This window comes from Bidens hawaiensis, unplaced genomic scaffold (genome assembly GCF_021521415.1).
Source record: "Bidens hawaiensis isolate Kalapana, Puna unplaced genomic scaffold, B.hawaiensis_p1.1 tig00050436_1, whole genome shotgun sequence".
Classification (NCBI taxonomy): domain Eukaryota; kingdom Viridiplantae; phylum Streptophyta; class Magnoliopsida; order Asterales; family Asteraceae; genus Bidens; species Bidens hawaiensis.
In genome coordinates, this window is record NW_027506149.1 from 14,309 (window position 1) to 86,397 (window position 72,089).

General features: G+C 36.6%; 1 protein-coding gene across 1 annotated transcript; it reads left to right on the forward strand.

Annotated features, from left to right (window-relative positions):
- Positions 1-26,035: 26,035 nt before the first annotated feature.
- Positions 26,036-32,269, forward strand: LOC143616885 (uncharacterized). The gene is made up of 6 exons (XM_077089586.1): positions 26,036-26,177; positions 26,279-26,779; positions 26,896-27,070; positions 27,156-27,175; positions 30,603-31,201; positions 31,532-32,269. Exons 1-6 carry the CDS (start codon positions 26,036-26,038, stop codon positions 32,147-32,149), a joined length of 2,055 nt encoding a protein of 684 aa, XP_076945701.1. The 3' UTR covers positions 32,150-32,269.
- Positions 32,270-72,089: the final 39,820 nt, after the last annotated feature.

The window sequence follows — 72,089 nt, forward strand, 5'->3', positions numbered from 1 at the left end:
GCCACCACCACTGCTACTACCACCATCGCCACCATCGCAACACCTACCGCTACCACTACCACTACCGCTGCTACTCCTCCTACTGCTGTTGCCGCCGTAGTTGTTGCCACCACCACAACCACTACCATTACCACTACCACTATATAAAACAACTATTTCTTTTTATTTTTTAACAAGCCTAAATAAGAAGGAAAAAAACCAAAAAATTAAAACCACAAAAGTATGCACCCAGGGCTCGAATCCGGGTCCATGGGCGTTCCACAGACTTAACACAACACACACCAGCCAACTAGGCTGTGTTAACTTGTAAATGGACTGAAACAAAAATGATTTAAACATAACATGCAACTAACCCCCAATTCCAATAGCAACCCTAAGCCGACGAAATCCCAAATTGAAGCATGATTGCCCACTGTCAATCGAAATTGATAGAGGGATTTTGTTAAGCAACTAAAACCGATCCTGAAACACCCAAAAATACCTGAAAAGAAGTTTGATTGAATGAAATTAAGAGCTTAGGGCTAGCTGCTTGAACACGATTGAGTTGGGGAGTTTGAGTCGAGATGTTGTGAGGAGTCACGCAATTGTTAATTGATTTTTCATAGAGCATTTATACCGTTTCTTGGCCCGATCCGCCCACGTTAGAGTCGAAGCAAATTAAACGAATTCATTAAGGTTTGGTTTTCAATTAACCAAGCTTACCATGTAGATAATTAGCTTGTTGATTAAGAATCAATCAATTGCTGATTTTACGGGTCAAGTCAAAGCAAAAAAGGAGGGTGTGTCGGCATCGATGAGGAGGAGGAGGGAAAGAAAACAAAATTTTGTAATATTTGCAATCAAGTCCATAGGGTTTAGTTATTGGTCAAAATATGAAAGAACTAAAGTGTTGAGAGGTTAAATGAAAAAAACATTAACTGATCGGTTTGTTAGTTTGGATACTCAATTTAAAAATATGAAAGAAGAACATCACTACTCTAATACTAAAGAAAATAGTTACTCGGTAAAAATAAAAGCTAGTGAAAAGGATATCAGAATTCTTAAAGCCAGTCTAGCTGAAAAAATACAAGTAATTGATCTTAGTTATGAAGTGTTAGAAGAAAAAACCAAACTAATTGCTGAAAAAGATAAACAGATAGCTGATTACCAGGTAAAAGCGGTGGAACTAAACAGAAAAATTGAACAATTTAGAAATTCTTCAGCAATGCTAGATCACATCATAAGTGTTCAACGTTCCCCGGTTAACAAAGGGGGAATTGGATTTTCTGAAGTTCCACCACCGTATAACAATAACTATACTTATGATCCTAGTGATCAGCAATCTGCGAATGTTGAGATTAGTCAGACAGTTCCAATCAAAGTTTCTACTAAAGAAACTGAAGTTAATAAGAGCGAAACGAGTAAGTCAAGTTCTAATGTTGCGATTTCTGTCCCTAGCTCTGTCTCATCAAATTCGGACAAGTCATCCGAATTGGGTGAGATAAAAGAAGAGGTTGTGTTACTAAAATGTGGGGAGGAATATAAGCCTGATGAAAAGAAATCTCCCCTAAATCCGTTCGTCCCACCATATGTTAGACAAACGGGTAGTAACGCAACCTCGACATCTGCAACAACTGTTGAGACGAAAGTTCAAAACAGAAGTTGTTTCAGATGCAATAAAGTAGGACACCTTATTGCTGATTGTCCTCTAAAACAGAGAAAATTTAGAGGTATGAGGCCTCCAAAAACTGAGAATAAAATGAATACTAATTATGATGCTGGTAAGAATGTGAACACACCGACTTTCAGTCATTGGACTAATACAAGATTTCAAAGAAATCAGTCTCGTTTTTTCCCAGTAAACTACCAAACCAACAATTATAATTCAGTTAATTCACGAAGAGTTGGATGGCCTCATAGCCAGTCCTCTAGAAGGTTTCTGTTTAGAACTTACAGAAACTATCCTCAAACTGACTTTGGGCAATCAAGGTACTGGATACATGATAACAGGTTTACTAAACCCAAGACCAGAAGGTCTTGGGTCCCCAGATTTTAATCTATTTCTTTAATTGTGCAGGAACAGTCAAACAGGGCTGTAAACAATATGTGGGTTGTTGACAGTGGCTGTTGCCGGCACATGACTGGTAACAAGAAATTGTTACGTGACTGGAAATCTGTTCAAGGGGGAAGGGTTAGTTTCGCTGGAGAGAGTGGAGGAAGAATCAGTGGTATTGGAACTGTGACGAATGGAAGAATAAAGTTAGAGAATGTGAATTTTGTGGAAGAGTTGAAGCATAACTTGTTGAGTGTATCTCAGATTTGTGACAAAGAATACACGGTGCATTTTACTAAAAATGAGGCACTCGTGCTTTATCCTGGCTTCAAGATACCAGAGACATGGGTTGTAATGAGAGCTCCAAGGGAGAGAAACACGTATGTGATGGATATGATATCAACCGAGATGACAGCTGAAGAATCATGCCTTCTGTCAAAAGCTACTGAATCTGAGTCAGAACTGTGGCACCAAAAAATGGGTCATATGAATCTTCGTAAGATGAACTACATAGTCAAGAATGGGTTGGTGATAGGTGTTCTTTTGAAGAACTTCAATTTTGAAGACCAATGTGTATCGTGCAAGAAAGGAAAACAACACAAGAAGCCTCATCATTCCAAGAAAGTTAACTCAACTGTCAGCACCTTGGACCTACTTCACATGGATCTCTTTGGTCCTGTGAATGTAAAGAGTCTAGGAGGAACTTCATATTGTCTGATGGTAACCGATGATTACTCTCGATACTCTTGGGTCTATTTTCTGAAGGCAAAAGATGAGACAGTTCAGTTGTTAATTAACTTAATTACCAAGGTTGAGAATATTGTTGGAAGAAAGGTTAAGTACATCTGGAGTGATAATGGTACAGAGTTCAAGAACTATCAGATGGAGATGTTCTGTTTACAGAAAGGGATAGAGCATCAGTACAGCGCTCCATATACTCCGCAACAAAATGGAGTAGCTGAGAGGAAGAATAGAACACTAATCAAAGGCGCCAGGACCATGCTGGCAGATGCTAAACTTCCTGTGGTATTCTGGGCTGAGGCTATTGCTACAGCCTGTTATATCCTTAATCGTGTTTTAACTGTTAAAAGCTTAAATAAAACTTGTTATGAACTCATGCATGGTAGAAAGCCAAACTTGAAGGGTCTCGAACTTTTCGGGTCCCCATGTTCGATATTAAAGACTAACTCTAAATTTGGTGAGAAAGCCAACGAAGGTATCTTAGTCGGCTATGTTGTTGGGACACCTAACAGAAGAGTCTTTAATTTATCGAACAGCAAGGTTGAGGTGGTCTGTAATACTGACATTACTAGTTACAAATCACCAAAGCCTAGCATGGGACCAGCAGAGGCTTTCGACTATGATAAGCTTTTCAAATCTTTTAATGTGCCCTACTTGGATTTTGCAGACATTGATGAGAAAATTGCCTCGCAGATACTGTTTGACGACGAGGAGACCATTGTGCAACGTCCACAATATGAAGAAAACCAACCAACCTCATCCAATGCGGTTGAATCTCCTGCTGTCTCGAATGATGATGAGTTCTATAATCCATTTCACACTCAACCTCAGACCCACAGTGATGAACTTTCTTCAAATCTTGAGAATGATATGGAGGTTGGTCCGATTCAGACTACTAGAGTCCACAAGAATCATCCTTTGGAGAATGTGATCGGTAATCCTTCTGACAGTGTTCGTACAAGAAGAAGTTTGGATGAACACACATGCGTTTACGCAAGCATTAAAGATACGGGTATTATAAATGAATGCTTGTACACCTGCTTCATCAGCCAGATTGAACCAAAGAATTATCAAATGGCACTGAAGGATAGCTCGTGGGTTGAAGCCATGCAGGAAGAACTGACACAGTTTGAGAAGATGGAAGTATGGCAGTTAGTTAAAAAACTGCAAGAAGTGAACGCTATCGGTACAAAATGGGTATTTAAATGTAAGAGAGATGAGAAGGGGATAATCATACGGAACAAGGCAAGATTGGTAGTAAAAGGGTTTAATCAGCAAGAAGGAATCGATTACAACGAAGTGTTTGCTCCTGTGGCAAGATTGGAGGCAATTCGATTATTTCTGGCATTTGCTGCACACAAAGAGATGAAAGTGTTTCAGTTAGATGTGAAAAGTGTCTTTTTTAATGGTAAAGTCGATGAGGTGGTGTATGTTGAACAACCTCCGGGTTTCCCTGACCCAAATTTTCCTGATCATGTGTACAAACTGAGTAAAGCTTTATATGGGTTACATCAAGCTCCTCGTGCCTGGTACGCAACATTGTCAGACTACTTGCTAGAAAATGGGTTTGAAAGAGGAAAGATTGATAGTACGCAGTTTGTCAGGAGAAAAGGGGGAGAGTTTCTTCTCGTTCAGGTTTATGTGGACGATATCATTTTTGCTGCATCAAAAGTCACTATGTGTCAGGAATTTGAAGCGGTCATGAAGAAGAGGTTTGAGATGAGCGCCACGGGCGAATTAACTTTCTTTTTGGGATTGCAGGTAGATCAGAAGAAAGTTGGCATGTTTATTCATCAAACGAAATATGTCCATGATGTGCTTAAACGCTTCAAGATGGATGATAGTACCCCATTAGACACTCCAATCTGCGTCAACCACAAACTGGGTGCTGATTCCGACAATGATGAAGATGTGGATCCCACTCAATATCGAGCAATCATAGGTTCCTTAATGTATCTAACCGCATCTAGACCTGACATTATGTTTGCAATTTGTCTTTGTGATCGTTTTCAGGCAAGCCTGAAGGAATCTCACATGAAGGGAGTGAAGAGAATATTGCGGTATCTCAAAGGCAAGCCTAAGTTGGGATTGTTGTACACGAAAGGGGGGAGAACTGGATTTGGTAGCTTTCACAGATTCTGACTATGGAGGTTGCAATCAGAACAGGAAGTCAACAACCGGTGGATTCAGTTTCTCGGAGGAAGATTGGTTTCGTGGCAGTGCAAGAAGCAGACCTCAGTAGCCATTTCCACCTGTGAAGCAGAGTACATGGCAGCATCAAACTGCTGCTCCTAGGTTTTATGGATACAACAGCAATTGCGCAATTATGGTCTGAATTTCACTCAAACTCCTATTTGCATTGATAACACTGCTGCAATCTCAGTAACTAACAATCCCGTTAAACACAGCAAAACTAAACATATTGACATTCGTCATATTTTATACGGGATTGTGCTGAGAAGAAATTAATTGTGCTTGAAAAGGTTGATTCTTTGGATAATTTTGCCGATCTTTTTACTAAAGCGTTTGACCGATCCCGTTTTCAAAATCTTGTTGAGCTTAATGGGATGATCAATCCCAAGTAACCTTGTTTTCTATAAAAAAAAACCATCACTATCGCTTAAAATTATGTCGGTTGCTTAAGTTTGAAGGACATATCTTCGGATATGTTTGGTCCTTACTTCTACTTGTAGATTATGAGGATAGCCATTAACCAGATGACTGAAAGTGACGGGGGCGGTTTATGATGGGTTTTTATTCTTTCGCTGAAAAATAGTCGTTCATACTTAGTTAGACGGACACATACTCGTATGTGGTCGGTCCAGCTGATCCATTGGATCTTCAGGATAGCCGTTTACCTGAAGACTTTGACTTGATCGGGGCGATAGGATTTAAAATTTTTTTTGGGAGATGATATAATTTTTCAAGTCTATAACTTCATAAAAAGTTTCAATACGGTGTTAAAATGAAAATTGATCCAACCTTGGGAAGTGATAGAACAACTGATTTTGTGTGCTCAACTGGTGAAGTTATTAGGCCTAAAAGATTCTAGAACAGTCATTGAATGTTATGTTAACTTTCTATGGTGCGTAAAAGTAGAAGTGATACAAACTAAATGTCCTCGATTTAATGTGGAAAACCATTTTGAATTGTGCATGTCTCCATATACATCTTTCCGAATGATAGGCAGAAAAGTGATTACCTAGTCATACACGAGCCTGTGAGTGTTCTGATTCCCGCGAAGATAGTGTTAAGTACCTGCAGTGATCCAGATTCGGGACTTGCAGTTGTCTACAATTTGGAGTTGTATTAATGTTCTTATTTGTATAAAAAAAATGTATATTAGTAAGCCTTCTAAAGCTTAAGTTTTTTCTAATATCTAAAAAGAGGCAAGAAAGAATATTTCAAGCATAAGAAAAAACGGGAAGAAGACTCTAAAGATACATGTGTGCTCATTGTTTAATCAGACACTACGGGTCGAAGTCAACTCGGGGTGACTTGGGGAAAGCCAAATATGCTTTGAGAATAGATAGGAGGCATCACAATCTCTCATGTGATGTCCATCTAAATTTTGAGCTTAATTGAACCTAATCCGTATCACAGAAGCGATGAAAACCATACTAAGTTTTATACCTGCTTACAACCTGTTTCTTTATGTCATAATACCGCTGAACATGGATCTATGTGACAGCCACTTAATTAGTATGATTCCGGTTCAGATCTTTTCTAAAACATGCAGGTTCTCGTCAAGACTGAAATTTGATCCCGTTTATTTTATTACTCAAATTTTCGTTGCCTATTTTGTTTTATGGTTTAAAACTTGGTTACTTGGTTCTTTGATCGTCAAGTTTAAATCTTTAACGGAGAATTTTAAAAGCGTGTTGCATTTTGATCAACTTTATAAGGTTCTGTTTGTAAGTTAATATAGGCGAAGTTAATTGGCGAGCTAATAGGCGAAGTTGACTAATTGGTTGAAAAAGGCGAAGTTAATTTTGGGCGAAGTTAACACAACTTCGCCTATGGGGTTTCTTCTAACTATAAGAGGGGATTCGGTGGTCAAACTTGTCAAACTATTTTCAACCCATAACCCTCGACGAACTAATACAGTCGACATAAACTCTAATCAACCCTCATTCAAATCTGTTTCTTGTCTGTGATTAAGGTTCGCAGGATCCAAGAGACCCGTAATTCGTTCTATATGGTGATAATCGGTGTCACGATGATTCGTTTTGTGGTCTCGCTTGCTACAACCCTCTAAACCCTCGTTTAACAATTTGTTTTTACAGTGCTTAGTTACAAATGTGGTCCTCTGGATATCAATCGAATAACCTCTTTCATGTTTTCATCCTCTAATCGGCAAAACTAAACCACAAATGGGTCATCGTGATACGCCGATTACGAGGCAAAGTTAGGGTTTAGGCGAAGTTGTACTCAACTTCGCCATATGACTAACTTCGCCTGTAGATGAAAATATTACCTAAGTGTTCTGGTCTGTTCCTCAGGCGAAGTTGGAATTTTTAAAATTTTCTCATAAGGTTATATCATAACTTCGCTCTTGGTAATGGCGAAGTTATGACCTGTTTAATCAAAAACCTAACTTAGCCTGTTTGTTGTGCAGATATGGCTTCTGTGGCAGGTGCTGGTGGTGCTGGTGGTGATGAAGGTGGTAATAATAACCGACAGTTCTTTCCGGGTCACAACATGTATATCACCTTGGATCTAGATGCTCGAGGAAGTGACGATTACCGTGAGATCATTTCGTTCCTCTTACGCTCACGCATCTTTCATGCAATCACTACTACTCTTCCGATATCACTACCGAACGTTGAAGATTTTTGGAACACAGTTGAGTATGATTGTCGTGTCAACCCGCCAGTGATGCGAGCTACGGTTAATGAACAGGAGGTACAGTTCTCGGCAGATCAAATAAGGGTAGCCTTACAGTTTGGGAATGAGACGACTGAGGATCCCACAGACTTTCCGGCTAGTTTCAGAAATGGTGTGTTTCTGCGTATGGGGTATTCTGGTCCCTTGAGAGACTCTCAGATGCAAAAAGGATTTTTGTTAGATCAGTGGAGGTTTCTTATGCACGTGATGATAGTATGCATGTCCGGTCGCAAAGCTGGTACAGATGGTATGGGTGCAACAATGCAATCAGCTATGACCGCGTTGACTTATAACAAGCATTATAGCTTTAGTCAGATGATTTTTTATGAGATTGATCGTCAGAGACGCGCGGTTGCTAGGGAAAGATTTTTGATGTATCCGAGATTCCTACAGATGATTCTGAATCACGTAGCTCCTACTCTGCCTCAACGACGTCCTATCCGTTATGTTGAAAGTGTGAGTAAGAGGATTTTTGCGCAATGCAGGTTATCGAGTGCTCGTAGCAAACCAGAACTTCGTCCAAGGCACACTGCCTTGTTTGGTTACTTGGTGAGTCCTGCATATGTTGCTCCTCCTGGTGATGAATGTCTTGATCCGGCACCGCAACAAGCCGATGTTCCTCAACCACCTCCTGTGGTTCAAGAACCACCTATGGTACAGCAAGCATCGACTGCTGATCCGGTTGCAGCTCCGGAAGAACAGGTTGACCTTGAAGTTGCCTTTGGAGGGCAAGGGTTCTTTGACATAGAACGAATCGATCCAGCTGCTGATGTTCAAGCCTCAGTAGCTGAGGCGTCTGCTGTGAATGTGTCCATGGTCGCTACATCTGTGGCGGACTCTGAGTGAACTGACTCTGATACATCCACTGATGATGTCATTGAAGAACAACAAATCCTTGCCAGACAAGAAAGGATTCATGGAAAGAGAAAGAAAGACTCAGATGACAGTGAATCAGATTTTGAGGAGGATTTGTATCATTTGGTACGAAGATCAAAGAAGGCACGGGTTGGTGAAAGTTCAAGAGTTGGTGAGAGTTCGAGGGTTGTTCATTTTTCTCCACCCTCGTTATCAGGTATGACTATGGTTCCTGCTTCTTCAACTGTCACAGCGCCGATAACCTCAAGTGTTCCCTTGGTGACCATGTCGTCATCTTTTGGTACTCCTCCAACCACGTTTCAGTTTACCACTCCAGAGATTGTCTCTTTACCACCTCCGTCTCTTACTCCATCGGAGGTTGTTGCACGGTTTGTTGAGTCAATGGTAGTTGCTACTGCGGGATTGTCTGTTTCGATACCACCCACGGTCACTATTCAGTCTACATCGGATATACCAGCTAGTTTGGGAATTCCTCCACCGTATGCACAGGATATTTCTCACATGCGTTTTGATTTTGATGCTACTTTGTCTGATTCTGAGAGGATAGCGGCTCTTGAACGGGTGGTTGCTGAACAGTCAAGAATCAATCTCATCCAAACTCAAGCTATCCAGAGACTTGTGGCAGAGAATCAGTTACAATCGTCTCTCCTTGTTGAACACGGTAAACTATTTGATGCTCTAAAACAGTTCTTAGCATCTCAGGGGGAGACGAGCTGCAAGGGTGATGAGTTGAGAACCAAAAAGAGGCAAGACAGAGATGATGATCCCAATGCATCGGAAGGTGCAGGTGGTGAGTTGCCAAGAACTGAACAAACTCTTGGGACTTCCACATCTCAAGGGGAGTCTGCTGGTCAGTCAGGCGGCACGGGTGGTGAGAATGTGGTAGTTGTAGATGATGAGGAAGTTTTAGGAAATGATGATGATGAGTCAGCTGATGATGGGTTAACGGCTAATGAGATTGGAAAGATTGGGGAACAGATAGAGATTGATTGTGATTTAGAAGAAGGGGAGATCGTTGATGATGGTGTAGAACATGATATTCCAAATGTTGACAAGGTGAACGTGAGCCAAGATGCAAATGTGTCAGATGAGTCCGAGTGGGAAGAACAGCCGAGATGGAAAGAAGGCTGTGCTCAGTGGTTCTTCAAGAAAAAGAAGCCTGCAATTCCAACAATGTTTAAGAAGAGTTACAACATCAAGGGGTACGCTGAATCCAAGAAAGGTATCATCTGCTGGTTGTATGACGAACAATTGAAGTTGTTTGCGATTAAGCGTTATGATGGAATTCAGTATTTTAAGAAGGCTTTGAGATCGCTCAACACCTTACCTGAGTGAGAGGTGAAAGATTTGGCTCGTTTGAGATTGATCAATAGGAGTGATGATGATATTGCAAGAATAATTGGAAAGATAGTATGGAAGGAAGCTGTTAAAGAGAAAAAGTTTGAACTTCTAAAGCCTCAGAAGGGAAGGTTAGTTGAAGATAAGGATAGGGGAATGCGGGCTGATGGCAAGCCCTGGATGGTAATGAAGTACAAGCCGATTCGGTGTTTAAAAGAGGTGCCGATGAAGATGATGCCCAAGGATGTGTTAAAAGATCTCAAGTGGTGGTACGTTGATTGTCAGACAGCTGAAGCCGTTATGGAAGATGAGGACGAACAGGAGATTCTCAGAGTGTATGATCCCATGCACTTGGTGAATTTGTCTCAAGCTGATTTGCATGTACTAAACGATAAGAAGATATTCTACATTCCTGCGTGGAAGGATGAAGCCAAGAAGTACCAGAGGGTGGTTTCTGTCTGTGTAAGGCAGGGCGTTCATGCTTGAAGACGAGTGGTATGAAAGTTTTGGGATTACAAGACACGAGAATGAAGATAGAGATATGAAGCTACTGCCAAGGGGGAGTCTGTTGGTGCATAATGTCAGTAGTTCAGTATCTTGTGTTTTGTCTGTGTCTGTAATTGTTTAATTTGTTTGTTACGTGTCGAATACTGTTGATTATGTAAGTTCGCTGGTATGTATAAGCAAACTTGGGGACCAAGAGAAGTTATGACAACTTCGCCTAGCATGTTAGGCGAAGTTGTCGAGGTATATATAAACCTCAACTTCGGGTTTTACATAGTGAGTTTTTTTGGCAGAACGTGTTTTTGGTGATCTTGTGCATCACGTGTTGGCAATAGAAATACATCAAGTTCTCAAGTATTATCTCGTGTGTTTACATACTCATTTAACGTATTGCTTATCTTACACTCGTATCGTATTACGTGGGGATTCCGCACCCTCGTGTTACGAGATACTCCTGTGTAGATCCGGATGGGAACGTACAATGTATCAGTTAACCTTTCAAGTATTCAACTACCCTAGGAAACTCTTCAGGATTTTCATTTATGTTCAATATATTCAATAATCGTAACGTATTCAAATATAACTTATACACAACAACAATTGTGTTCTCGAGAACTTACTTTACATGATTTGATAATTCAAATCCTTCAGAGACTTTTTTGTAAACTTTCAATATCAACTTGTAAGGCCTCGGACCCGGTGCCCTACTTTGGTGTTGGATTTACTCATAAACACAATTCTAAATATAAGAGTTAATTAAACTTTTCACGGAATATAAAAATTCAACCATATATTACATAATCACTCAAAAATTTTCAAAACAACCAAAATCATGTCCTAAACATAATATAAAAAGTCATATTTAAACATCATAACATTCTTCTAAAGATGCCAACCTTTTCAGTCCAATGTCATGTGTCTTCATTCAAGCGAGCCGCCTTAGCCAATTCACCTGCATGCATACTAAAAGTCAGCTATGCTGAGTGAGTTCTAGTTAATCAGGCAACATACAATACGATCACATACTTACATATATACATATATGAAGATACAAATTACGTACTTAACTTGTTACCTTTCTTTCATACTTGCATACATACATACTTTCATTCTTTCTTTCATACTTTCATTCTTACATAATTATTTATATGTTTTAAAGAGCATTTCTCCCTACAACCTTCGCAGATATTATTAGGGTCTGTTCCCTATGTTCGCAAAGATTATTAGGGTATGTTCCCTTCTTACTCGTACAACCATACATTCATACAATTATATAATTTCATCCTTACACTTGTCCTTTCACATACATATAACATTCATAAGACATACACTTACTACTTAAGGTAAGTGTATTAACTATCACATAGAGTATCCACGCAGCCCCGGAAACATAACAAGGAAACGGGACTAGAAACTCACTTGAGCTCGGTTCCTTTCAGAGTTAATGGTAACTCCTTTCCTTAACTGGGGGTGGCTAACTGTATAACAATTACACGTATCAATTAACTATCCCTACCTATATCATATTTATAGTTTAATATAACCCTCAACGAATGGGGGTCTGGGGCAGCGCCCTTGGTGGCGGGGTCTAGGGGCAACAACCCCTAGAAGGGTCCAAGGGGAAGAGCCCCTGGCTGGGGTCGAGCTGCCAGGTGAGCTTGGAAAAAAAATATTTCCATTAAAGGTCCTATACTAAAGTTTCATCAAAAACCAATTCTCATTTAATAATTTAGTATTATTTATTCTAAACAAGTACCGTTCGCTATCTCATTCGTTATTACGAATGATTCCATTCGTTATAATGAATGGCTTGATCTGAGATGAATGAGTGCATAACGAATGACTAAGGCCATTCGTGCTTTCTATGAGACGAATGGGTGGTTCATTCATTACAAAGAACACACGAGTGTGCCTTATAACGAATGGCTTGATTCACTGTCTCAACGTGACGAATGAATAAGGTCATTCGTGACTTCTTTAGGATGAATGGGTGGCTCATTCGTTACAAGAGCATACGAATATGGCTCATTCATTATGGCAGTTCAACGAATGAACCGCGATTCGCTCAACATACCAAATGAACAACAATAACTATCCCATCTTTGACCCAAAATGTCAAGGTCAAAATCGTCAAGAACACCAAACAGTCAACAGATACCGGATTTGCAATTAGCCTTCAAATCATGATGAAACAACACAAGTTTGGTATTATTGAACTCGTATACCTAGCGCCTACAAACCCTAATAATCCGAACATCCAAACATCGTGTTTAAATGGTGCATTTGATCTATATATACATATGGCTTAGCATGTGACTAATTAACCCACCAGATGTTAATGAATTTCAACGAGAATCGTTTCGTTTGATTCGTTTTTACCATTTATATATAGCTCTAGGTATACTAAACGAACCAGATGAATTTCGTTATAGACCGTACCTTAAACGAATCGGTTTCACGAACACGATCTAAGCTTGGTGTATGTCTTGCTCGTCACGACGCTCTAACGCCCACAAACTCGGGTCTTTTCCTCCGGATCTTAGTCCGAGATAAAGGAAAGTGTTTGTATGTGTTTTTGAGAGTGTATGGAGGCTTAGAGATAAGAATGAGGGTTTTAGGGTTTAAGGATGGTTTAAAGAGTTTATATACCCTTAAGCCCATGGACCTAAGACCCATCACCATCCCTTAATCCATCTTTTAATGTCCAGGCACACACTCAGATATTTCATTTATCCAAACCGATAACGACACGTTTATTAAATAAATGAAATTTCTTTTATTTATTTTCATCGAAAGTAGGATGTTACAAAACGGTTCATTATTCGTTTAATTAACCTATCAAATGTTAATGAATTTCAACGAGAATCATTGCTTCGATTCGTCTTTATCATTTATGTAGATCTAGGAATATTAAACTAGCCGAGCTTAAAGAACAAGTTTTTTATTATAAAACGTATCTTAGACGAATCGGTTTTACGAAAACGATCTAGTCTTGGTGTATGTCTTGCTTGTCAAGATGCTCTAACACTCACGAGCTCGGGTCTTTTCCTTCAGATCTTGGTCCGAGATAAAGTAGGGTGTTTGTGTGTGTTTTTGAGAGTGTATGAAGGCTAGAAGATAAGAATGAGGGTTTTAGGGTTTTAGGGAGGTTTAAGGGATTTATATACCCTTAAGCCATGGAACTAAGGCTAATCACCATCTCTTATTTCATCTTTTAAATGTCCAAGCCCACACTCTAATAGTTTATTTGTCTAAATAATAACACATTATTAAATAAGCGAAATTTCTTTTATTATTATCAAAAGTAGGGTGTTACACAACTAAATCACAATATTTTTATTAAACGCATATAAATTCTCTCTTTGTATTACCAGACTATTTATGTATCAGAAAGTCATTTATTCCACCATTTGAGAATGCGTCTCCTTATAACTAATCATGGGTCTTTGCAAAATCCTTGTGCCACCATATTTGCCTTATATCACTTATTTAAATTTTCATAACTTATATAAAAGACCCATTTGAATCTAAGATATTTTACAACTTCAGTTGTATGGACTGGTGGTCCTAAAAACTTTTTGTTATTTTGAGAGTTTTGCTCTGCCATACTTGCGTCTTTCAATTTTGGCCATTCATTCACATGTTTTCATTCGTAGGCAGATTTTAAATCTTGATCCTCATCATCCTTTCAAACACTAATTATATATATAATAGTATCACTATGATGTGCTGAAAACAGTAATTAAATATTAACTAAATTAAACAAGTAATAAAAACTAGACCTAAGACTCAACTACACAAAACACCAGCAAGTGAACCGATCAATTTTATTAAAGCTAAGTAAGTCCGAAATATCGAACCCATAGGACTCTATAAATTACATAAATTAACTAATTAGACTCGACTTATGACACGACTATTTATTATTAATGTTTTAAGGGGGGTTTTTAAACTAATATTAAACTAAGAAGTAAATAAACAAGTAAACGAGAAACAAGAAACCAAACACAAGATCGAAACCAATAAGAGAAGGAATCTACCTAGGTAAGAATCTCATGTATCAACAATCATCAAGCAATGGACAAATAACATGATATGGAAACTTATTTCAAGACATATTCATCTAACAAACCCTAAGGACCCTTGACCGAATCAAACGAAATCCCAAAGAATAATTATTAGATTATTAAGCAATCAGTTATATTGATTTCCTCACAGTTATCAAATATGGTTAATTAATAGTATCTTAGGAAAGCAATCTTACGAAACACTAAACCCTAGATAACTTGATAAATTTATCATGACATCATGAACAAGGATCAACACAATAAGCAAGAATATTGTCACTAATTTATCCTAGCATGCAATTGACCAAGACACATGAAAAACTCCTCACCTTACAGCTATTGGAATTTAGCAAAACATTCAAAATCCTAATCAACGATAAACAAAACTTCTATGATCTAATAGGCCTATTCAACCATAATAATCAAAACACCAAGTAATGATTAAATATGAACCCTAATATCTAAAGAACACAATCAATAGAAAGCAAGATCCATGTGAAGCAATAGCTAATAATCAACCAAGATAATAAACACTCATATGCATCATGAAAGCAAAAATCAAGTCTTTACTATTAATAAAACGAAACCATAATCAAAACATTAATCCAAAGCAAGAATCAAGTTAAAAACATGTTCATCAAACCTAGGTAGACATGAAGTCTAGCCTAGCATAGTCATAATTAAAGACAAATACCTAGAACAAAGAACAACGAGAAACATTATGAAAGATAATGAACAAGGATAGTGAAAAAGAACGAAAGAACCCTTCTTAATCGACCCTTGAACACTTGTAAAAAAGCTCTATGATCCTCCTTGATTCCTAGCCTCAAAAACACCTTGAAAACCTTGGTTATCCTTCTCAAAATCGGTCTCCCACTTGTTCGTTCGTTTAGGTTTGCATCCACACACACACACACATATATATATATATAACGAGTTGGGCCTTAAAAATGCAAAATAATGCTAAACAGAACCCCTAGACACCGCGCGACGGGCCTTGGCCTCTCCGGTCGCGCGGCGCGGCTTGCCTTGGAGGAGGATTTCGAATTTTCTTTTTATTTTATTAAATCTTGCAAAATCTTGATAACTCTTTTTCCTTGAACTCCAAGTAACGCTTAGAACCTTCTAGGCCTTCTTTTCCTTGACCACCAAGCCACCATCTATATGAAAACGTAACAAGACATTAGTGATCTAAACCATATAATCATTGAAGAGCAAAACAAACATATACTTCGCATGAAATGATAGAAAGAATTAAGTTTAACATGCAAGACACCAAAAGATTTAAAACATGATAAATATCAAATACTTGACTCAAAACCTTAAATACATAAAAGATTAACAAAACACGAACTAAACCGAACCCAAAACACTAAATATACACAACTTTACAAGGGATTCGAGATGTAAATAGATGTATATCACACTACGTTAGCTTTATTTCGATCCCATAATTTCTAGACATGCTATAATATAGCAAGAGCTCTTTATTTTCAGGATATATGAGGTTAATTGAGAACCATCATGTCTAATGTATTTCAAAAGACCTTTTTATTGTACCTCGACTTGACCATCTTCAATATTTGCTCGAATTTTTTAGGAAATTGTACTTTTGGAGTCAATTGATCAATCACTCTCTAGGTGTGCGTCACCATTATGTGATTGTCTATCCTGGACACTAATATTAATTGGAAAATTAGCAGTTGGTATATGTAACTTAGTTAGTCACTCTATTTAGGTTATTGAATATGTATGGTAAGTGATTCAATAAATTTTGTAAATTGATTTATCTTTTAAAAGTTTTCACATGTTTAACTGTGAGGATCAATGATAATTGTACTCATTTTCTTTTCCAGCTGCTTTTCGTCTCCCCCATAAAGTTAGGAATTTTAGGACACGTAAAGTGAAAACAATGAGCCGTAAACATCTCTCACATAAATGGATGTAGTATTTACTCATGCATACATACTGAATATATATTCCCAAACTCCTTTGAGGTCTCATATTTGTGCTTTATGGTGGATTAATTACAATATATTGCACAATTTAAAAGCATTTGATGAGAAATAGTTGGTTTCTGACCAAAAACCAATTGTGATGGGGGAGGAAATGTTATAACTTGTTGGCTGGATGTGAATTGGTCTTTTAAGACATGTAAAATCATATGTACTCAAACAAACATGAACCTTTTCTCTGGTGATCATTGCCTTTGCAACCAATTTAGACGTTGAATGGTCGTATTCAACAAAAACAATTCGTGTAAGAATATTATCTTTATGAACTTCAGCACTTTTTCCAATGATCATTATGTTTATCCTTATTACCAAATATCATAATCTTTTATAATATGTCTGCTATCTCATTAGCTAAGTCAAATTTTTCACAAAATTCAAGTTGTGAAGTTTATAACCATTTAGACGATGCATCGATTTTAAAACACTAAATGGTATAATGTTAGGATATGTGTATCATTTTCCAATTCCATAACATTTAGGGATTCACACCTTCTTTCAATTGGTAAATATATAATTCAACTTGAGAGCAATATTACATGCATAAATATTAGAAAGAATCTTTTGGTTCTTCAATAACTTTCACATCATTGACTCGGTGTGGTTTAACCGGTCATTTCATTAGATTTATGATCGTATGTATTATGCTTATTTAATGCATATATTTAAATAAGAGAGAACATTATATTATCGTTTCAAGCGTTCATGTGATTTCACTTTTGTATATCCACATTTTGTTCTCATATATGATCAATCTATTTGCCACTTGTAGTGGTTGATCTCACTAGACCATCATTACAATTTCGATGGTCGATCTCATAATTATAATCATCATTTCATATTATTTCGATAATATTGATATATTTGGAACATAAATGAGGCGTGACAAATAAAAGTTGTGTTATCCAGTTTTTCCTCATAAATAATCTTCTCTTCATATAATAAGTATTGAGAAGTAATTACATGAATGAGTCATGTATGATTTATCACGCTAATATTTTATAGCCTTCAATAATGAGATTTAAGTAGAATGACGCTTCAGGTGTCATATTATTGTAAATAAGTAAGTAAATCTTTTACTATAATCCAAATATGATTATAATATTTCTTGATAGTGGTAAATAAAGTGAGACTTTAGATTTTTGTTGTTTGTTTAATAAACTATAATATCTTAAAAAGAACGTATATCAAAAACACAAATTATGTGATACAAGAAATTATAATCATAGTATGCATTATAGTTTTTATCAAATATAACAAACGATAAATAAAGTTTTATGCTATACTGATAGGAATCATGATCTAGTTCTTGTCTAAATATCATTTTTCTATTTTGAGAAGGGTTAAAGTGCAACTTATATTTCTATAAATAGGTATTGATAGCTAATAAGGAGATGATAGTATGTTTATGTTGAATATGGCATTGCCAGGGCTCCTGCTTATGCAGTGAGATAGGGCTAGGCCCGGAACTTGTAATCTTTACGTTTTCGTTAATACAATCGTTCTTCCATCTTATCCCTATTATCCGATCTTCACTCTATCAATCACATATATCAAACCCTATCATTGGTCCGACCTGCCTTAGACCTGCTGTTTGTTAATCACCATGGAAACTCGTTCTATTGCTTGTATGGATGCACATGAGCTTCAGATCAAACAATTACAGACTGATGTCACCGAAATCAAATCTACCTTGAAGTTACTAGAAGAGGAACATGCTGAATCAGTGGAGTTTCGAAAGGTGTTTCTCAACTGGATGAAGCAACAAGATACGAGACTCGATGATGGTTCGTCTCCATCACTTCTTCCATATCCGTCTTCAAATCCGAAACTTGACCTAGCGGTGGATTGTTGTCTGGTTTTTTTTCCTAATTCGACATCTCTGTTGGCTCAATTGGAGGCATTAACCTATCGTTCTGAAGCAAATTCTTTTGGCGTTGGTGATAATTTGTCCATATCTGACAAAAAATCAATTGACCAGGCCAAGTTAGGGTTGATAGGTAATAGTTGGGCCACATTGGATGATCTTCAATGGGCTTTGGGCCCCAGTTAGGAGCAGGACATTATTGTGGGCCAGGACTCTCCAGATTTAGGCCCGTTAGCCAGATTGGGCTTCAATATGGCTGGAAAATCACTACCTGAGGGAGAGACCGGATCTAGGGATGCCGCTCAGATCCCAATTACTTCAATTGTATTTCCCTCTATTGATTCCGGGTTGCAAATGAATTCAATTGCACTTGAGGGAGTGACCATCCAATCTGTTGGTCGACTCTGTGGTTCCAAAGATTTCTTAATCCCTATCTTTCTATTTCAACAACCTCCACCGCTGGAAACACAACTTTCAATGATCACGGTGGTGTCTACGTTCAAAATTGGCGATAGACGCCTTAGTTAGAAAGGAGGTACAACACCTTTGCTCTTTTGTCTGAATGTCACTCTTCACAATCCATTTACATTCATATATGTTGGTTTCTTTCCTTCGCTTCAACAAGGAGATTTCAATAGGTATTTTGTCGGGCTCTTCATCAAGGAAAATTCTCAGCTTTGGGTCACTCATGTTGAACAACATCTGTCTTTTGGCACGCTTACCTATGTTGGAACTTTCTTTACTACAGAACCATTGTGTATTCATTGGTTATACAAGACTTCAAATCTTGTTATTGTGTTAATTGTTCGATCCTATCATTTGTGGATGGTGCATGGGCAGGGTCGACCACCTAAAAACGCTCTCGGGGAAGCCTCCGCTTGGTTATCAAGTCAGTTGTTCGTTCCTAGTCTTGAGGACAAAACTGTTTTGAAGGGGGGAGTAATGATAGGAATCATGATCTAGTTTTAGTCTAAATATCATTTGTCTATTTTGGGAGGGGTTAGTGCAACTTATAATTCTATAAATAGGTATTAATAGCTAATAGGGAGAGGAGAATATGTTTATGTTGAATATGGCATTTCTAGGGCTCCTTCTTACGCAGTGAGATAGGGCTAGGCCCGGAACTTGTAACTTTTACGTTTTCGTTAATACAATCGTTCTTCCATCTTATCCCTATTATCCGATCTTCACTCTATCTATCACAATCATCACATATATAAAACCCTATCATATAGCATGTACGATTCATCAATTACACAATCAAAGGTATATATATACCTTTTGTATTTGTAGTAAAAAGGTTCGATCACTTTGATTACCATATAACTTCTATAAAAATAGTTGAAGCATATTAACAAGCTCATCTAATTTGCAATTTTTGACTTATATCATTAAAAACATAACAATTCATGATAAATGAAATTCGAAAAACACTCGTTTCATAAACCCAAAATAGTATTTGTAGATAGACAAACACCAACAGGAAAGAATAAAATTGGTTTTATATTTCAAGGAAGTTGAGGTACGCTTATTTATTTAATCTACATATTCTAATAAAGTGAAAGAACTGTGGACAAGTGTTGATTTGTGGTTAATCCTTACAAATTTTTCCCTCCAAAACTAATATGTAATAAATCAATAATTATTTACTTTCCTTATACACTAAGATGAATAAATTATTTACTTTTCTTTAAACTCTATTTATATTATATCTATTCATTTTTATAAAAATAAATATTAACATATTATATTTCACAACATACTTTGTGAAATCTAAGAATAAACTACAAAACGTGTTTGTTAAAGATTGAAAAAAATATAATTTCTAATGTTATCATTAAAATATTATACTATGTATATTGTTAAAGATTGTAAAAAAATAGAATATGCTTTCATTTTCCAAAGCAAATTTTTAACCATTACATTATAAATATTCGCTTACAAGTTGATCCATTTTTTTAAAATCAAACCATTTATCTATTGATTATTTTTTTATATTGTCATATAAATTATAAATATATTATTTAAAATTTATTCATTTACTTTTCCGGTTAATTATGTGTGTGTGTTATAAATCGTAAAGATAATTTATACCAATCACTTAAAATTTACCATATATTGTTTCTTGATTTTTTTTATCAATGATTGTTTCGGGATTATTGTAGAACTTAAATTTGTTTGTTACGGGTCAAAAGTTAGTAAATATGTTGTTTGGTACAAATTAACTACATTTTGCTAGAAAGTTGTTACGGTTAAAAAAGGGTAAACTGAATATTTTAAAAAAAATTGAGAATGCAAATAGATTTATCGTCAAACTTTTTACGTGTTTAAAGTTTTGACTTGAATATGTAAAACAAATGAAAAGTAGAATTTTAAATGTGATTGGGTTACGAGATTATTTTCAAGAACATTTTTGGAAATAATCAAAATATTCAGGATTTGGCAAATTGATGATATTTCCCATGACTAGTAAAATTTAAGAAAAAATTATGATCACTTTTGACATGACACCTCCAGGCCTATCAATACTTCTAAATTTTATCAAATTTGAAACATTTGTGTCAATATTGACTTTTCCTTGAATAGTAATGTTATATGGAATCATTCCATACAAAATTACGCTAAGTGAAGCAAAACACTCACGATTTCGGGTTAACGTGTTATTTTTATGTTGTTATTATGGCAAAGTCGAGAAACCATCTCAAACTTATCAAAATAATTTTCATAATTTAGTTCAAACAATTATTGTATAAGAAGTATTCTCCGAAATTGGTTCATAATCAAAAGTCTTTTAATTATACATATATGATACTGAGAAGGAAATTGAGATGGAGCGTTCTCGAGTATGTTTATGCACGTGCATCTTTATTTTTGTTTTATAAAATTCACTTACTTTTGAAAAAAATTATTTTGTGATATAAATAAAACAATTTATATACACATAGTATTGATAAAAGCATCAATGCAATATATTTTTCCATATACATTATGGATTGCTTTATTTGTAACTTTATTATTTAGATCACATTATATGTTACACGGGCTCTAAATCTAGTGATCTATAAACTAAATGTATATATAAATACATACCTATATTAATACCACCCAATTAACAAAATAATATATGAAACAATATCTTCAATTATTTATGATATGTTGTTTGATGGTTTTTGAGCGATCTTGTATATTACAAAAATAAAACACATTATGGTAATCAATTAAGGGTCAGATTATTCAATAAATACTAACAAAAATGAGAAGTGTGAAAAGAAATAAATAATTAACATATGTCAAGTGGAGACCAAAAGAAAAATGGTATAAAATTAATAGTACATATTTTCTCTCTTTACATGCAAGTCATATGTTAATACCCCCATCATTTTAGAATGTCCATAACTTTTTTGTATGATATTTTTTTTAAAAAAAAATATTCATCATAATAACAAGCGTTTTTTTTATCTTTAATATGAGTATGATTTTGTTATATAAAATTTAAACAAAAAATTACGTCATTTTATCTTTTCGCACGTCATTGTGTCTTTTTGTTTATCATGGTGTCTTTTTTCATCATTGTGTCTTTCAACTCATCATTATGTTTTTTATAAATAATAATAACACCGTTGTGTAATAATAATATGTAAAAATAATGATAAAATAACAACCAATTATCTAATACATAAACCACAATGATGAATACATGTTACACAATAACTTGATACGTAAAACACAATGGTGAATACGTAAAACACAAAGGTGAATACGTATAACACAATGACCTAAAATGTAAGACACAATGGTGAATACATATAACACAATGACTTGAAACGTAAAACACAATGGAAAGAACATATTACACAATGAATTGAACGTAATATACGATGAACGTAATGTTTTTTTTCTAATATTAAGTGAATGTCATATTTCAATTAGAATAAAAGACAATGAAAGTATTACAAAATGACTAAAACATAATGACGACCAAAAAGATACAATGACGTAATCTTTGTTTTAATTTTTGTCTTTAATATGAGTACCAATTAAAAAACACAATGATCAAAATCTATAACACAATGCATATAAAAACTCAATTAAAAGACACAATGAACAACAAAAAAAACAAATTAAAATAACCCATTATTTTTTTTATTTTTATATAACAATATGACACTCATATTAAAGATAGAAAAACGCTTGTTATTATGGTGAATTTTTTTTAGAAAAAAATGTTGTATGAAAAAGTTATTGACGTTTTTAAATGATGGAAGAATTGACATGTGTCTTGTATGTGGAGAAAGGAAATCAATCAAATTAAATAGCTTTTAACTTTTTTCATATTAAATTTGCAATCGATTTTAAAATAGGGAACATGTAGTGAACTTTTTAAAACATATTTGTTGAAAACAAATCATAGAAATCAATTTATAATATAAAAATTAGGACATAAACACCTTGTGCATTCCCATTCTCATCCTTATCCTTTTGATTTGAATATATATGAAGGTTTATTCAGGTTTTCTAAAATATAAAAAACAAAAACCCTAGCGTGTCCATCTAAATGATAACTCATTGTCATGTTATCAAGTTTCCATAAATATATTTCCACATATTATCCATTTAAATTAAATTTATATCTAAATATACTAAAACACGCGCGCCCGTTTAAATTTTATAACTCGGTTTGTTTTCATATAGATATGTTGACCCATTAATAACTTCCAGTCCACTAACCCTTAATCTCCGTTCTCTCTCTCACTGTTTTCCCTCCATTGATTATTCTGCTCAGGGTTCTAATGGATCCATCCACTTCAACCCTCACATATCAATTGATCTGCCACATATCCCAATCCCTAACATCCCGATCTCCGATATGGCGGCATCACGGTGGCTCTGACACCTCCAATCGGAACCCGGAAACAAAATATGTGTCGATTGCTCCCAAAAACAACCCTTAAGGTAAGTTTTTAGTACTCTTTGATTCCATGAATTAATCCCCTTATTGAAGATAAATTTTAATCCATTGATGTATTACTAAGTTTTACGGATCAATTTTCAATCGATTAATTATTCATTCCAGTGAACATTGAATGTTGACGGATAAGTGTTTGTATGTTCTTTATGGTTTTTGTTTGATTTAATTGATTATGAATGAGAATAAGGTTGATGTTCCTCTCATATGTCATAGGCATTCTCGGTTAGTAGTGAATTTATTCTACAGTCCTATCACAGATACATTTTAATCAGTTCCAGCAAATGTTCAAGTTCGGAATGTTAACTGATTTGATTAATTATCTTTCTGTTGCGTAGAATTAGTGTGTATAATTTTATTGAGTTAGATGATTTATGAGTTTGCTGCTAATAAATAAATTATGTTTTCAAAGTCAAAATAATACTTGAATTCGGTGCTTAATTGATAACCAAGGACATTTTGATATTACATTAAAAGTCAAAATAAGAAAAATAGCAAATAAATGTTTCCTTATTTAAGCCCAAATTTATGGTAAGTAGTTCATAATTCTTTTGACCAACAGTTCAAGTTTAAATAATTTGAATAATTGACTTTAAGGGTTGAATTATTCTAAAAAGACCAACAAAAGTTAGAACTGTGAGAAGCCATAATTAATTGACATGTGCCAAGTAGGGACAAAAGAAAAAAATGTATAAAAGTAATACTCCCTCCGTCCCATTATAAGTGTCCAATTTTGAAGAACACAAAGTTTAAGGTGGACTGAATGATTACCTTTTTTTCTTACCAAATAACAATAATGCTTTTGAAAAGTGGGTCCATCAATATTGTTTATTAATGTTTGTTGTGTGTGTTTAAGGGTAAACTTGAAAATTGGCTAATAAATTTTGAAAGTGGATACTTGTATTAGGACAAATAAAAAAAGAAATGTGGACACTTATAATGGGAAAGAGGGAGTAGTACACATTTTCTCTTTTCACATGCAAGTCACATGTTAATTCCCTCATTATTATTAAACGCCTATAACTTTTTCATATAATATTTTTTTTAAAATAAAATTCACCATTATAACAAGTGTTTTTTTATCTTTAATATGAGTATGATTTTGTTTTATAAAAAAAATAAAAAAATTACATCATTGTGTCTTTTTACTTACCATTGTGTCATTTTCGTCATTGTGTCTTTCTGTTTGTCAATGTGTTTTTTCGCTATTGTCTTTCAACTTATTATTGTGTTTTTTTTAAATACTAATAACGCCGTTGTGTAATAATATGTAAATATAATTAAAAATACCAACAAATTATCTAATACATAAAACATAATGATGAATACATATTACACAATAACCTGAAACGTAAAATACGATAATGAATACATATAACACAATGACTTAAAACGTAAGACACAATGGTAAATACATATAACACAATGACCTGAAACGTAAAACACAATGAAATCTACATATTACACAATGACTTGAATATAATATACAATGAACATAATACTACATTTCTTAACTTAAGTGAATGTTGAGGACAATGACTAAAACACAATAAAAACACAATGATGTAATCTTTGTTTTAATTTTTATCTTTATAATATGAGTATCAATTGAAAAACACAATGACCAAAATCTATAACACAATTCATAGAAAAATCAATTAAAAAACACAATGGACAGTCAAATAACACAATATAAAAAAAACCACTAACTTTTTTTATTTTATATAAAAATATGATATTCATATTAAAGATAAAAAACACGCTTATTATTATGATAAAAAATTTTATAACAAAATGTCGTATGAAAAAGTTATTGACGTTTTAAAATGATGAAGGAGTTGGCATATGTCTTGCATGTGGAGAGAGATCGTAATCATAAGTGGGTTATTATTTTCATACCATTTTCATCAATTTTTATTCATAAATTAATATTCATCATTCAAATCTAAGATCAATAAATTAAATTATTTCAAATTTTTTTCGTTTTTATTGTATTTTGTATTTTAACTTTACTCTAGAAATATCTATAAAAGATTCCAAAATCAAAGTTTTAAGATTTCTGAATCGCTATTTTCATTTATTTACATATATGTGTATCAGTTATGTGATGATTCCGGTTCATATTATCATTTTAGTCAATAATAATAAGCTCAAGACTTACTGGGATCGTATACGTTTAACCGTGATTCAGCACATCTCAACAAAGACTTCTAGTCAAGTCATCCATTGCAACATCTCACCCATCATCATAATTAGACCACATCTCCGATGCTTAATTTCTGTTTTTGTTATACTCCATTCGTCCCATTATAGGTGTCATAATTTGACTTTTCAAGTTTTTTTTTGTAACTTTAACCGTAACTATTTTTGTTCGTGTCATATAATACTTGATGAATTTGCCAATAGGTTGCTTTTGGCAATAGTGGTTAGCCTGTCTCCCGATTCTTTAATAAATAGTTTTTTGTTGACGTTGACTTAACTTCATGTCTTTAAATTCAGGTCTGCAATAGTGGTTAGCCTGTCGCCCGATTCTTTAATAAATAGTTTTTTGTTGACGTTGACTTAACTTCATGTCTTTAAATTCAGGTCTGACAACCTCCATTCATTCATCAAAAAGATCATCTTTGATCAGAGTTAAACCTAAAGATAACTCAAAAAATCACAGGTGATTTAATCGTTACATTTTCCTGTGATTCTATTTCAGTTACATTGGTTACTGATCAATATGACATTGCAGCGTAGAGGATGAGCCACCCAAGTACAAGCTCTGGTACTGCAGTTCCAGTCATTTCGGGGAACCATACAATCGTTTCGATTCCTCCAGCACCACCAGTACCACAACCGGAACTACCAAAACCAAAACTACCTGAATTGGATCTAGTCCATGGTAATTATTTGCCAACTGTTTTCTTTTTATTTGGTTGTAAGATGTCTGTTTTAAATGAATATATGTATGTGTAATAACTTTCTACTAAATTGTTTAAACAGAAGGAAAGAGTAGAGAAGAGTACATCAATGTTGGTATTCCACTTTACGAAGCAGCACTCAAAGGAGACTGGAAGGCTGCTGAACCCATTCTTAAAAATCGGCTAGATCTTGTACGTTATGCTATCACCGGAAACAAGGAAACACTGCTTCATGTTGCGGCCTCAGCAGAGCGGACCAAGGCTGTGGACTTTGTGGAAAATCTGGTAAAATGGATGAAAAAAGAGGATTTGGAGCTACAAAATAACAGCGGGGAAACGGCCCTCAGTTTAGCAGCTCAGGCGGGAAACATAGAAACAGCAAAGATAATGGTGAAAAAGAATCGGGGATTGATTGAAATCCCTAACAACGATGGACTTATGCCACTATATATGGCTGCTTTATTTACAAATGCTAAAATGGTAAGTTATCTGTATGATAACTCTAACCAAATGAGGGGTGATTATTGGTCCGATCGTACTCGGGGTTGGGTCCTACAAAAGTGTGTTGAAGGTGAAATCTTTGGTAAGTAGGTCTTACATATTGGTATTTAACAACTTTTCTACCTTGTTCGTTTACTTTTATGCGTCAACCTATTCAACTCCTCTCATAAAGTGATCATATATATACTCTTTGTGTAGATGTTGCTATAAAAATAGTTAATGATCGCACTGAATTAACTGTTAAGAAGGGCTTGCTTACCGAAATTCTCTTAGCTTTGGCTCAAAATACTAAGGTATTTGAAGGAGAAAAACCAAATTTTGTCATCAGAATCGTCAAGTCAAGTAAGTTTACGCTCCTTGCTATATGTTCTTAGCATCATTATACTATCGACACATGAACACTACATGCTTGTGATTTGGAGGTGCAGTTATAACTGATTCTCACCTCTATCTATTAGCTTCGTCGAAACAGTAGATTGTTCTATGAATTTTTTAAACGTTTAATATGTTAAATAGATTAACAAAACCAAAGAATGGGAAGAAAGTGTGGACCAGAGCTTCAACTTCCAGTATAAAAATTTTAAAACATAATAACTATACGTGAACAAAAAAAAAAGTGAAAACTTTAGTTTTAATTTATTATGGTAGGTTTAAACTTTAAAGTCATGAAGGACCAACTTGTTTTTCAAACGTACGATGTGTTATAATTATTTAGGTTCACTGAATTAGATAAAGACCGAAATAAAATTCAATATATTTATAACTTTCGATCATTGTGTTAGATTTGTCACATAGAAAACTATTCGAATACAGTTTTTTTCTCTGAATCATCAAGACCACTATGCTGGAAATCAGGAACCAATAATCAAACACGAGAACCCACAGTTTGAATAACTCGTTCGGCTATGTTCTTTATTATAACAATTAGCAAGGGATATTGGATTTTTTTAATAACTTCAATTAAATGTTATTGGCTAATAATAATCCCAACTGAGTTTATTACCACCGGTAGTTCCAAATTTTTAAAAGTTTGCCCCCCCCCCCCCCCCGGTTAAAAAAGATTTAAAAACGTTATATATATTCTCCGATTTTCAAACTAATGTTTTGGGTATTTTAATCGGAAGAAGAATATGAGTCGATTCATATAAAACTTACAAAACCTAAAGAAACTATGACTCAAAACACTTTTAAACGTATTCTAACAAACTCGATAAGCATAACAACTTTAAACAACTAAATAAACTTAAATAAGCGACTCAAACACAAACTCTAATACTTTAAAACTTTATGGTGTTGAGTTGAGTCGAATGGGCCAGTTTCGAGTTTTATGAAATTAGGTTAACTAATTATTTATTAAATCAATAAGGAATAAATTAGTTGAGCAGAATATAACTTATAATAGCTAATTATTAGATAAGTTTTATACTAGATCGAGTCGATCTTAAATGTACGTAGAGTCATGTTGTATATAATATAATATAACCTTATCAAAGTTGTGCTTATTGTTATGAGTTTGTAATCATTTTTAGAGTTCTATATTTTTCTGGTTAATAATAATAATAATAATAATAATAACACTGAGAGTTATTGAATCCAAATCCATTCGTAATTATTGTGCATGAGAATCATAAAGCAAATGTGATATCGTATTCGCATCAGATCGGCATTTAATTATCCATCGGCTTATGGTTAACATATTTGTACAGAAAACCAACGCGAAAAATGAAATGAAATTGAATGGCATACCTGAATTAGAACTAGGTTAGGGTTTATTGAAACAAGTATGAGTAGCTGCGGCGGCGGCGGAGGTGTGGAATGGAATGGAGAATGGCGGGACCTCCAGAAGGACCGATTGTGACGTTTATAAATACAAATTAAAACACGCCACTGCTGAAGCTTCCACTCTAGTCACATTAACTGACTTGTCATCATTTAAAGGGGTAGACCAGACGAGTTAAGCCGAGCTGAGTTGAGTCTGAGTTTAACTATAAAGCAATACAATTTGTACACATGACCTTCTTCTAGGCTGTCAATATGTGCAATCCAGTTAGCAATTTTTCATTCTCATATTCTCTAATATTCTGCCACGTGTCATCTCACACACTATATTTAAACCTTATAATTTTCCATCATAATCATTTTAATCTCTCTCTCTCTCTCGGCTTACTAACTTCACCATCCACCATCTTCAATATTCCGGTAATGTAGATCGAGATTAATCATTTTCCGGTAAGGTTATATATTATACTCTAATGGCTAACAATGTTATATGATTTTCCGGCAAGGTTATATCTTTTTCCGGCAACATCATATTTTCTTTCGGTTCATACACCACCCTCATGCTGACTGAACATGCCTATACGGGCCGTATAGGTTACGTATGACTGATAAGTGTACAGAGAAGAAAAAACAGCTTTTTGCAACATATATGATTGTATAGACCTATACGAGCGGTATAGGTATTTGATTGCTCGTATAGCCCATAGTGCACCATAAACCTTATACAGGTCGTATAGGGCTACGACCGTATAAAATACTTTTGCAGAAAAATGTTATAATATAATCTTAAACGAAGGTTATCGAGGTACATTTACAAATTACTTAGTCAAGTATGTTATGTATATTTAAATTCAATTTATCCTATTATATTATTTAACCTTTCAATACTTTTCTCATTTTCAAGCCTTTATATATGTAAATATTAGCTATCTGCCTGCGCGACGCGGCGGGGTATGCACGCAAACATGACATCTGATGCGTAACCGGTGTTTCTAGTCCTGTATGTGTGTGACTTCACAATAGTACGCGCGCCACCCGACGATAGTATGCTGGCATTGCGGCATTGGAATCGTATCCGGTGTTAGTAAGCACGTCACAACAACACTGTACGCACTCAATTAGGTGTTGGCGTGCACGTATCGCTGCATTGAACTCGTCTTGACCCGCAACTTGTTCCGCTTGACAGGTTCTAACCCGAAATTCGTTATGAATTGACCCCTTTTAACCCAAACCCGTCCCGACCCAAACCAAATTAACTTTTTTTGTATCGAACCATTCTAACCTTAACCTTTTAGACCCATGACCCGAACGTCTGAACCCGTCCGATTTGTTTGCCGGTCTTTAATGGTATCACGTAACACTTTAAGTTTTTAAAATGAAAAAAATATAGCAATACCATACTTAAATTAAAGAGAATAAAATACTAGTTTTTATGGTATAATGTTTTAAAAAAAATATTAGCGTGTGAAAAAGTTATAAACGTTTAAACGTCATTGGGGTAGTTTGTTAAAAATTAGGGGTAAATATGCAATTATCATAAAAATTAACAAAATGTGATTAAAGTTAAAGGACCAAACTTTTAATTATTTTTTAGTAAATTAATAATTAACCGTAACATGATTTTGCTTTTGCTAAAAGACAAAATTACCCCTAAAATATCTTAATTTTATGCATCATAGTTTGCACTAAAAACAACAAGTTTGGCAGTGCATTATACTCTCTAACTTTCAGAATAAATATAACAAAACACATTATAAAAATGTCTAAAAGAATTGTTACAAAAAAAGTTATCTAGATGGCCTGTAAAGGCATATACGACCCATATAGGTCTACACAACCCGTAGATGGTTATACGAGGCACCTGAAACAATGTCCGAGAACACCCGACACAAACTGACACAACTTAGATGATATACGTTATGTATAGCCTTATACGAGCCGTATAGACAAAAAGTGACGTCTGAGCATCCATAATGGTGTATGTATGAAGACCCTAAACCAATAATTAATATTCTGTTCTAGCTATAAACAACTAATATTCAGATACTTATGTCAATTTATCTCATTGTATACGATATGATAGCCTTCTTGATTGTTGTTTTTTCCAGTTTTGCGTGTGAATGTAGGGCCCCGTGAAAAACAAAGTGAATTAGCCCTGCAATTACTAAAATTAATATGGGAAAAAATTGCCAAAATGCCAAAGACCGCTATTGATGACATACTCCGAGGGCCGTCTGTTGTGCCTAGCAAGGAAAATAAAGACAAAGAATGTGAAGCTCTGCCATGTTTACAAAAAATTCTGGAAAAATTGAACATGTTTGCGGCAACTGTACCTCAAGATAAAGAAAAGAGCGAGATTACGTCTAAGAGCGAGACTGTACCTCAAGATAAAGAAAAGAGCAGCCATCCTACCCGAGTACTTTTTGTTGCTGCCAAATCCGGCAACACACGTTTTATAACCGAGATTATTCGCTTGTATCCTGACGCAATATGGAAAGTAGATGACAAAGGCAAAACTATATTTCACTTAGCTATCAAACGTCGTCAAGCAAAGATCTACAATTTGTTATACGAGATTGGTGCTATGAAAGATTTAATAACTCCGATGAAAGACGCAAAGGGTAATAACATGTTGCATATGGTTGCAAAGAGTGGTAAGGAAAATAGATTTCAAGATTTGTCTGGAGTTGTCTTACAAATGCAACGAGAGTTGTTATGGTTCAAGGTATATATATATATCTTTCTTTTGTAGTTTAAATGTCATCTTTCCTCTTTCATATGCTCTTAAGATCCACTTGGATGCGAAACGTATAATTAATGATGTTGCAAAAACTCTAACCTTGAAAGGAAAACAAGTACTATGCATTCCTCCTCCTAAATCATTTTACTTAAGAATCTCATTAATTAATACAGTAGTTTCTTAAATCATATTTAAACAACAAAAGTTTTATTGTAGGACAATTTTACGTGCATGACATTTTAACTTGTTTTGACCGAAACGGTTTGACGTACGGAGAAAATAGTTTTTAATAATTAAAATGACTTGATATCACAGGAGGTAGAGCAAATGATCCCACCTCAGTATAGACAGAAGAAGAATAAAGCTGGTGAAACACCAAAAGACTTATTCACTAAAAAACATGCAGACTTGGTAACAAAAGGGAAGGAATGGATGAAAGATACAGCATCACAGTGTATGGTGGCAGCAACCCTCATAGCCACCATCGTGTTTGCGGCAGCTTTTACACTTCCTGGAGGTTACAACCAGGACACTGGTATTCCGTTCTTCCGCAAAGAACCATCCCTCATTATTTTTGTGATCGCTGATGCGATTTCTTTAATATCCTCGTCAACCTCGGTCCTCATATTCTTGTCCATCCTCACATCACGTTATGCTGAACATGATTTCGTGGCTTCATTACCCCATAAACTAATATTTGGTATTGCAACGCTCTTCCTCTCTATTGTAACCATGATGGTTGCATTTAGTGCGAGTTTCTTTGTACTTTACAATAAAAAGGTGGAGTGGGTCCCAATCACTATCACTAGTTTGGCTGTCCTGCCGGTCATTTTGTTCATCATACTGCAATTCCGTCTTGTAAAGGATGTCTACTATTCGACATATGGATCTAAATATCTCTTTAAGCCCAAGAAACGCTTTCTTTACTATTAAAACCTTTTGTTACATGTTTTTTCCTTGCAACGTTCATGTATTTATCATCCGCTTTTATCGTCCTTATATGTTTTTATTTGTAAACCTGTAATCATTTTGAGTAAAATATGTTTTGATTTGTTTAGTCAGTTCCTTCAATTTGTTATCACTTTGATAAAACACATATCCATGTTGGCAGGTTTAAGATATGCGACTCAATGTCCATTGCATTGCATCTAATTTGTTAAATAATTAACGACCTGTTACATAGATGTATGTTATTTATGTTTATTTAGTAGTTGGATCTTATTACTTCTTACTTTTATATGACCTAAATACATTTGATAGACCTTTTGAATTGACGAAAGTGAATTAAAGTACTATTAGTTTATTAATTTGTATTTGGAGCAAAGGTGTATCTAGGCTAAACAAATTTATAAAATTATATCGTTCTCAACTTAAATTTATATGGATGGAGGATCTACTTGTGTGCATACTACGCGGTCTTTGATAAGATGACAGTCAACCTCAATGTGTTTCGTCCTCTCATGGAATACTTGATTCTTGGCTATATGGATAGCCGATTGATTATCACAGTACAACCGCATCAGGTCTTTAGAAATAACCCCAAGTTTTATGAGAAGACGACGAATCCATATCATCTCCGATGTTACATCTGCCATGGCTCTATACTCTGATTCAGCACTCGATCTAGATACCGTGTGTTGTTTCTTACATTTCCATGATACAAGATTTCCTCCAACGAACACCCAACATCCAGTGGTTGATCGTCGTGAAATCGGACAACCTACCCAATCTGCATCTGAGAAACCTGATATCCGACCATCTCCTTCTTCCGTGAAAGCACCCACTCGGAAATGACCCTGATCAGTGCCTGGTGTGGCCTTGAGATATCTTAAGACACGAAGAGCAGCATCCCAGTGACAGGTGTACGGTTCAGCCATCAATTGGCTCAGAACACTGACCGTAAATGAAATATCAGGTCGCGTGACGGCTAAATAATTAAGTTTACCAACCAACCGTCTGTATCGCTCAGGATCTTTCATCGGATCCCCTTCCTTGGGAGGAGTTTATTTGTAGGAAGCATTGGGGTATCAACTGGTTTGCAACCCAGCAATCCACATTCAGTCAACATATCAATGACATACTTTCGTTGAAAGAGAAGTATTCCTTGTGGAGAGCGAGATACTTCTATGCCAAGGAAATACCTCAATCGACCTAAGTGGCTGACCTCATCATCGCCTGTGATAATAATGTCATCCACATAAACAACTACAATAAACCTTTTCCCCTTTTGGTGTCTAAAGAAGACAGAGTGATCGTATGCACTACGAGTCATCCCAAACTGTCCCATAACACTAGAGAATCGACCAAACCATGCCCTGGGAGACTGTTTAAGACCATATAGAGAACGACATAGTCTGCAAACTTTCTAGGCCTCCTCCTCAACAATGAACCCCTTTGCTGCTCCATATATACCTCCTTCTCAAGAACACCATTAAGAAAAGTGTTCTTGACATCAAGCTGGTGGAGCGACCAATGATTAATGGCAACAAGGGCAATACAAATACGAATATATGACATTTTAGCAACCGGCGAGAAAGTTTCATCATAGTCAATGCCATATGCCTGAGAATACCCTTTTGCGAACAACCGGGCTTTTAAGCGGTGTAATGAGCCATCTGGGTGTAGTTTAACTGTGAACACCCAACGACAACCAACAACACGCTTCCCTTTAGGAAGTGTTTCAATATCCCATGTATGATTGGATCTTAGAGTCCCAATTTCCTCTTCCATAGCCTGTCGCCATTTTGGGTGAGAGAGAGCGCTCGCCACATTTCTGGGAATCGGGTAGGAATCAAGGGTAGCGGTATAGGCATGAGATTCAGGAGATAGATGAGTGTTGGTAACATAATCTTGAATCGGGTAACGGGTGCGGTGTCGTGGTTTTTTTGTGAAAAACAATAGGTATATCGGGTAGTGGTGCACCAGGAGGGTCATAGACATGTGTATCGGGGGTAGTATCCGGTAAAGGTGTAGTATCGGGTAAGGATGTATCAGTTAGGGGTGTAGATTGCTCGGATGCAGACGGAGGATCTAAGGACATTTCAGAGTTATGGCCTTTTTGGGAATCAAGTGTCTCTGTTATTTGACCCTTACCTCGCCTGGAATATGTGAAAAGTAATGGCGGAGGTTCTGTCGATGGGTCAGAATCAGCAGAGACCGGAATTGTGGCTTCAGAGATCGGATCAGTAAAGGGAACTGACACATGCTAGGTGGGGTTATCATGTGACTCGGGTATATTAGTCTCAGGATACAAATCTTAAACTAATGTGGAGGACTCGAGAAAGTAAGAACATGACTCATGAAAGGTGACTTCAGAACTGGTAAAGTATCATTGGAGAGAAGGGTTGTACCATCGATACCCTTTCTGGAAACGGGAATCTCCAAGGAAGACACAACGAAAGGCTAGAGGTGCAAGTTTACTAAGACCCGGACAATGATCATGCACATACGCTACATTTTAGGCATGAGTGGAAAGGGAGTTCCTTTAGGGAACAAGACAAAAAACGTGGTTTGACCAAGTATAGATGAAGGCATGCGATTTATGTGATAACAAGCTGTAAGAACAGTGCCACCCCAAAATCTATCAGGAAAATGAGACTGAAACATTGGTGGGCGTGTGATATCCAATAAGTGGCGATTTTTACGTTCAGTAATGCCATTTTGTTGAGATGTGTACGGGCAAGACGACTCGTGAACAATGCCATGTGCTTTTAAGTATGTAGAAAATTCACTAGAGAAATACTATGTTGCATTATCAGTGCGTAGGGTTTTAATTAATGTGTTGAATTGATTTTGGACATAAGAATGAAACTCACGAATAATGGAATTAATTTCACTACGAGCTTTCAAAAGATAAACCCAAGTAGTGCGAGAATAATCATCAATGACAGTGATGTAGTACTGAAAACTCAATGTGGATTTAACACGACAAGGACCCCATACATCAGAATGTACAAGTTCAAATAAAAAACCAATTCGTTTCGAAACTTTTGGGGGATAAGAACGTTGTATGTGTTTACGCTCACATGACTCACAATGAAAATCACTAGAAACAGAAAGATCCGGTCTCATTTGCCTCAAAACCGCTAAAGAAGGATGACCTAACCGACAATGAGCCTCCCTGACAGCGGAATCACATAAGTTTGCTATAGGTTGTGACAGTGGAGACATACGGTAGAGACCTCCAGATTCAAAACCGGTACCAATTACCCGGTTTGTTCCTAGTTCACGAAAAACGCAATTTACAAAATCAAACGATTACATAGTTGAGAATTCTGTCCAGTGGACATTACAAAGCAAAGCCTAAGCTAAGATAGATCTTCATTGTCTTCTGTAGCTAGAGGCTGCTTGTCTTCGATCTACTCTTACTGTTCCTGCCTTTTCCTTGAATATAAACAATCGTTGTTGATGAGGATGATTCACAGGAAGTGTCTAGTGCATAATATCTCTTAAATCCTTATCATGCTGGAAAGTAAGGTCTTCATCAGTCTTGATTAAACCCAAGATAAGTCCATCAGAGTTTCGAAGAATGTAGGAATCTTCATTTTTGTTGTAGTCAATTTGGGTTATTCTGCCATTCTTCTGGACTTCATGATTGGGCCTTGTCATTTCCCTTCTCATACTGATGCAAGTGTTTAAGTTTGCAAGTGGATTTTTGTTCCTGACTTTTAAGAGGTAGCCAAACTCAGCATGCTTGATGTCACTTAACCTCTTTCCTCTCTTGGTCTTTTAATGCTCAGTCATTTTCCAGTTCTTCTTTTGATTCAACAAAGGGAATCCCATCCCAGCTTCACTTCTCAGATACTTGGACAGCTCATCTGTTTTCTACCTGCAAGTTTGTTCCTGTTATGGTAGTCATACAACTCCAGAGTTTCCATTTCTTCAATTTGTTCTCTCTTGTAGTCAGCAAAGTCATCTTTGAAGATAATCTGTCTTAATTCTCTGCTTTTCATTATCACCTTCAAAGTATGAGACACAGAGTCATAGAAGAGTTTTATTGGTAGGTCCACATCAGTTGGTGGCCTTTCTTCTCTTTGTGTTTCATCTCTTCTTGATCTTTGTCCTCTTGAAGCTGAGGGCCTTGAAGGAATAGACTTCATAGGTTTAGTGGCCCCCACTATTCCAAATCTTTTTTATAAATTTTAATCACCATTTCAACTGGCATATTCAGCAGATCTAGAAGATTTTCACCTCCATCTGAACAGTCTTCCAATCATATTCATTATATTCTCATCCCCTAGCAGACCGGCTGGTACAAACCTCACTCCACCAGGTCCAGCTATAAAACCTCTGGGGTTTCTTTCATCTGTCAATAGTTTCTCCCATTCAGCCTTTTGTTCATAAAATAGTTGTTTCAGTTGTGCTTTTCCCTGCATATCAAAAACATTTTCCTTCATACACTTATTTTTCATTATTCCTTTCAACATCTTGATCATCTCCTCATCTTCCCATGGATCTCTATGTTCAACAGGTTCTGGTTTGACTTCCACAGGGATAGGAGTGTTTGACGCTTCAGCTCTTTCCAAATCATCTTTTTCAATTTCAGATAAGTATAGTGCCAGTTTGTTTGACTTGCTCATCCCTTAAAATTCACTTAATCTCCCTCTAGCCACCATCAGCCTCTCCAACAAGACCAATTGTTCATTTTCCCACTTTTTCTTCTTTTCAATTTTACTCTTCTCAGCTAAAGTTTCAAATCTTGGCCTTTTTGTAGAGGTTTCTGGTTGATCTTTCATGGATAATCTACTAAAGTGAGACTCAACCTTTTCTTTTGTTAGACTGTCAACTAACTCAGGAGCCATCCCTTTCTCTATCAAGTACTTACGTTTGCCTCCATACTTTTTCATCACATCATCTATCTTTTCATCTAGCTTTGTTTCTCTTTCAAACCTCTCCTTCTCCTCTTTCTTGATTGTTTCTCTGGTTAACTTATAATGTCTTTCCGAATCATTGAAATTCATCCTGCTCAAGTCTTTTTAATTCAAACAATGCCTTCTCAAATATTCTCTATACTTCATTGAATCTGTATTTTTCTTTTAAACCCTTTTTCTAATTTCATAATGCTCTTTCTCAATCAACTTTTGCAACTCCTCATCAGATAGATGAGCCAATCTTTCAAATCCATATCCAAATCTTATCAGTTTCATCACTAAAAGATTATTCCTTCTTGCCTCATCAAGACTTTGTTGTATATTTGCCCTCTGTTCATCTGTCATTTCAACTTGAGGGGACAATATCAACCTTTTAACCTTATCACCTTAACCATTATCATTGTCATCATCAGTATCATCTTTAGCACTTTCATCAACTTCTGTATCATCATCATGTTCAGTTGAGTCATCAAGTGCTTCTATTCTTGGTTCATTCATGTCTGGTTCAGCATCAGGCATAACCATCTGTATAGGAACAGCCATCATAGGGCTTTCATGTTCTTTAGGGCTTTCAACAAAATATTCTAGATCACCATCCTTCTTAGTCCTTTTTGCTGATTTTTCTTCATCAGTCTGCTCATCAACCTTCCTCTTTCTGGTATAAGTCTTTCCAAACTTCTTTTGAGGTGGTGAATCATAACTCCACATATCTAGAGGGTTTTTCTCAACCTCCTCTTCAACTTGTTTTATCCATTGTTTTGAAGCAATTCTTGTCAGTGATTCTCCAGCCACATCTACCACAACTTGTTTTTCTGTTTCATAAAGATCTTTTTCAGAAGTGGTTGGTGCTTCAGGTTGAGCAAACTTGCTTATAACCAATGCTAAGGTGTTGTCAACTTCTTCAACTTGTTTCATTTAAATTAGCACCTCAATCACCTATTGCTCAACATTTTCTTCTTGGTCAAGAGTTTTGGCAATATTTGCTTGTTCAATTAAGGTTTCTTGCTTAGCCAGCTCTTCTTCAGTCATGGTTTGGGTAATGAATTCCCTCTCCAATGTTTCTTTCACAATATTTTCATGCCTTTTGGTAGCCAGTACATTTTCATCATCTTCATCCTCATCAGTCACCTCCTGTGTATCAACAGGCTCTTCTTCATTATCAACTATGGCTGCACCCTCATCCATTACATCAGTTAACACACTGTGGCAATGGAATCAGTCAAAATATCAGTAGCAACAACATCAGTTTCTATTGCTTCTGTAGTCACTACATCATCATTGGTTCGATTATTCATTTCAGCATCAGTCTCCTTCTCTTTTCTCAAAAGATCACCATCAAAATCTCCATACTGGGTATTCAAAATCTCATCATTTACATCATAATTTTTCTCATTATCATCAGATTTATCACCCTCATAATCTTCATCAACAATAATTCTCTCATCACTGTCCTCAATATCATTATCACCATATGTATTCAAGATACTTTTTAGTTCATTAGCCTCAACCTCCACTTCCACATCCATCATCTCTTCATCCTCATCAACAACATCATCAGCAACAGTGGCTACAGGTATATTCTCCCCCTGTTTTGGGGCAGATGAGATATTCTCAACTTTTGCCTCAAGGGTTTGATTTTTCAAAAGAGCTTGGGCCAGCTGTTCTTTCAAATCAGCATTTTCCTTCTTCACCTCATCATTTTCTCCCCTTAACTCCACATTTTCGCAAATCAAATTAAGATTTCTTCTGAACACATAAGTACCATGGGGAGGGGTATCAGGTTGTGAGTTAGAGAAAGGATCAGGTATAAGATTAGTGGGTGGATTTATGATTTGGGATTGTGGATGAATTGGGTCAATGGGAGTGCTTGGGCTCTCAAATATGTTTTCACTGGTTGAGGGCAAAGGATTGATGTTTTGTACTAAAAGTATTTTGAATGGGTTATTGTGAATGTAGGTTAGTTGGGTTCGTCTAAGTGTTGGGAGTGTGTTGGGGATGTAATTGGTGCAGATGGGAAAGTTTGTAAGTGAGTGGGATTTGTGGGATATAGGGTTCATGTGTTGTATGGCTTGGGTCTTGGATAAAGGTTTGTGTTTGGGTTAAGGGTTGGGTTAAGGTTTGGTCTTGGGTTTCAGGTGGGCTTTGGGTATGGGTGGGAGGTGTTTGGAAGGGTAGTTATTGGATGGGTGGCGATTGGTAGGTTTGGTCATGTGGTGGTGGTGAGGAAGGTGGTGTGGCTGGTGGGGTAGGTATATGTGTTGGTGGTGGAGTAGGTAATGGTTGATCCTATCCTTGAACTTGTGCATAGTCAGCAATATTTCATCCAGCTTCCCTGTCATCACGATCTCCTCTAAAATCTCCATCTCCTCCAGTATATCCATCTCCTCCATCATCTCCATCCGAATCATCATCTGACTCCTCCACATCCTCCTCCTCTGAGGTTAACTCAGGAACCGACATAATTTCAGCATCATGATCAATCAACCATGGTAACATATCAAACTCAGCTTTGGATTGAATCTGCTTGTTCTGGCCAGATTAGCAATCCTCTTATAGACATTCGGATTCTGCAGCACATGAGTCGTTCCCATTGTGGGTAAATCTTCTAGCTTTCGGTTAAAAATGATTTGGAGAAATCTTGGGTAAGCTAAGAATTTTTCTCTGTTTGGCTTCCTCAAGATACTCACCATACCTTCGAAAATTATCCGTGAGAAGTTAAATGGTAGATCATACACAACGGCTACTGTTGCATTAGCCAAGTCTCTGCTCATCAGAAGCGAAGCCTTATATAATGTGATGAATTAAGAACCGATAAATGTTCGGAAACCTTCCCTTCTGGAACTGTTCCTCATGGACATTCCCTTGATAACCCATAGTTTGCTCAAAGATTTTTAGCAAATGATCAGTCGTTAAGTGAATTGGGTTATGGTCATCGTCGTTCAAATGAAGACATGTTCTGATCAGTCTTTCAGTGATTCGGATCTCCTGGTTTGCCATGGTAGCTTCCAAACGCCTACCATTTATATCATCATGAAGTGTGGCTGAGCGCCAGAAATCTAAAAGATGATTTCGATAGAGAACAGGGCACTCTATTAATGCAAATCGTATGTTTGATCTTTGAAGCCACCTTATCATGTATGACACCTCCTCATTGTCCAGAGTTATTTGTAACAGAGTACACATGTTATGCTCGTGCTCAAATAGGTATGTCGATTCAACATCCGCAATATCTGAACAAATAAAAACACATTCAAAGCAAAGATTAGTCATAAAGTTCATATCTTTGAATAGTTTTAAGTTATAATTTGAAGAAGATAAGAAGAAATTTCTTTAAGAACCTGATTTTCGACAAATTAATCACCTACAAAAGAAACAGAGAGTTAGTAATCTTGAAAATTGACACCCCAAAACCTTATAATCACTATCGAAATACATTAATTAATGCTTACCGAGTCGGAAAATGAAGGCTGGTCAATTAGGGTTAGGATTTAATTGAAGAACGATTGGGTTTCTGGAACGAGAGCTATAGAGTATAGTGGAAGGAGATAGAGAGAGGTGAATAAAGTGAAAAATTTCTCTATCTCCCTCTTATATACCTTTTTGAAAGTGGGTTTTAAATGCAATTTGTCTTTTAGTGAGTACATAACTGTCAAACATTAATATTACCCAAGTAAATATCTTTTTATTTAAAACCTTGCTCGATAAAGTATATGTTTGCAAAGGTTACTCGGAAACACACTTTCAAAGCTTGATCGTTCCAGATTTGTTTCAGAAATTTAAAGTATTTAGAAATAAAACTGAGTAATAAAAATGAAGGAAGCTTTGCTCGAGAAATAAATCAAAAGACAAATAAATAAGTATAAATGATCAAATAGGCAACTTTGCTAGGAATCAATTAAGAATCCCAAAATAATATCTATTTTAGACAAAAACCTGCTAAGAATAATGTATCGAAATCTGTTTTGTGAGGTTTAGTGCTAAAATGATAACAACGATTATATGAACGAAACCGATATGAACACAGCGATGTGATTACGAGGGAAAAAGCCCTTAACCTAGATAGTCTTACTCCGGTCAAAAACTTATTGAGGTAATCGTTGGTAAAATAACTCCGGTCAAGGATTAATTAGATAATCTTTGGTCGAAGTACTTTAGTCAATGATCAACAAGGTAACCTTTGGTCGATGAGTATATGGTTATCGTGGTCTCCGGCACAAATAACCCCCGGACGGTGAAAACTATCACCGTCAATTATATTAATAAACAAAAGATGGTTACAAATGTGGTGGAGAATCTGATCGAGATTACAAAGAAAGCTAGTGTATAGAGAGAATAATTGCTTCTGCTCTAGTGTGCGTGTAAGTACATGTGTGTAGTTGTAACCTAATTCGATCATAAACTCGATATTTAAAGGGAATAACAACTAACAACTTTTCCTAAAAATCCGGAAGTCTTCCACTAACCACTCCATGACTTTGACCACGTTCCTATAGCCATCCAGTAGCGAATTAAGTGGAGGACCAGGTCTAACCGTTATTGTTGATAAATATTAACATTCATATGAGAAACAATCGTTAACAGCACCAAATACCGAGGATCCATAATCCTGACATAGCTCTGGAACTCTTCAGAAGGATAATTGATCTAGACACGTCTTCAAGAATAACATATCCTCAGTACTCAGTTATTTGTGACACAACAAGAAGTCATTTAAATCCGCCACTTCTCCCACTAAACGTGTTACATTCATTTGACCACGTGTTTGACAAGTCCACTAGCAAGATATCACGTGGAATAAGTCTTGGAGCCGTTATACTTATTAAATAACAACCTACACACAAGAAAAAATTGTTAATAATACCAAGTACTGAGGACCACTGATCCTGACAGGATCTGTCTAAGGATAACTGATCCAAGAACATATGTCAGGATAATGTATCCACAGTGTCAAATTTTCGTGCCCTGACAATTGCCCCCAAAATGGCGGTTGTGATAAGATCACAACTGTCATTTTGCCTTTAAATTCAGACTTCTTGCAAAAACAAATGAGATTTGACAAGATAGATATAATTATCATATATCTACAGAGTTTGAGAACTTCCCTTCAAACTATATATCCAAAACCTCTTGATCTTCCTGCAAATCATGAATAACTAGTAACACCTATTTAACCCGGGTGGATGATCCATTTTTATGAATGGTGAAATCCGGGTTAAGATTTTTGGCTAAGTCCAAGTGACTTATAATTAATAATAATTGAAAACTTTTGACTATTCGCTTGTTACTTGTTATTTTGAAAGTTTGTTTGATATAGCTTTAGACTTTTTGAAAGTTTTGAGAAATATTCTTTAGTAAAAAGTTTTTAGGATAAAATATCCTTGCAAAAATAAACCAGAATCTTAAATCCTTATAAAAATAGATTGAGAATAATGAATCCTTATATCTATGAAGATATAATCTGAAATCAAATAAGTGTAAACCGATAAACAGAAATCATACCGTAAGGTCTGGTTAGACCTAAGTTACCATAAGTATTGATCCTTTTGCAATCCTTATAAAACTGAATTAAAGGATTTTGAATCCATAAGTATTGATCCTTTGGTGATCCTCAGAATCTAATTTATGATACCTGATGCAAATAACTATTATCTGGAATTAAACCCAATAAACCGGGAACAAGCCCACAAAATAAACTGGGGACAAGCCCATAAAATAAACTGGGGACAAGCCCAACAAACTGGGGACAAGCCCATAAAATAAACTGGGGACAAGCCCAACAAACTGGGGACAAGCCCATAAAATAAACTGGGGACTAGCCCAACAAACTGGGGATAAGCCCATAAAATAAACTAGGGACAAGCCCAACAAACTAGGGACAAGCCCGTGTAATCTGGGGACAAGCCCGTGAACTGGTGTTAAACTGGGGACAAGCCCAAATATTGGGGACAAGCCCAAACTGGGGACTGGCCCAAAGATACGGATGTCAACTGGGGACTCGCCCAAACCGGGATTTAGCCCAAACGTGAGATAACGTGAAAACGTTATAAACCGGTGGTATGGTACGTCTACCATAAATCATAGGATCCTCCATATAGCCGAAGACAACGAAATTGTCAGCCACTAAGCGTGTATTGGTCCCACTGCCCCGAACTATACATCGGATAGCGTGCGCAACTGACGATCGTGAGAAAGGTGAAAACCTTTAAACCGTAGGGTATATGACCATCGGGGGTCATACCCAATCGTGGGCAAGGCCAAGGGAAATAGTATAGTACCTTAAATGTAAAGGAGAGGTGGCAACCTCTTAGACATTGAACCTCTTGTTGAAATCTGCATTGTTACTTAAAAACTTGGAAAAGATAAATGTTAAGAATACATTATCCTTAAAATAACAAGAATATGAAATGAATAAGTGATCAGATAGATATTACCAATTTTAGGATCCTTGATCCTAGATGGATGCTTGATTTTCGAAGGATACTAGATCTTGACTAGAAAAAATACTTTTTGAGATGGATAGTATTCAATGCTCTGGGTAACCTGTTGCCTTCCATTGATATGCCCCCTTCCCAGCTTCTGACTCGATCAAGTAGGGACCTTCCCATTTGGGTGCTAACTTTTCATCTGCTAGATTAGTTGTGTTTTGGAAGGCTTTCCTCAAGACTAGATCTCCTTCCTGAAATCTTCTGATCCTTGTATTCTTGTTGTATGCCCCAGCTACCCTTTGTTGATAAGCTGCTATTCTGATCTTGGCTAGGTCTCTAAGTTCTTCTACAATATCCAAGTCTTCAAGAAGGACTTCTTTATTGACTCCAGGATCACGGATGTTGGTTCTCGCAGTAGGAACCACCATTTCTGTGGGAATTACTGCTTCTAATCCAAATGCCAATAAGAAGGGTGTTTGACCTGTTGCATTTTTAGGCGTTGTCCTGTCTGCTCAAAGAACATAAGGAAGTTCTTCAGCCCATTTTCCCTTCTTTGATCCTAGCTTCTTCTTTAGATTGTTGATGATGATCTTGTTGCTAGACTCTGCTTGACCATTGGCTTGAGGATGAACCAGAGTGGAAGTAATCATTTTGATGCCCCAACTGTCACAAAAGTTAGTGGTTCTATTACCGATAAACTAGGAACCATTGTCACAAAAAATTTCAGCAGGAATACCAAATCTAGTTATAATATTTTGTTTAATAAAAGATATTACTTCCCTTTCTCGCACTTGTACAAATTCTTCTGCCTCAATCCATTTGGAGAAGTAGTCAGTCATAGCAAGCATAAAAACCTTTCCACCGGGTGCTTTTGGTAGCTTGCCTACAATATCCATACCCCATTTCATGAAAGGCCATGAGGAGGATATAGGATATACAGGCTCCGCTGGCTGATGAAGGATGTTCGCGTGTCTTTGACAAGCATCACATTTCCTTGAATACTCCAATGCATCCTTCTTCATTGTTGGCCAGAAGTATCCAGTTCTGAGTATCCTGGAAAATAACGCTCTTCCACCTTGAGTTTGAAGGACTTGGGATTTTCTGTGGTAGGAATTTCTCCATCCTGGAGGAATTTCTTGATTGGGAGGATCCAAGATGCTACTTTTAGTAAGGATGAGGGATCCTTAGTTTCCTCTGTGCATTCCATAGTTACTTCCACAGCTTTTTGTTCTCCACTTGCCGGAGACAATATATGAATGATAGGTATCTTTACATCATCCGGGATCTTCAATGATGATGCTAAGTTTGCAAGGGCATCTGCCCCAGCATTTTCTTTTCTAGGTACCTGTAATATACTAAACAACTCGAAGGATTTTGCTAATTCCTTCATAATTTCTAAATATTCGACCATATTCTCACCTTTTACGGTGTAAGAACCGTTAAAGCGATTAGTTATAAGTAAAGAGTCTATATAAACTTGAAGATACCTGATCCTAATTTTTTTTGGCTAAAAGTAAACCTGCGATAAGTGCTTCGTATTCTGCCTCATTGTTGGTGGCTTGGAATGCATATGCAATGGAGTGGGGTATTATGTCCTCCTGTGACGATTTCAGTAGGATACCTGTTCCTCTTACATTGGATGCTCCATCTGTGAAGAGGGTCCAAGGATCCTTTTTTTCTTCTAGTTGCTGAACTTCCAAATCAGCTTCCTTCTGCATGTCGCTACTGAAATCAGCCACAAAGTCTGCAAGCTCTTGTGACTTAATGGTTGTTCTAAGGTCATACTGAATGTCATATGCACTCAACTTCACAACCCACTTGGCCATCCTTCCTGACAACTCTGTCTTTCTAACCACATCCTTAACAGAATAGTTAGTTCTCAAAATAATAGTATGGTGTTTAAAAATAATGTCTCAACTTGGTTGAGGCAATAATCAAAGCAAGAATTAAATTCTCAATGTGAGAATACCTGACCTCTGCGTCTAAGAGACTTTTACTTACATAATATACCGGATGATGTGGACCTTCATGATCTTTCGCCATAACAGCACTGACTGCATTACCTAAAATGTCTAAGTATAGAGACAACGGCTCACCATAAATTGGCTTCATCAAGACTATTGTTGAGGATAGATAATCCTTAAGAGCCTTCAGCGCATCTTCATGGTTTTGAGTCCATTCAAACTTCCATGGTCTTGCCTAACTGATCTTTGAACATCATATTGACCAGTCTTTGATATGTTGCCCCTGTCATGTCTGAATGCTTAAAGGCAAAGGTAGATTTTCTTCGCCCTAAGAAGGATACCAAAGGTAGATTTTCTTCGCCCTAAGAAGGATACTCTTCTTTTTTTTTTAACGTCTTTCTACCGAGCTTCTAGAACGTCCCCAAGATGTTGTTGTGGTTGCTATGCTATAGTTTGCTTGGTTGTTGGCTTCATCGATGACGAATAATAGTTCTTGGCTTCCACTTGATCGCCATCTATCCTTATTACTCCCCATGGGGTAGGAAGCTTGATGCACTGATGGTATGTAGAAGCCACTGCTTTCATTTCATGTAGCCAAGGCCTGCCTAAAATAACATTGCAACAAGAAAGGTTATCAATTAGACAAAATCTTTGATAAGAATTTAACCCTTCGATGTATATCGGGAGGTTGATGTCCCCCAATGTTTTCTTGGTTTCTCCACTGAAACCAAATAGCACCGATGTTCTTGGGATGATTTTTAAATCTGGTATGTTCATCTTCTGAAGTACATCATGTTGGATGATATTGACCGAGCTACCACCGTCAACTAGGATCCTGCGAACATAATGGTTAGCTATAAATAAAGTAATAATCAAACCGTCCTGGTGAGGATCCTGGATGCTTGATTTGTCTTTTTCATCGAAAAAGATTCTTTTGTCAGTTATTGATGTAGTGGGGATAAGCGGTCTTTCCCCATTATTCAATTCGGTCTTCTCAACGAGAGTCTCTGTTGTCGGAGAGGAACTTCGAAATATATCTGCGCCTCTGGAGACGAAGTTGATCACGTGCGCATCTGGAGGTGGTGGTGCTGCTTTCTAAGGGGCTTCTTCAGGATCTTGGATCCTTGATTTCTTACCGGGTGACTCCTATTTTGTTGAAGTACCCAATCTTTCCTAGATCCTTTTATCATCCTCTAGTCTTATAAATCTGAGTGCCCTGTTTCTGACTTCATCTAAAGTCCTGCATGGAGTCATCACAAGATCGTCATAAAATGGGGAGCCCATTTGAAGTCCCATCTTGAATGCTTCAATAGCTGTATCTATATCAAGATTAGAAATATCTAGGCCCTCCCTGCCAAACCTTGTAACAAAATCCCTAAGGGACTCATCATAAGGTTGGGCAACTCTATATAAATCACTAGTTAACTTTTCAAATTTCCTACTACAAGAAAACTGGCTGTTGAACAAATTAACTAAATGTGAAAAAGAAATAACAGAATAGGGAGGAAGACTTAGCAGCCATTTAAGTGCAGATCCTGTTAGTGTGTATCCGAAACCCTGCATAGACAAGCCTCCTTGAGCCATTCAGGAATAGGATTGATCTCCATTCTTTCTGTGTATTGTGCAACGTGCTCCTCAGGATCTGTGGTCCCATCATATGTCTTCATGTTGGGTGTCTTGAATCGCTTAGGGATTTCAGCATAACAGATGGGTGGAGCAAATCTGGATGACTTGTGGCTTCCCTCCCGTATCTCGGGGATTGGACGTATCACCCCGGGAACACTAGATATCATATCCTTGAGCTTTTGTAGTTCCTTGGCTATAGCTTGGTTGAAACCTGCATCCTTCATGGAACCACGGTTAGCATCTAAGGATATAGGATCTTACAAGTTACCTCTTTGTCGCATGAAAGTCGGCATTCCAGAAGAGTGGCTGATGTAACAAGCGTCTGCTACAGGAGTTGGTCCACCAGAAGCTATGGTCTGCATGGGGATTATATCTCCTTCATGGATTTCAGAAGATCGTTGGTGTTGAACTCCTAAGTATCCTTGGCCCTGGTAGAAGGATCCTTGTGGCTAGAAGTTGTAGGATCCTTGGTGACACACCCCAGAGGACCCTTGTTGAAGGATTGATGACCCTCTCCAGAACATGGAGGATCCTTGAGCCTGCTGACCCATCGATCCTGGATTAAGGACTGAAGGTCCTTGCTGAAAGATCGAGGATCCTTGAATCTGCTGACCCGTGGACCTTGGATCTATGATAGATGATCCTGGGTGGAAGATTGAGTGTTCTTGAGTCTGTTAACCCATGGATCCCTGCTGAAGGATAGAGGATCCTTGCGGGAAGAATGAGGATCTCTGAGCTTGCTGACCCATGGACCCTTGTTGGAGGATAGATGATCCTGGCTGAACCAATGAGAATCCTTGAGTCTGTTGACCCATGGACCTCTGTTGAAGGATAGATGATCCTTGCTGAAAAGTTGAGGGTTCTTGAGCTGGTTGATCCATGGACCCGTGGTGAAGGATGGGTGATCCTTGCGGGAACTGAGCTAGGGACCCTGGACTGGTGAAATCCAGCATCCTAGGCATCAGGGGGGGGGGGTGAAATCCTCTGCTGGCCTCTTAGACTTTTTGATGTCTTCGATTTCACGCTGGATCCTTTGGTTGGTGTTGTTTTGCTGCTCCATATATGCCTTAACCTGCGAAATTCTAGATGAAACATCATTGTTAGTATTAACCACTGGCCCAGCAGCAGCAGTTTTTGAGCGATGGAAGGCTGGTAGTTGTGTTTTGCTCCCAGCAGCAGTAGGCCGTTGTGCTCTCGTGATTGGCGGAGGCATCGGTGACAAAGTTCTTGATGAGAGAGAAACCGATGACGGCATGGTTGATGGAGCAAAGGTTGATTGAGAGGCCATTGAAAGTGATATGGGTATGAAAGGTTGGAAATTGATAGGGAATAATCTGGATTATAGCACCAATTGCCCCACGGTGGGCGCCAAATTGTTTTGGACAAAAATCTTCTAAGGATAATGTATCCAAATCTGTTATGTGATGTTTAGTGCTAAAATGATAACAACGATTATACGAACGAAACTGAGATGAACACAGCGATGTGATTACGAGGGAAAAAGCCCTTAACCTAGATAGTCTTACTCCGGTCAAAACTTATCGAGGTAATCGTTGGTAAAATAACTCCGGTCAAGGATTAATTAGATAATCTTTGGTCGAAGTACTTTAGTCAATGATCAACAAGGTAACCTTTGGTAGATGAGTATATGGTTATCTTGATCTCCGACACAAAAAACCCCGGACGGTGAAAACTATCACCGTCAATTATATTAATAAACAAAAGATGGTTACAAATATGGTGGAGAATCTAATCGAGATTACAAAGAAAGCTAGTGTATAGAGAGAATAATTGCTTCTGCTCTAGTGTGTGTGTAAGTACATTTGTGTAGTTGTAACCTAATTCGATCATAAACTCGATATTTAAAGGGAATAACAACTAACAACTTTTCCTAAAAATCCGGAAGTCTTCCACTAACCACTCCATGACTTTGACCACGTGCCTATAGCCATCCAGTAGCGAATTAAGTGGAGGACCAGGTCTAGGAACCGTTAATGTTGATAAATATCAACATTCATATGAGAAACAATCGTTAACAGCACCAAATACCGAGGATCCATAATCCTGACATTGCTCTGGAACTCTTCAGAAGGATAATTGATCCAGACACGTCTTCAAGAATAACATATCCTCAGTACTCAGTTATTTGTGACACAACAAGAAGTCATATAAATCCGCCACTTCTCCCACTAAACGTGTTACAGCCATTTGACCACGTGTTTGACAAGTCCAATAGCGTGATATCCGGTGGAATAAGTCTTGGAGCCGTTATACTTATTAAATAACAACCTACATATTTTTCTTAAACCATTTGTCAAACATATTTTTCTTTAAAGATCATTGTTTGAGAGAAAATGGTGCATTAAGAGATCAAATTTCAGTCATCTTAATTTTCAAATCATTTTCTTTCTTTTTATGAAAAGATCTCAATCATGGGATCATATTGACTAAATGGCTTCTCAATACCTCATTCTCAGCATTATTATGACAGTATAGATAGGTTAACAGCAGGTCTAGACTTAGCAAGAATTTCATTTCATTGGTGATATGATTAAGGTTCATTTAAGATGCATAATACTTGATGGATAACCCATATTGATTTCTGGCGCTCCATATCTATTCTCAAGGTTTATTTGGCTTTCTCCAGATCACCCCGATTTGACGTTGACCCCCTGATATGTGGTAAAAACTTTTTAATGACAGAAATTTTGAATTTTTTTATATATCATAAATTTGTGAACATATAACAACATTGTTTTGTTTAATCAGTATATTTTGTTCACTTGTGTTCTTTGTCATTCATATAAATACTTCATTTTGGGGACCAAATACCAACAGGCTTGTGTATGACTGGATATTCACTTTTATGCCTATCATTCAGAAAGATGTATCTTGGAACATGCATAGACAACAATGTAACTCCACATTAAGCTTAGCAGTTTCTTTATGTTTATATCACCTTAGATTTTACACATCATGAGAAAGAAACCATACATGTTAATGACTGTACTAAGTGTCCTTTTAGCCTATTAAATCCATATGATTGGCCAAATAGTCAATGTACTATCATTTCCCAGTTTCTAGAAAAACTCATTTTAAAACTCAGTCACCCCAATCCCTCTTAGTTTTTAGATAAATGGCTATCCTGTTTGTCCACACATGGTTAACAGGACCAAACATATATGAGAATACATGCCCTTCCAACTTAGAGTTATTGACATAATTTTAAGTGATAGAATGAAATCACATTACAATTTCCCCGAATGCTTTTAGTCTTTAGGTTAATGGATATCTTGTGAATCTAGGAATAGATGACATGACCAAACATATACAAGTATATGTCCTTCCAAACAACTTGAGAAAATGACATAATTTTAAGCAAAAGTAACTCTTTTTGAGTGCCACTGAACACAGTTTGTTCCCGTCTCAACACTCTTCCGTCTTCCCGTCGCAGATCGCCGCTTGTCGGCTTGGCAGGTCACGCCGAGCCCTGAAGGAATCGCCTTAGGTCGTCCTCTAGTTCAGAGTCTTTTAGTTCCTGCACACCCGGGTGTCACAATCATAGCCTTCCTATCTTCAGCAGCGCAGGTTTGCTGTTTCCGGACGTGGGGGAAGACTCCCTAACCCCTGGGTCGACCGGATTGTTAGCTATGCTGCTGAAGGTTATATGATCTCATATGCAATTGTGTTTTTCTTGCTTTCTCTTTTGTAGGTCCGGGTCGAATACCCCCGGAGGGAATGAGCAACCCCCGGAAGAGGGGGAGGGGGTGAGACCGAGGCTACAACCGAGGGGAAATCTATATAAGCAAGAGAGGGATGCCCCGGAGACGGTATTCCGATCGATAATACTGTTTTTGTTGTCAGCTAGCTTGTGTTTTGATTGTTCCTACGGTTAGTGCTTTGATTGCTTTCCCTGATGCTAGTGTTCTTGTTGCTATTGATTGAAAATCCCTTTTAAGCTTCTAAAAAGCTTTGAACTGAATAATCTTATCATATCTCAACACCATTAATGAACTTGCTATGTTTTATTAAAACTGTTTTGATCAAAAAATTCTCTTGAAAGTTTTCACTTGAGCATATCATTTTGACACAAAAGCACATTTTGACACGAATACAAGTGTAACATATTCAAATCATAATCATCAATGAAATCATTAAAACAATCAGACTTCACAACATGTATAGTCTAACTTACCCTAATAACATCATCAGATCAGAAAACTCACATAATCAGAATGTCAGATAAGCACACAAGCAAATATACCAAGTCAACTTATCTAGACATCACACACTTTCACTAATCATTTCCTAAGCATCAAAGATACCTAAGTTCAACAGTTAATCAATAAAGCACACATAAGTGAACATCAAACAATAACATATTCAAACATGCAAAACAATCACTTAGACCTTCTATCGAAATAGTTAATTAGCACATAAAGTACACATCATTAATCAGACTTCATCTGAGTATATAATTCCCAGGGCTTTCAAAAGAAAGTTGAACCTGGTTCTATCAAGTGGTTTTGTGAATAGGTCAGCCAAATTATCACTTGTATCAACTCTTTTCATCTCAATTAGACCTTTTTCATTGCAATCCCTGATGAAATGATGTCTAATTTTAATGTGCTTGGTCTTAGAATGTTGTAGTGGATTCTTAACAATAAAATATGATGCAGTATTATCAATGAAAATAGGAGTGTTCAAGAAATTCAGACCATAATCCAGCATTTGATTCTGAATCCAAAGAACTTGTGCATAGCAGGCATATGCAGTAATATACTCAGCTTCAACAGTTGAGATGGACACTGTGGTTTGCTTCTTGTACTGCCAAGTTAGTAGCCTGTCTCCCAAGAATTGACATCCTCCAGAAGTTGACTTCCTGCTAATGTTTCATCCATCATAATCACTGTCGGTATAGGCAATAAGATCAAAGGAATGGTTCTTTGGATACCAAATCCCTATGTCAGGCTTTCCCTTCAAGTATCTAAACATCCTTTTGACTGCTGTCATGTGAGAGACCTTAGGACTTGACTGAAATCTTGCACATACATATACAACAAACATGATATCTGGTTTTGAAGCAGTTAGATACATCAAGGATCCAATTTTGGCTCTGTATTCACACTCATCCGCAGGCTCCCCCTTTTCATCTGCTATCATTTTCTCATGAGTGTCCATGGGTGTTGAAGCAGTTTTCAAATCTTGACACTTGAACTTGTTCAAAATGTCCTGTACATACTTAGACTAGCATATGAAGATACCATCAGCCTTTTGTAGATCTTGCAATCCAAGAAAGAAGTTCATTTCTTCCTTTGAGCTCATTGAGTACTTGGATTTCATCACTTCTTCAAATTCATGGCACATTTTTTCATTTGTTGAACCAAAAATGATATCATCCACATAGACTTCTAATAGAAGAAAATCTCTTCCTCATTTCTTGTAGAAGAGGGTCTTGTCAATAGTTCCTCTTGAGAAACCATTATCAAGTAAGTGATTAGATAACTCATCATACCAAGCTCTTGGAGCTTGATGTAGTCCATACAAAGCTTTGTTCAGTTTGTAAACTCTGTTAGGATAATCATGGTCCTCAAATCCTGGTGGCTGAGTCACATACACTTCCTCTTATATTTTTCCATTTAAGAAGGCAGATTTGACATCTAGCTGGAATACCCTTATATTCTTTGAGGCAACATAAGCAAGAAAGATTCTTATTGCTTCAAGTCTTGCTACATGAGCAAAGACCTACTCAAAGTCTATTCCTTCTTCTTGTAGGCATTCCAGAGCAACAAGTCTTGCTTTGTTCTTAATCACAAATCCTCTTTCACCCCTTTTATTCCTGAAAACCCATTTAGTTCCAATGGCATATCTATTTCTTGGCCTATCTACAAGTTTCCACACTTGCAAATCTCTAAATTGGGCCAAATACCCTTGCATTGCTTCTACCCAACAATTGTCTTTCAATGCTTGAACAATGATCCTGGGTTCAATTTGGGATAGAAAGCAGGAGTACACGCAAATGTTTGCAAAATTAGAATGACTTCTTGTAACTCTTTCATTTATATCTACAATGATGTTCTCAGGTGGATGATTTCTTTCAACATAAGAGGATTGAACTATCACATCAGTAGACATAATATTTGATTCATTGAGATCTGGTTCATCAATGATCAAATCTGTTGTTGCATCATAAAAATCTGGTGCTTCTTCATTGTTCTGTTGTGAGGTAGATGCACCATAGTTTCCCATATTCTTTCTTTGAAACAGATCTTCAAATATTTCTCTTCTTGCAACCTCTTCTTCATTTCTTCGGTTTTCTGGATCTTCCACATTTAGAACTTGATTAACTTGTACTTCACGATTGTCTTGAATACCATTTTCTTGATCTGTTCTGGATTTGGATTTTGTTCTTGATCATTGTCTTGAACTTGTTCAATTTCAACACTTGAGGGATCCTTTACAAATGTATATTCACTTCCTTTTCCTGCAACCTTGGACCATAATCTGTCTAAATCTATTTTTTCTGATTATTCTCTTCAATCACACTTGTCTTGTAAAATAAATCATCAAAATCATCAGGATAAATCTTGAAAGATTTAATCAGTTTCTCAAGAACAAACAGCCATGCTGCACCATCAGCTGTGTTGAATTGATTTTCATTAAAGATTACATCAGAATATTCAATCACACTCAAATGATCTTTGACATATACTTTATAGGATTTTAAGTGTGTTGAATAGCCAACAAAGAAGCAATCCAAGGATTTTACTTGAAACTTGTTGAGATAATCCTTGGTGTTCAAGAGAGAACATTTGCATCCAAATGGCTTGAGAAACTTGATGTAGGGATTTCTTTTAAACAAAATATCATAAGGAGTCTTGTCTTGACTTTTGTTGAGAAGTACTCTATTCTGAACATAGAAGGCTGTATTAATTACTTCTGCACAAAAAGTGACATGTAGGAAAGCATCTGCTAGCATAGTAATTGCAGCTTCTATGAGTGTTATGTTTCTTCTTTCTGCAACACCATTTTGTAAAGGAGTTCTAGAAGCAGAGAATTGTTGAAGAATTCCTTTCTCATTGGAGAATTCTTCCATGACTCCATTCTTGAACTCTGTTCCATTATCACTTCTCATCACCTTCACCTTTGCATCCAACTGGTTCTCAATCCTGGTCACACAACTTTTAATCAATTCAGCAGCCTCAGCTTTTGTACTTAGGAAATAAACACAAGTGTATCTTGAGAAATCATCAATGATCACAAGGCTATTTCTCTTCTTTCCAATACTTGGTAAATACACAGGACAAAAAAGATCCATGAGAAGCATCTCAAGCATTTGATCATTTGTGTTGATGAGTTTAGTCTTGTGTGAAGACTTGTGCTGCTTGCCCTTTTGGCATGAGGTACACTTTTCATCCAACTTGAACTCCCTAGTAGGTAAACCAATAACATGCTCACCCTTGACTAGTTTGTTCATATTCTTCAAATTGACATGACAAAGCTTCCTATGCCACAATTTAGTTTCATTTTCAGTGGCTTTGGATACAAAACATGTACCACCCCTTGAAACAGCATCTTTCATATTTAGTTCATAAAGATTGCCATTTCTTGGAGCTATCATCATAATCATATCTGGAGGGATTACAAAATCAGGTTTAAGAATAAAACAGTGAGAGTCATCAAACTCAACCTTATAACCTTTATCACACATTTGTGAGATGCTCAAAAGGTTATACTGTAATCCTTCCACATAAAGACATTATCAAATGTGACCTTTCCATTAGTCAAGATCCCTTTTCCAACAATTTTTCCATCATTTTCATCACTTCCAAACGCTACTGGTCCTTCAAACTTCTCTTCATAATTAACAAGTGACCTTTTGTCACAAGTCATGTGCCTGGAACATCCACTATCCATATACCATACTTCATTCAGTGGAGTAGACTGTTCCTGCACAAATTAAAGAGATTGATTAGTTGGGTGATGAACTGCAAGCTGAATCAACTTGCAAATCATCAGTTTCAATAACAATTGTTGCATTGGTTGTGAGAGGAATAGGCTTAGGATCTTCATAAATAAGTTCTCAGTCATCAGATTCATCTGATTCATAGCCACTGTTAGTTGGGTTTTTCACATCATTGTCAGTTGATCTTAGCACATAACGAATTATGCTTCTGCAATCTTGCAACACATAATCTTTGTACTTGAGTAATCTCCAACATCAATTGTCTTTGGTTCTTTAACTTCACCCCTTGGTTTTCAAAGAAATCCATGAGGTTCCAACCCATTCTTTAGTAGAAATTTTTCATCACCAGTTAATTATTTTGGTTTCTTTCTTGAGAAAACACCCTTGTTCCCTTTCTTTCCATTGTTGGTGATTTTTAAGAATCATCAGATTTAACTGATGTTAAGTCTTGATTAGGAACAATTCTCAATGGCTGTGTGATTCTTTTTACAATTGCTTCTGTTTTGATAGGAAGGTTACTTCTTTTGACTTGATCAGTCACATTCTTCTTTGGTTTCTCTTCATCCTTCCCCTCTTTCATCACACTGTTACCAACCTTTTGCTCATACTTTTACACTGTCTCCTTTTAACACACCTTTCCTTTTCCCAAATATTCATCATACTTCTGTTTATAGAGTTCAAACTTTGTTTCATTGGGAATATGACAGGTTTTGAAAGTGAACCATTCATGATAAGAATCTGTATGGTGACCATATTCATCACACTTCTTGAACCGTACTTTTCCTTTGAAACTTTCATGAGTATTCCCCTTCTCAAATCTCTCACTTTGTTTAGGTGGTTTGATCCCAAGTGTTTTCAGAGTTTTTAGGCCATCAAAATCAATTGAGAAAGACACAAACTCTTCAATTTTGATGTCCTATCTTTCAACCTTGCTTTTTACAAAGACTATTTTCTTCAAATTCATAAGCTCTTCATCCAAGTTCCCCTTATGTCTTGACTTTCTTTTCTCATACTCTTTCATAGTTTCAACTTCTCCAATGTCAAACACTTCTTGACTAGAGAAAACAGGGTACACTGGAATGAAGTTGTCACTAATCACTGTTTCATGGGCTTTTTCTTGTTATTGTCACTTATCCTTTTCAAAACGGTTTTGCTTGGTGGCCTTACAACATTGCAGCTCACCTTTGACCTTTCACATATGTCAAAAGACACATGTTCTCTTCTCATCTTTTCATGATTTTTTATCATCTTGGGAGTCATCTTAGGCAGATCAGGTAGTTTTTCAATTGAATCAGGTTTCTTTTCGGCAGCTTGGATTTCTTCATCCGATATTTTATCACTAGAGTCACTTAAATCATCCTTGTTCAAATCATCTCCATTGAAGTCATCTTTAGAAACTTGCACACCAATTGACTTATCATCCCTTAATTCTTCCTTCACCACAAACTCTCCATCTTCATTAACTTCAACCATTTTGTAGTTGTCAATGAATTCCTCCTTATCTTTAAAAACATCTCTGAACTGATTGAGATAAGTCTCCCTTTTCTCTTTGTCAACCTTAGAGAGTAGTTGTCATTGAATGGTGGAGGAACAACTTCGTATTTGTCTTCCTCTTTAATCTTGTTCAGAATACCACATATGTTACCAGTAGACACCAGATTCTTCAAGAACTCATTTTTAACTTGTAAAGTAGTATTCTTCACCTTTCTTCAACTACCATCTTCCTTAGTCATTCAATTTCAGTCACATATCTTGACTGAATTCTGTAACTAGTTACACAATCATCATCAAGGATTTTGATCTTTTATTCATAAGTTATATCACTTACTTGATACACATTTATCATGATCTGTTTTCTAAAGAATTCACTCTCCAACTTTCCTACATTCACATTCAATGCGTCAATTGTTTCAAGTAAATCAAGTGTGGAGTTTGAGTGTACCTCTGAAGAAGAAGATTCAACATCATTTTCAACTTTTGCCATTAATGAAACATTGGCCTTGGTGATATCATCTGCATGATCACTCCAATCAAAGCTCCCTTCTTGTTGTGCAGCAAGAGCTAAATTCCCTTAGTTTCTGGGCTAGTTTTGATTGTTTCTGTTGGTGTTGTTTGGAGCAATTGTAGGGTTCTGGTTATTCTTTCTCTGGTAATTTTGATTCTGGGGTACAACTTGCTGATTGTTTATTTGTGGTTTCTGGTAGTTGTTGTTAAAATTGGGGTTGTTGTTGTAGTTGTTGTTTCTTGGCTGGTTTTGCTGGTATTGGTATTGATTCCTTGGCTGTTGGTTCTGGTATTGATTCACTTGGAAGTTTTTGGCTGATTACATTCTCTAGAAAAGTGTCCTGGTTGCTGGCAATTGTAGTAAATTGCCTTAGACTTGTCAAAACCAATCCTTCCTTTCATTTGGACCAGACACTAGAGACCTTCCAGTCATATTAAACATCCTTTTGCTTCTAAGAGCCAGCATTGCAGCCTGCCACTTCAAGTCCATGTCTTCAAGATCATCAGCATCAATCTGTTCCAAATCATCTTGAATAACACTTGTGTGGATCATGTTTTTGGCTACAAATTCATTGTAAGACTCTGCGAACATAGAGAACAATGCATGAGTTTCACTTCCTTGACCACTATTTCCACCAGCATAAGGTAAATGTCCACTTGCCATGGAGGCAGAATCATTGTCATCTATGAGTTGGAATCATTGCCACCAACAAATGCTTTTGGTGTATCAACACCATGATCAGTAGGTTCTTCAATGATAGGTATCTTTTGTTGGTTTTTGGTGGTTAAGTTTCCCATAGGAGCAATGAGTGCATTTGATACATGGAAACATGGTTTTTCTTCCTTTATCATTTCATTCTCAATCATTTCTATTTCAGCAGCTTGGAGAACGCAAATCACATCATCAAACTTGAGTTGTTCATAATTTGGTTTCTAAAGAATGAACTTGCTAGCTGTATACCATTCCTTTGGCATTGATGATAATGGTTTTGTGTTTAAATTAGAATCAGTCATCACATAGTCTGTGGTTCTGGGATCATTCACTATGGCTAGAAATCTTTCAAGAATTGATTTCAATCTCTCACCATCTTTATATTTGAACCTTTCAAGTTGTTGCTTGAGTCTTTGCTTTTTGATGTTCTTCAGCTCTGAATTGCCTTCAAACATTTCAAGAATTGCGTCATACATGGCCTTTGCAGTTGTATGATGTGCAACTTTTGTGAGAATTTCCCAAGACAAACCCAAATTTATCATTTCCCAAGACAAACCCAATTTTATCATTGCAAGTGCTCTATCATCCACTTTCCTCATTCTCACACCCACGGCTAGGTTGGCATATGTTCCTTCCGGCACATATGGACCATTTTTAAGGAGTTCCACATGTCTACATCATTATAACAAACCACAGCTTCAAACAACACTTTCCACTTGATGAAATTTTCCTGTCCATACAACCTTGGAATTTTGTTAGTAGAAACCTCTTGCTCTTACTAGACATATTAATGAGAAATAGGTAAATATTTAAACATAATCAAAAATCGAATTTGAAAATCAATCAGATCTGAAAGTGAAATCCTCAGATCTGATGTATCTGGTTCGATTGGAGCAAGATCTAGTGATAAAAAAACAAACTTTAAGTAAAAACTAGTGAAAGAAGACACCAAATAAATGCATGTTAACGGCGGAATCACTAACACACAAGATTGTTGCTTAAAGATTGTAAAATGTAACAGACACAAACATTAACTCAAACGATTTTCATTTACAGAAAGATTCATACAAATGTAAATCAATTAGGGTTTCTGTAAGGAATGTTTTACCGTATAATTCTTAGGACAGCCGTCACACTCAATTCACTAAATATTCAGTAGGTCTGAAAAGTGTAAAGGATTATCCGTGGTAGGCATGCCATAAAATATTCTATTTATAGGCCTGGCACTACCTAACAGCTGTCCTAACATCTGGAAACCCTAATGATTGATACATATTCATAAAACATATTACAAAAGATTCTAAGTGTAAAAATTGGTCTTTCGGGTAGACTTTGTGTCTTTTGTCTTCTTCGAGCAGACCTGGTAACCTTGATGTGTGCTGGTAAACAGTTCTCCGGTTAGACTTTACTTAGAGTATTTTCCTTAGAAAATACACACCTAGCAGACTTCAATCTTTTTGACCATAACAAACTTTGCTCGATATGGTCCTACGAGCAAACTGTTCTTCATGAATCCCTTCAACCCTTTGTAAAAAGATAACTTATTAAGCAAACTCAAGTGTGCTGGTAACACTGTTTGACTTGTGCTGGTAGCACTATAGCTTGCTCGGGGCTGAACCTTGCTAGAGAAAGTACTTAGAATATTTCATGATCAACTTTCTTAATGCATGCTCAGACTACTGTTTATTGATGAAACCTTGCTAGATATTCCAATTACTTGGCTTCATAAGCTTGGTTTAGTCAAGGGTTTGCTGGTAAGAAAACTATGCTCGACTTGAAGAACACCTTTACTAGACAAAGTGAACCCTGCTCGGATTGATACTTAAGAAGGCTTCAAGAAGATAACTTTGCTCGAAGAGCAAAATACCTTGCTAGGACAAGTAAAACCTTGCTAGGAGGTCCAAGTGTGCTCGGTTTCCATACTTAGAGCCATATTTAGGGAGTGTTGAGAAGTTTCCAATCTTCCTTGAGTCATTTCATGTCAAATATTTGATCCAACAATCTCCCCCTAGATTCGAACACCTCAGCTGTCCCAAAACACCTTTAAGGTTACATACACTTAGTAAAAAATACGCATCAAATCAAAATCAAATTACATTACAAAATCAAAAGATTACATAGTTGAGAATTCTGTCTAGTGGACATTACAAAGCAAAGCCTAAGCTAAGATAAATTTTCATTGTCTTCTGTAGCTAGAGGCTGCTTGTCTTCGATCTACTCTTACTGTTCCTGCCTTTTCCTTGAATATAAACAATCGATGTTGATGAGGATGATTCACAGGAAGTGTCCAGTGCATTATATCTCTTAAATCCTCATCATGCATGAAAGTAAGGTCTTCATCAGTCTTGATTATACCCAAGATAAGTCCATCAAATTTGCAAAGAATGTAGGAATCTTCATTTTTCTTGTAGTCAATTTGGGTTATTCTACCATTCTTCTAGACTTTGTGATTGGGCCTTGTCATTTCCCTTCTCATACTGATGCAAGTGTTTAAGTTTGCAAGTGGATTTTTGTTCCTGGATTTTGAGAGGTAGCCAAACTCAGCATGCTTGATATCACTTAACCTCTTACCTCTCTTCGTCTTTTCATGCTCGGTCAATTTCCACTCCTTCTTTTGATTCAACAAAGGGAATCACATCCCTTCTTCACTTCTCAAATACTTGGATAGCTCATCTATTGTCTACCTGCAAGTTTGTTTCTGTTATGGTAGTCATACAACTCCCAAGTTGCCATTTCTTCAAGTTGTTCTCCGTTGTAGTAAGCAAAGTTATCTTTGAAGATAATCTCTCTTAATTCTCTGCTTTTCATTATCACCTTCAAAGTTTGAGAGACATAGTCATAAAAGAGTTTTATTGGTAGGTCCACATCAGTTGAGGGCTTTTCTTCTCTTTGTGTTTCAGCTCTTCTTGGCTCATTTCTGGTTGTTGATCTTTGTCCTCTTGAAGCTGAGGGCCTTGAAGGAATAGACTTCAAAGGTTTAGTGGCCCCCCACTATTCCAAATTTTTTTTATAAATTTTAATCACCATTTCAACTGGCATATTCAACAGATCTAGAAGATTTTCACCTCCATCTAAACAGTCTTCCAATCATATTCATTAAATTCTCATCCCCTAGCTGACCGACTGGTACAAACCCCACTCCACCAGGTCCAGCTATAAAACCTCTGGGTTTCTTTCCTCTGTCAACGGTTTCTCCCATTCAACCTTTTGTTCATAAAATAGTTGTTTTAGTTGTGCTTTTCCAATAATATCAAAAACGTTTTCCTTCATACCCTTATTTTTCATTATTCCTTTCAACATCTTGATCATCTCCTCATCTTCCTATGGATCTCTGTGCTCAACAGGTTCAGGTTTGATTTCCATGGGGATAGGAGTGTTTGAGGCTTCAGCTATTTCCAAATCATCTTTTTCAATTTCAGATAAGTATAGTGCCAGTTTGTCTGACCTGCTCATCCCTTCAAGTTCACTTAATCTCCCTCTAGCCTCTATCGGCCTCTCCAACAAGACCAATTGTTCATTTTCCCACCTTTTCTTCTTTCAATTTTACTCTTCTCAGCCAAAGTTACAAGTCTTGGCCTTTTTGCAGAGGTTTATGTTTGATCTTTCATTGGATAACCTCCAAAAGTGAGACTCAACCTTTTCTTTTGTTAGACTGTTAACTAACTCAGGAGCCATCCCTTTCTCTATCAAGTACTTACATTTCCCTCCATACTTCTTCATCACAGCATATATCTTTTCATCTAGCTTTGTTTCTCTTTCAAACCTCTCCTTCTTCTCTTTCTCGATTGTTTCTCTGGTTAACTTATAATGTCTTTCCAAATCATTGAAACTCATCCTACTCAAGTCTTTTTTCATTTAAACCATGCCTTCTCAAATATTCTATATACTTCTTTGAATATGTATTTTTCTTTTCAACCCTTTTTCTGATTTTATAATCCTCCTTGTCAATCAGCTTTTGCAACTCCTCATCAGATAGAGGAGCCAATCTTTCAAATCCATATCGAAATCTTATAAATTTCATCACCAAAGGATTATTCCTTCTTGCCTCATCCTGACTTTGTTGTATATTTACCCTCTGTTCATCAGTCATTTGAACTTGAAGGGACACAATATCAACCTTTTCAACCTTATCACCTTGACCATTATCATTGTCATCATTTTCATCATCAGTATCATCTTTAGCACTTTCATTAACTTCTGTATCATCATCTTGTTCAGTTAAGTCATCAAGTGCTGCTATTCTTGGTTCATTCATGTCTGGTTCAGCATCATGCATAACCATCTGTATAGGAACAGCCATCACAGGGCTTTCATGTTCTTTAGGGCTTTCAACAAAATATTCAGGATCACCATCCTTCTTAGTCCTTTTTGCTGATTTTTCTTCGTCAGTCTGCTCAACAACCTTTCTTCTTTCTGCTATAAGTCTTTCTAAACTTATTTTGAGGTGGTGAATCATAACCCCACACATCTGGAGTGTTTTTCTCAACCTCCTCTTCAACTTATACAACACATGTTTACGTCTTTACCCAGGGAAATTAAAATCACGACGGACAAGTCCATACATAGTTGAATCAGTTTTCGACTATTGGACAGTCGAGATTTCAAATTCTAACGGCCACAATCAGTTAATGGACATCGATTAAAACCATATAACGATGGACCATTTGAAGAAATCTCGGAGATGGCCGAGTTTGGGGACGACGTTCATGCATTTCTGGTCTTTCCCGGACGCGATGCATGGAATAGAAGAGCCCAAACCAGATTAACCTACCTCAACTGACGGTTTCGAGAGGCAAACTTTTATGCCTCCAGGGACATATTAAGATGAGTCAATCAATGGAACCGGTATAAAACACTTGTGGAACGGCCGTGGAAGCGAGTTTTTGGTCAAACAGGTGAAGCTGTAACGGAAATAACAAAGGAATTCTTAAATTCTTTCTCTATAATGACCAAGAACCCGGATATGTGGGACGAAGAAGCTGTTGAGTTCACGTGTGGTGGTGAATGGCACACAACTTCTTTAACTCAACTTGGGATTGATCTGGGAATATACACGACTGAGGAAAAAAACGAAGAAATTTGGTTCAGAGCAGGAACAACATTCGCAGATGAAGATGGTGATGATGATGTTGAAGCTGGAAACAAAAGGTTAGAAGCATGGGAACAACTGAGCTACGTGACCGAAAACTACAATTCAAGCAGATCAAAGAGCACAGCTCTACGTGACCAGCTTGTGAGATACATTCACCGACTGCAAAGCCACACAATAATAGCACGCGAAAGGAAGAAAGAAGTGGTGAAACTAAGGGATTTGTGGGCACCTCACTACTTAAAAAATAAAACTAATTGCAACATTACTTATGTTTTCTGCCAGCTATTCAAAACAAATGCAAACGAAAAAAGCCTGAATACCCCAAATTTTGGCTGAGCATGGATCTGTAAGCTTTACGAAGCCTATCATGTGGACAGGAAAGGAACACAAAGCCCTGAACCAATTTATCTTGACGTCAGTTATTGCATCAGGATGCAAATAGCCCGACAGATAAACATAAGGCCGGAGATTTGGAGGTCCATCGACAACTGGAGATGGCAATGGATGACGAACGGAAGGGCAGAAGAGATGCACAGCAAGCAATTGTATATACACAAACAAGGTTTCGTAAACCATTTGACCCGGGCATGGGCAACTGATGAGCAGCGGCACTGGTTGGTCGGGCATGGGCATGGGTTGGTAGTATTTTCATGACATTATTATTATGTTTGTTTAAACAATTTACATTCCATCGTTTACTTGTTTGTTTATATGTTGGTTTCGTTGGATACTTTTATGGCCGGGGGTGCCAAGACATTCTACTAGTACTTATTTAGCCCGTTTGGGCAGGGAATGGATGATTCCATACTCAATTTTTAGCAAAATTATGCTTGGTTGTTTGTGGTTGTTTGCAGTTCTAAATAATACAGGTACAAAACAAGAAAACGAACGGTAAAAAGAGGACGCTCTGTCGAAATTTTGTTAAACCATAGGGAAGTACCTCTCCATTTTAACCTACCATACTTAATTAAAATTCTAATATTTTTATGAATCCTTTCACATTGAGGACAATGTGAGATTCAAGTGTGGGGAGGGGAATAACTTGACCAATTGCTTGCTTGATTAATTATAAAAGATTCTCTAATAAACAAATTTTTTGTAGCAAATAAAGACCATTTTTAACAAAACCAAAAGAAAAGGCCAATAAATTTTTTTACAAAATAACCAACTACAAATCTACTATAACAAAAGTTTATTCTTTTCACATTTTTTTGTTAATTATTATTTTCTCATTATATAGAAACATAGATATTACATCAACATAGCATGTAGGCGGGCAACAAGCTGCGCCGCCACCCCTTTCTGAATTGCAAACCCTAACCTGCTAAAGACATACCCCTGCCCCTTTGGAGTCGACACATTGCCATGCACAACCCGTTTGACCCTGGTTAGGAAACGGATAGCTTCCGGTGCCAAGGAGCCAAAGGTATCAAAAGCAAGAGGGACAAAAACATGTTGGTTCTCTTCTCAGGCTTTAGCATGTTTCTCCACCTTCTTCGTTTCAGCCCTTTTCATTGCTTGCCCAGCTACAAACCCATTATCCCTCAAACCAGCTAAAGGAGATACCCCTGTGAGGTCAACACAAGTGTGTTTTCCCCCGGCCTAACCAAAGACGAGCAAATCTGCCGGTCGTAGAGTGGATCTCCCTTCCGTGGGGTCTGTAAGGAAGTTTACGGGGGCTTCCTTTTTAGCTGATATCCCAGCTCGCCTTAAGATGTACCAAAGAACGTCCCGCACCTAATCATGTCGGTATTTGAACCCAGGAATCTCCTTGCAATGAACCACATGCTCTCCGAATTTATCCAACCAAGCCTTACGGCAGATCGGACATGTTTCGTCTTCTGGGTACATTGGGACCATCAAACGGTACTTATGAATGGCCCTATACTCGACCGCAGACATGCTTTGGCCCAAGCCATCAATCGGGATAACGGTCAGAAAATCTTGGGCATGAGGACCTTGTAAGCATTCAATAACCGTCTTCTGTCGGGGGGACAATCCAAAAACTTTTCCCAGGCTCTGAGCGATTTTGCCAAAAAGGGCATTCGCCAAAGTTTTTTGAGGCTTTGGTGGGGCGGTGTCCTTATTAGAGAAACCGCCAATGTCAAAGTCTGGGAGAGCGCCATTTAGGCGTTTCAGGCCTGCACGTAGTCTGAGTCCAGTTCGACAACTCCGCTATTCCTTAAGATGTGATTCTGTAGCTTCCAAGACTGAGCCCTCGACGCTACAAAAGCGTAAACCCCAACATCATGAGCTGAAAGAAGGCCTAAACCCACCGAGCGCATTCGTAAAGATGCAAGTCACCACTGAAGATCACCAAAGAACGGGCCTCCACATACAACTATGTCTTCGATGGCTTCTCGAAGCCCCTTATCAAAACATGATACCGCATCATCCATCATATGGGGGTGGCATGTTCGTAACCCAAAAATCAACTTAGCAACCCCCATGCAAGACCTAAGCAGGAGGAGTTCGATCTGGGGATCCCTAAGGCAAGGTAAGAGTTTCATAAGATCAACCGCAAGAGATGCTCTCCGCCTCGCCAACTCCTTAATAAAGTAGGGATCTCTACTAACAGCCCCTCCAAGGAGCTTTACCCCTCTCTCTGGTCTACCAATCCCACTAGGGAAAAGCCCATCTTTAACTTTCACTCCATTACACATTGGCCAAAAAACCTCGGTTTTCTTAATATTAAGTTGAAACCCCAATGATGGCCCTTCCGAGCTGATAATGTCTAGGGCTTTAGCGACTTCGTTGGCACCACCAATAATAGTCCCATCATTCAAGTACCAAGCATGAAATTAGTGAAAAAGTAAAAAGAAGTCTTGTAATATTAAGAAGAAATTTATTCAAAATATGGAGGTTATATCCAATTCCTCCGTTACAATGAGATAAACCTCATGCCATATAAATATTTTTACGGAAGCTTTGAGTGAGTCATATGTTTCGTGTGAATTAGAACTTGTCGCAATTATTCATTTCAAGACCGCACTAAGCGTTGTATAAGGAAGAATGTAATATTATCCCAATCCCATCAAACCATTTTCCAAATTACAAAACCCGAAAACACTACCACACCACTTTATCCCTCTCACCGGTAAAATACAATACTGGTCTTTTACCGACAGACCCTAAAGAACTGGAAATGCATTCTTTCGATTTCTATTTCATTTGCTGCATACATTTAACAAAACCTAGGTTGCCTCAAGAACTCAGGGAGATAATTTTTCTCTTTAGCAATGAGGTGAGGATAAAGTGGCGCCAAGATGAAAAAAGGCCACCATTTTGTGGAGTTTCCAAAAGCGCAATGAAAGAAGAGTAAAAAGATACGATGATGCTTAGGTTACGAAAATTGGTCTCACGAAGGAAGATGTAGAAAAGTCAAACTCAGTCTCAGCATGAATATTCTGAGCTAATGAGGGTAGGGGCTATTAGGCTCAAAGTCGAACGATCCATTAGAGTTGGAAGTTATGTTCAAAATAGGATTGAGGAAAAACTTATCCACGTCCTCGACAAAACTGGTCTTGACAATCTGACCTTAAAAGAGTCACTAGGTTTGTTTTAATATATATATATATATATATATATATATATATATATAATATTGAGAGAAGAAAAGCTAACCGTTGAAAACATCTTAAGACTTCCGACAAACAGCAGAAGTTGTATTTACCATCAAACTAAACCCTTGAACCATCAATAAATACCAAATCCCTACTCACATAAAACCAACCCATACTATCTTCCGATCTATGCAACCCTTCACAAAGGTGGGAAATTGAAATTGTTACAAGCTTATTTTTCAAAGGTCACGTTTTGACTAAGAGTGTTCGCATACATACATCACAAGTATGATCAGATATGAAACCGAGTATGAGTGAACATTGTGAGAATGTAACGTTTTGCATAAACAAAAGCTCATAAAAACAAATCATCTTTTTATATATCACTACATATATTCCTATGATTCAAGGATGGTTATTTTGTTCCCATTTTCTTGGAACTCTTTTGGGGATGATTAAGCTATGGTCCTAACTTGCTATTTTTAGAGAATATTTATAAGTAGCTTGCTTGAGGACAAGCAAGGTTCAAGTGGGGGATGTTTGATGTATATAAAAATATACATCTTTTAAGCATCAAATAATTTTTAAAAACTGTAACTTCTATCAAATAACATAGCATAGAAGACTACTTATCATAATAAAATACAATTTCAGGTAAACCCAAGCCCCAAACGAAGAAACAAGCGAAAAGAAGAAGAAAAGCGGAAGAAAACACAAGAAAAGCAAGAAAAACACCCTCATGCCTCAAGAAGCACGCCCCCATGCTTTTAAACACATGAAAAGACAAAAATCTACAAGAAAAGACAAATACTGAGAACCAAAGCACGGGGTGTTCCTACCTAAGAACGGGTCCGTTTCATCCTCCTGACTGCCTATAAATAGTGGCTCATGTTGCATTGATCAAGTGTGCCTTGAAGAGAATTCTATACGGTTTTCACTTATAAAAACACCCACTAACACTCATACTGAAGATCTTGTGAAGACTTTAAAGGCTTGAAGGTCATCATCATCAATCATCATCATCAACCATCATCATCAACATTAATAAGGAAGATCATCCACATTTGGTTAGATTGTTCCAGTTTAATCATGTGTTTGTTATCATCATCCATTCTAATGTTCATAACCATTCTCATTATGAGCTAAAACTCCATTTACCATCTAAAATTTATGAAGAAGCTTTGTTTTACTTGATGATTATATAAAACATGTGATTTGGTTTAGTAAAGTACATGGTTACTTTGCAATTATCTTTTGATGAGATATGCTTCGCTATCTTAATTCAACAATTCAAAGTTGGTGATTGACAATCATGTTGACAATCATTCATGATCGATTCATTTTCTTGAAAGATAGAATAATTTGATAATTTATCGAAACATGGATCCTTATATTATACTTAGAAATGATGAGATATAGGTTAAGATCTATTTCTCTAGTTTTGGTAATTCTGAAATAACATCGTTAACACGATTGCTTAGGTTATCATGCTAGTTAAAGAAATCATATGCTAACGGAATGTGTAATTATAACCTACTTAAATCAACCAAGGGGAGGTTGTGTGACTAAACTATAACCACCCAAAGTTGTTAGAATTGGTATTTGAGAAATCAAAGTTAATCCTAATATTTCTACTTTACTAAACTACTTGCCAACTCAAATTGACATTCTCATGGTAACATGACATTAGGAAATGGTTGACTTTAAAATGCGCATGCCACTTTCTTTTATGTCATAGGATATGCTCACTTAGAAATGAGGGGATATTCTACCATATATTATTACGACAAGTTTATCACATGTTTACTTTATAATCATCAAGGATAAATGGAGTGGATTATTGATCTTAGATGGTAACCTTCATATAATTGAATTACCCATTTAGAATTTCTCGTCTTGGTCATCTATATTATATATATATATATATATATATATATATATATATATATATATATATATATATATATATATGATCAGGATCATGAGAGAACTTTTTTAAAATTGAGAACTATGAGAACCATTTTAGACCACAAAAAACCCAAAAATAAAAAAAATCATAAAATAAAAAAAAACACAAAAAATCAAAAAAGTAAAAAGACCAAAATTCATATTTTATCATCCCGGTTTCATAAAAAAAAACTAAAAAAAACTCGGTTTAGCTAAATTATATACACATATGTATAATATATACATATATGTACATTTACAAGTTTTTTTTGTACACGTGTGTATAATTTAAGATAAATGATATTGTACATATGTGTATATTACGTAACTAAAGATTATATAAAATTATACATATGTGTATAATACGACGTTTTTTTTAATTTTTTTTAATGAAACCGGAATTAAATATAAGAATTTTGGTTTTTTTACTTTTTAAAAATTGTTATTATTTTTTGTTTTATGATTTTTTTAAATATTTTTTTAAAGGTGATTTTAGTGGTCCAAAATGGTTCTCAAAATTCTCAATTTGCAAAGGGTTCTCTTAGGATCCTTACCCTATATATATATATATATATATATATAAGTTAAAAATGAACCCCAAAAGGATTAAAACTCTCAAATTAAACTAAAACAAAGACTCGTTATTGGAAACATTTATATCCACGGATCGATACTTGGTTCTTACCATACGATTGGTACACTTGCTTATTTTGTGTGTTTAGTCTTAGTAGAAATCACTTTTATAAATTTAATACACGATCTTGTGCAAAAGCTAAATATCCAATCGGTTACTATTTTACAAGCTACACGCAGCATGCACCAAATGGAAATGATAAAATATGAGAATCATAAGCTTAAGAAAACTGGAAAAGCATATTTGGATAAAATAGAGGCACATAGAAAGAACTTTTCCAAACTAAAATCTGAGTTCATTTTGAAATGTTGTCATCATTTGATGCCAAACAGAAAATTGTTGAATTAACTGCTATACCGGAAGCCTCTAAGTTAGAGGTCTTTAATTTAACTGAAAAATTTAAATTGGCTGAATTTGATTTTAAAAAATTTGATGTTTCCAGTAAGGTAGTTAATTCCATGATTGAAAATCAGTTATGGTGGAAAGAGAATGAGGGTGAGTGTATAGGGTATAGTCAGGTACCCCCACCATATAATGACAACTATTCAGGTCTTCCTCTTACTAAAGAGCGGGAAGAAAAGATTAAAGATATGAAGTATGGTAAACCTGCTAACAGTGAAAAGAATGATTTAGTGGAGAATATTGCCTCCATTTCAAGAGTGAATGACTCTAATGTGTTTACTTCGTGTGCAGCAAAAGTAATCGTTGAGGAATGGACTGATGAGGATGATGACTCCAGTGTGTTTTTTTTAATAAAGAGTTTGATTCTGATGTTTCTTTAAAACTACCTGTTTTGAATTCAGTTATTCCGCGTATTTGTGTGGGCTTTGGTTTTAAGAGCAAGGATTCTTGTGTGGTTGATTATCGTTAAGACTTTGAATTCTAATAATGTTGTTCCTAATAAACCTAAAAATTCAAAAAATTCAAACAAGTATTCCGGCCTATGTTTGTCAAAGAGGGATGCTCAAATGACAAACAAGGTGGTGAACATCATGCTAACCAAGCTGGTCCACAAAATCTTCCAGACAAGGAGTTTCCCAAACTAATTTCTATGTTAAACATCAAACTTGTTTCAATTGTGGCACTCCCGGTCATATTGCCAGAAATTGTTCACATCGTCCATATGTTCCTTATTATGGATTTTATCATAGGAATACGCGATGCCTCAGGATACCTACATGCAAAATTTTAGGCACTATCAAGCTAATCCCTCTGACGATGATTGGAACAGAAACAAATCTGGCAGGTTTAGTCCTCATCAGACCAAACCTAACATGTTTCGTAAAGAGGGCAGAAAACGTGCTTCGGTCTCTAGAATGAACACGAGTTCTAAACCGAAACAAGTAAAAAATGCAAAGTCGTTTGCCTCTAACCTTCAAAAACCGGAGATCAAGTCACATTTGTACGCATAATGTCAAATCTTACAACGGTAGACATAAATGGTCGCCTAAATCTCCGGTAAAAGAGTCTTTAAACTCAATGTTAGATGATCAAAAGGACATGTCATGGAAACCTGTAACAATCTTAGATGAGTCAGGGTCACCCAGTGTAACTATGGATTGGGTACCAAAGTCTAACTGGTCTCGCACATCGTGCAAGAATAGCTATGAAGGAATATCATCAGACCTTGGTATGTTGATAGTGGTTGTTCTAGACACATGACATGAGACATTTCCCAGCTACATGACATTCAAATCTTTAATGGTGGGTATGTGCCCTTTGCAGGAGGAGAAAAGGGGAAGATTACACAAAAGGGTACCGTAAGTAATGGTGTTCTGAAATTCGAAAATGTTAATTTTGTTCCAGAATTGAAGCACAATTTGTTGAGCGTGTAACAAATTTGTGATAAAGGGTTTTCAACTCATTTAACTAAGAAAGAGTGTTTGATTTTGAAACTTGGTATTATTATACCAGAAGACTGGATTCTTGTTCGATCACAAAGAAAAGATATTGCTTATGTGATCGACATGAACAAAAATGTTCCTGATGAAATAACCTGCTTGTTTTCAAAAGTTTCTGAACATAATGCCATGCTTTGGCATCGGCGTCTTGGTCATGCTAATATGAAAAACTTGAACCGTCTTGCTAAAAACGATTTGGTGCGTGGTTTACCTGTTAAAGATTTTGTTACTAGTGAAAAATGTGTGGCTTGTGCTTTGGGTAAACATCATCGAAAAACACATAAGCCAAAATTGATTAATACCATTTCATCAGTTTTTCAATTGCTTCATATGGATCTTTTCGGTCCAGTTCATGTTCTAAGTCTTTCTCGCAACTCTTATTGTCTCGTTATTACTGATTACTACTCACGTTTTACTTGGGTGTTTTTCTTGTCAAATAAGAGTGAAACTGCATAACTGATCAAGAGAATCGTGGTACTTATGGAGAATCAACTTAACTTGAAGCGGAAGAGCATTCGTTGCGACAAAGGTACGGAATTCAAGAATGCTACATTGAATTATTTTTGTTCAGAAAGGGGGGTGCTTCGCCAGTACAGTTCAGCTCAGTCACCACAACAGAATGGTGTGGCTGAAAGGAGAAACATGACACTTATCAAGGCACCACGAACCATGTTGTGTGATTCCAAATTGCCATTATTCTTCTGGGCATACGCCATTAATTCAGCATGCTACGTTTAGAATCGGGTGATAATCAACAAGTATCAAATGAAATCTCCATATGAGATTGTCTATGGTCATAAGTCCGCTGTTGCACATTTCAGAGCATTCGGTTGCCTATGTACTCTACTGAATCTTGTGTCAACTCCGAAATTTGGGGCCAAAGCTGATGACTGTTACTTCGTCGGTTATGATGGTCGTACTGCCTACAGAGTATACAATAAGTCAACCAAGCAGATTCTAGAGTCATATGATGTTCGTTGGTTGGAAGAAAACGAGACCGATGCTCATGTCGGTCCCGAATGGTTATTCGATTACAATGAACTTTTCAAACCGTTCCACGTGCTTCCGGTCACCAACTAAGACATCTCGGGTGATGTTACCGTAGACACTGAGAAAGAAGATCAGCATGCGGTGTATCCTATATCTCCAGTTCTGGATGATGATCTGAC

Bases quoted from the DNA above. Each gene is read 5' to 3' on its own strand.
- LOC143616885 (XM_077089586.1), top strand. From the start codon at position 26,036: ATGAGCCACCCAAGTACAAGCTCTGGTACTGCAGTTCCAGTCATTTCG. The intron at 26,780-26,895 runs GTAAGTAGGTCT...CTCTTTGTGTAG, and splicing joins TGTTGAAGGTGAAATCTTTG to ATGTTGCTATAAAAATAGTT. The intron at 31,202-31,531 runs GTATATATATAT...TTGATATCACAG, and splicing joins GAGAGTTGTTATGGTTCAAG to GAGGTAGAGCAAATGATCCC.